Here is a 60,709-nt window from a genome sequence, read left to right as displayed (position 1 = left end):
CATTTTATTTTATTATATCTAAGTAAAATGCAATACTTTCTTTGTTGTTTAATTGAAAAAAAATCAAGTATTATTCAAGTCACCTTTAAAGATTTTAATTGAAAATGAAAGCGTTACACTCAAAATTTAAGATGATTTAAAACATTTTTATTTAATTAACACTTGAATTTTTAAAAGGTATTAAGAGGTCACCTAATAATTCTATATATTTATCTTCTGAATTTTCTTCCATCCAAGCACTACTTAAAGAAAAAGAATTTAATCCTGATATAATAACACTAACAGAAATGCGATCTAAACTACCATCTGCTTTTGTAGAAACCTTAAAAATATTAACAATAATTTTAACTTTGCCTGTTAGTACTGCTTCCAATGAACACCTTTTTTCAACATTGAAAATAGTAAAAAATGTTTTGCGCTTAACAGTAGGAGACAACTTAACAACAGGTTAAGTGATTTAATGGTTACTGAAAAAGAAGAAGATGATACATTAGATCTTAATGAAGCAGTAGATATTTCCGCTAAATTAAAATCTAGAAGATTTCCTTTATTGTAATTTATTATATTATATTTAAAAATACATTACTTATTAATTATATTAATTGGTTTTTACACATTTTGATATGAAAATCTATTAGGTAATTTAGTTTTTTTTTAGCGTTAGTTGGAAGCTGTAGTAAAAGGCAATGTTAAAATAAATTTAATTTTGATCAGTTGTATTATCTAATTGATTATTGACCAATTAGCTGTGGTGATCCATAAATATTGTGTTAAAACAAAATAAAAAACATTTTTGTTGGCAAAATTATTGTTATTTGTTTTATACTATAATTTCTATGAAATGATCTACATTTACACCAAAAGTGTGCTAAGAAAAATTCATGAGATGACTCGACCATGCAAGCGACTGGTATCACTTCAGATTTTCAATGTTGGTTTTGCATCCCATGAAAAAATGTGAAATGACGCCACTGGTCCGCCCTCCCCCCAAAAAAGCACCGTAATTGCCCGATATTTTGATCAATGTTTTCCACTGTAGAGTTTACCATTTTGTAAAATGTTTTGTACTTTTTCCCACTCAAAATTAAGCAACGGATCTGCCACTGTATCTAGTGTTGGGTAAATTACTTTTGAAAAGTTATAAAATTACATTATTCGTTACATTAAATATTTTTATTTTAATTACATTCGCGTTACCAGATATTATTTTTATTACGTTACAGTATTTTTCCTTTCAAAAAGTAGCATTAATCGTAAATAAATAAATAAATTTGATTTTTAATTTTGATTATCGAATATCCCATCTAGCCCTTAGGTTTTGTCATTTATTCTACATTCATATAGTATTTCAATAACATGGAAAATAACACGTTACTTAATAGAAATTAATTTTAAACAGTAATTTCGTTACAATTGCGTTAATTAAAATAAAAATAATGAAATTAGAACAACGTTACTTCAAAAGTAATTTTGTTACAGTAATTTGTAATTTGCATTATGTTTCTACTCAACACTGATTTTATCATGAGGTAACCCTTTATAAATGTACATAAATACTTGGCCAATGTTAGACACCCAGAAAATATATATAAATTAGGTAATGGATAACAATTTGTTAAAATAATGATAAATGAATTTACATCACAAAGTATTCGCTGTCATATATTTCCTGAAATTGCATTGTCATGTAGTTAGTGAATTATATAACCATAATAACTAAATTAGAATAAAGATTTAATACTGTAAAAAATAATTAACAACTGTCTCAAATTTAATAAATAATTTTTTGTAAAATATAACAAAAAATAGTAATATTAGATTTCCAAGTAATAAGTTTCTAGAATAATTTAAAAATATATATTCAATTTGTTTTATCTACATAATTTTCGCATTGCAGTCATTGATGCAAATATAACATCATTAACACTAATTCCAGCATACGATGAACCAACTAATGTCAACGGCAAACGCCTAACATTGATATATTCTTGAATTTTTGTTACACGTTCATAATGTCCAACTGTATATTGTGGAATGCAATCATTTAATATTTGTGTACTATATGTATTAGGTTTTGATTGAATATCAAGCACACGTTTGACATGACCTACAGCTGTATCAGCAAGTTTTTCTTCAGACAAACATTTAGAGTTTTTAACAAAATGTTCTTTAAATCCATATCCACCCATCATAACTGTAAGATCAACACGATCACTGTGTCCATAAATATAGTTATTAAATATTATACCCAACAGAGACAATTTTTCAAGTGGTGAAGAAAGAACTCCAAAACCTTTGTAAGGACCCATCACTTTAGGATCATCGTAAGTTAAATTAACTGTTGCTATAGATACCATGGGTATAGATGTTAATAGCTGTGTCAATGTTGAATGTTGAGATTTAACATGGAAGAGTGAAGCTAATTTATGTGCAGGTAATGCACTAATAACATGTGTACATTCCAGCTGTTTACCATTAGAAAACCCAATTCTGGCACCATTTCCGTTTTCGTGAAAATGCAACTCTGTACACTGAGTATTTAGATTTGTATGAATTCCTTGAGACTCATTATCAATGTCTAAAGCATGGATTAAACGTTGTAGGCCTCCATCTAAATAATAAACTGATGGGGGAGGTTTAACAATATTCGTTCCTTTTGTATCTTTTAATTTTTCACGATTCCAAATGGAACTTAACTGTTCTTTTAATAACCCTAATCCAACTGTTCCATGTTTACGTTCTGCTTCATATAAGGCACCAAACATAAACTTAACACTCATTTGCTTAGCATTTCCACCACATACTCCACACAATAACGGTGAAATCAAGTAGTCAGCAAATTCTTGACCGAATGTGCGACAAAAAAAGTCGTAAGCACTTTCATCATTATTTTGAACATCAGGTAATTTAGCTTTGCTATTATTTGATGAAAAACACTCACGTAAGACATAATAAATCCATGGTTTAGTGAATGGTTGATTTACTGTAAACAGAGCTTTCCAAACACTCATAGGTAATTGATGTATATTTCCTTTTGCAAATATGTATCTAGCAGAAGCATCAATACCTACATTGCGCACTAGATCTTCAATACCTAAATCTTTTATTAAACTGTACGTATTGTTTGCCGATTTTCCGCGACCTCTAATCGTTCTCGGACCAAGCTCACTAATAACATTAGTGTTTTCGTCCTTCCACGACTGGATCCAGCCACCTGTATGATCGCTGGCTTCAATAATTTGTATTGATTGGTTTTTTTCAATTCCTCCTTCTCGTTTCAGGTAATATGCAGCACTTAGACCAGCAAGTCCACCGCCTAAAATGGCTATGGTCATGATTAAAGTTACTAATCACTATAAACCTAGAAATAATATTATGAGAAAAAATTACTTTAATTTTCGAGAGATTTTATGTTTACATTAAAATAGAAACTTAAACAATTTTATTAATTTTTAAATGAAAGTTGTGTGTTTAAATCGGTGTTAATAATGTTATTAACATATAATAATCAAAAACTTCAGTTTTTTTTACATTATAACCAGATAACAATTTTTTTTTAATAACTTGATAACAATTGCTTATATATTATCACTCTTTCGCATATCTATTAGATTTTAGTCTTTAGATAGTATTGTGTAATGTGTACAAATTGTTATAAATTATAATTTCGTTTAGATTGTGCTAGAATTATAATTTATTAATTATTAGCTATTGCCTATTGGCCATCCATTTAATCTTAATTATCATTAATGAGTATAAATCATAGTTAAGGAACTACATAAATGTTTATGTGAACATCATAACATCATTTATATATAATTTATATATATATGCATCTATAATAGTCGTGATATTATGTAATAGGTATTGCAATTTTAGATTATTGACTACTATGAGTTCATATACTCGATATAGCTGATACTATCTAGTTATGTATACTAGTCAACATAATTAACTTGGATAACGCCTAATTTTAAACATCATTAGGTATGCAATTTATTTTTTTTTCATCATATTTTTATTATATGGCATAATTTTTTGTGTTTGTTTTTATAATATTTAATTAATAAGTTATAAACAGTGTAATAAATCTAAAACAAAATTAATTAATTCGATTTACTCGCAAGCCATGAGTCATACAGAATCAACAAAAGAAAATGGATTACCATTTTATGCAAGTGGTCTAGTTGTTAAAGGATTTGGACGAGGATCAAAGGATTTGGGTATTCCTACTGGTCAGTATAAAAGATAAATTGAAACATAATTGAAATAATAGATAGTATTCACTATTCATCATAATTAAAAAAAAAATGAATATTTTTTCATGTTTTTTATATCTGTTCAAAGGGTTTTTTTTTACAATCAATGATTATTTTAATCCTTATTTTAATAATTCTTTATGAAACAAAATTATGAGAATTGGCTTAACATTTCAAATTATTTATTAAATATAATATAATTTATACTTTGATTACCTATAATAAGTTTGAAATTTTAATTTTAAAAACATTGTTACTGTTAAATTATAATAATTACATTATAGAAAATATAAGCAAATATGTTTTAATTAAGTACCTTTTTGTTTTATAGCTAATTTTAGTCGTGATGTAATAAAAGATTTACCTGAAAACATAAGCACTGGAGTATATTTTGGATGGGCACAAGTTGACAAATCACCAGTTTACATGATGGTTATGAGTATTGGTTGGAATCCGTTTTATCAAAATATTGAAAAGTCTATGGTAGGTTAAAATATATTATTTGACCACTAAATATGGTAATCTAGTATCATATAAATAAAACATTACTTTGAATATACAACAATAAAAGTTAAAAATTGCAAATTTATTGATAATAACTAGTAAATATAAATCAAATTTGTCTTTTGAAAGTAGGTCATATACATTTTAACTATTTTTTTTTATAGGAAATCCATATACTTAAACAATTTGATGAAGATTTTTATGGATCTAATTTAAAAGTTAAGGTTGTTGGTTTTATTCGACCAGAATTAAATTTCAACTCTGTAGGTAAGTTCAACTGTTATTATTGAAATCATAAAACCAAAATTGTATTCAAATTCAATTTTTTATATAGATGAACTAGTCAATACTATTCATTCCGACATTGATTATGCAAAACAAAAGTTAGATGAAAATGACAAAAAAGATGTATTCTTCGACTTATAAATTGTAAGGCAATTTAAATTTAAATTTATTATTCCATATTGTAATGAGTATAAGTATCATAGGCGTGCGTACGGGGGCAGCAGACTGTGCTATTGCTGCCCCTGAATGAATAGATTTGTTAGGACCTAACAAATACAACTGTCCATGCTGGGCCACCGTATAATGTTCATTAAAAAATATGAGCAAATCTTTTCTGTGTTTAAATAGGTCTATCTCAACACATACCACAGTATATTATTAAGATTCATTAAAGATTTATATGACGTATAATATCTAATATAATTTATCAAAAACTAAAAATAACTAGGGTTTCCCTTGTTCCATCATCACGATGCAGTAGCCAGTAGGTACAGTAAACACTAGTATTAATTTCATTACCACTTCCCCCTAAGGCCGTTTGTATGAAAAAATTGTTCGCTGGACCTGACTTAAAACTCTGCGTGCGCCTTTGATAAGTATATGACAATTAAATATATTCCTTTATGTTTTATAAGGTTGTATCGTCACTTTATTTTGTTGATATGTAAAAAAAATACATCATTATTGTTAAATAATTTTATTAGTAACAAGATTAAAACTATATATTGACTAAACTTGATTATTATTATTTTAAATAAAAATGCACATTTTATAAATAAGGATATTCTTCTGTTCTTAAAAAAAATAACATACTATTTAATAGTTTCTAGCTGTATAATGCAGCTATGCCTGGGAACAAATAAACAAATATAAACTACTGCATAATATAGCTGTATAGGTATTAGGTGTATCCAGTGGCGGCACGTGGATGCTGGTGGTTGGGGTGCGACTTTAAATATAATAGAGATAACCATTGGTATAACAAATTATTTAAATATACGAAAATATACATCTTATCATGACAAAATAGATCTATTTTGTCATCCATCTTACTTTTTATATAGTCGCAGGTCGTAGTAGAAAATGGAAATTAAAATAATAATAATAGCGATTAGCAACCGACAACGCTGTTAATTTTAAAAATGAATTGCCCAATATAGTTATATATAAATATTTTAATGTATGGACGACACTGCCGGTTGTCCAAATCCGTTAATAACATCGCAGCAACAATAAACGTACCCGCACACACACGATTGCGCGCGTAGCTTATAAGTTATTATATACAAATTCTGAATATTGCTTGTACAACGTTTCCGGTCGTCCAATATCCGTATATAAGAACGCAGCTTAACGTACCCGCACGCATACAATTGCAGCACGTCGCTCATACGAATATAGTTTCGGACGACGCTGCCGGTCGTCCAAACACTGCTCGTGTGTACATATGTACGGCATACCCATATTCTCCTGGTATCTGAGAGAAATAACCAGAGAAACAAATTAAATGTTTGCACACGACAATTAATGTAATAGACAAATGTAAAGTAGGTAGTAACTAGTAGGTAATTTATAACTATTTTACTATTTAAACTGAGGTACACAGGAAAATCAATGTTGGTGTACTCAACCGCGGTGGGCAATTCACCTGTGGTAGATAAGATATACACTTGGTATATTTTAAAACTACTCATAAAACTTTTCTGATCTTTAAGAACAGTATTTGAAACTTGTCAAAATCGGTTAAGTAGTTTTTGATTATATAAACTATAAATAGATTTTATAAGTCTTTTATTTCTGTAACCAAAATGTTCTACTTTCGTGAGCCAAAGGTAATTCCTGTATGAGCTGCCCTATGTTGGTTGAAAAACAAAGCTATGAACATAAATCAGTTCAGTAGTTTGCATGTCTATAAGACCCATCCAAACGTACATTTAATTTTATGTATGTAGAAGTTTACTTATATGAAAATATTTGATACACATTAATATAGGCATTGATTTTTTGACTGGAGTGATCCATTAAACAATAAATTAGTTTAAAGCCCTTTTTTACTCACAAGTCTAAAATTTAAATATTACATTTTCTGAATTTTTATTTATTTTGTCAGAAAAGCAAATTTAGCCTTCAATGTATTGAAAACCTAGCAACCAGACAACCAGAGAAAAACAACATAAAACTTACTCAGAAATCAGAATAGTTCAATTGTTTTTGGAGATGGATTTAAATGAAAACCAAATTTTTACATTGTAATTTATAGATCTGATCAATATTGTTTCTTTGTAAATGAGTTGATCATTTTATACTTTCCAAATCAGTTTATAAGTCTAGTACTCGAAATTTCTTGAGTATTTGAATAATTCAGAGTTCTATTATTGACTTGCTAGTTTATTAAGTATTTAGTTAATTTAGATGGACAGAATAAAAATGAAATAAAAATGTATTAATTATAATTTTCACTCTATTTTTGTAAATTTAAACTATCAAACTTTTATTATTTGGTATGCTTATCGAAAATTTTGGGTTTTCAAGATATTTATAGTTTATACATTAATTTTCCCAATAAAACATTCTAGCAGTGACTGGCCCTAGAATACTGAGTTTCTCAGTTGCTTGCTCTATTAGCATCTGGACGACTGTAGGCAACAAATAACATGTGATAGTCAAGTATTCCAACAGGACTCGAACATTTTTTCAAAGTCGAACACTGCTCCAAGAATAATTTATGACACATAAAATATAAATATTTTTTTTTTTAAGTTATAGTTACACCAAATATTTGATAGGTATGTAAAGATATCTAAAAGTAATTTTATAATCTTAAATATTTATATTAAATTGTGTTATATTTTAGGTTTTAACTTAATATTGATATCAGTGAAAATATTATCTTAACTACATATTATTATATATATATTAAAAATTAAATATAAGAAGATGAAAAACGAAAATAATAAATATGCAATATAGAAAAGTGGTCTTAGAAAATATGTTTTTTATTTAGCAAATAAAAACCAACTTAAATATTTTAATACTTCAAGGATTACGAGTATAAAAAGAATAATATAACTTAAAATATTAGCGCTATAAAAAAAAAAATTAATATAATACTGAATTAATACAACTATAAATAATTATATAAAATATTTCTTTAATTACTTCAACAGTAAAATTTTGAAATTGTAAACCAAAGCCAATTCATATTAAAAACTATTAATCACTGTTATTTCAAATAGTGAACTTAAAAAAAATATCCAAAAATAATAACTATTAATGCGGCCCAATAGTTTGATAAGAATGGTGTACCAGTTATGAATGAAGATAAATACCAAATTCCAGTCACTACCAATAACTGTACACCGGTATTTGCCAACATTAACCTATAAAATAATATGTTAAATTAAAATTAAATAAAATTGAATATAAAACTTCATGTACTTACATAAAATTTTTCTTCAATGCTTGTTTCATTGTTTTGTCACTTTCTTTGTGTAAATATTTCCGTACACCCAATGTAAGGTTTATAAAATATGGAGTCCAATTTAAAGATGTAGGATCAATGTAAAATACAGATTGGTCATCCACACTCAGTTCTTCTTGTAAACGAAGTGTACGAGCATTATCAAATTTCCATTCATTAAATATAAATGGTGCAAGTTTACTGAGTGATCGGTTCACATTTTTATGTAATCGTACAAGGCTGGTAAATTATAACATTAAAATATAACTATTTAAAACCATGAAGTATATGCATAAATTTTAATTAATATAAAACAGCCTATCCATGTATATGATGAGTTATGTTTATATGATACAATTAATTGTATTCAATAGAATATACTCACATTGGTCTTCCACCAGAGATTTTGGTAACAAAATCTAATATATAAGCTGGAATAAAATGAAAAATGGCTGAAGAAATCCAATACATGAATAAATTGGGCAAAAATTTTATATTAGGATACCACACAGCTCCACGTATGGGATAATTATGTAAAGTAGTTGTCAATATTGATGAAATGTCATTCCAACGGAATGGATTACATGTGCTTGTTGTACAATGAAATATTGGCGTTTGTCCATCTACGGTCGGTGTACTACAATTGAATAAGAAAATAATATTATACATTAGTCGAAATGGAAATTTTTCAATTTTACTCATTTTAATTTATAAAACAAAATAATATAATATAACATTTTTTATAAACAAATTAATTAATTAAATTATTATTTAAATGGTACAATGTTAATTTAAATTACATAATATACATAAATTATGCAACAGTTTTATTATATATATTTACCTATCTGGCAATTGAGCACTAAACCATGTACCAGCAATCATTGTATTTATTACCACATCTACTGGTATATAATCATATATCAAAGACTTGTTAACTGGTAAACGCCTTACTACGCCCTTTGAAGCACCCATTATAAATCCCTGAGGACCATTTTTTGATACTGTCCAGCCTTCAACAGGTTCTTTCCATGCAGCAACAACTAAGAAGTAAATTGTTTTTATTATTTAACTAAATAATTAGTTTGTATTTTTGTATAGTATAATACACATAATTATAGTAATTTTTTCAATCACATTACACATTAGTAAATAAGTAGAAATCTAATGATAATATTAATTATGTCCAAAGTAAGACTTTGCTCTAAATATTTCTATTTTATATAAACACAACATAGAATATTAGATCTTAACAAGTAATCACGGTATTTCGTTTCATATTAACATTTGATTATTAAGTTATAATATAAACTGAACAAAGTTAATTTTTCATAGTTGTTACTTATTGGCCACCGATTTGCTTTATGTCCAGAGAACATAGTGATGTTTTTAACATGCACTTAAATGCAACAATAATGTACCTAAGTCATTGAATTTTAAAAATAATCCCAAGCTTTTCAGATGCTCATAATCAAATTGTGGGCAATCGTAATTTTATAATAAATATCAATATACTTAAGATTTTTAAAATCACTTTTCTATGAACAATTAACTATAAGAACCATAACATTTTGACCCTTAAACTCGTGCAATAACAATAATATAATTCTGTTCAGTTAAATTTTTAATTAATATTTTACATACTCATGCTTGGTCGTACTATACAGGTACGAATAATATTTCTGGCATCATTAACAACATGTTCAGCCAAAGCTTTCGTGAATGTGTAAGTATTAATGTGATCTCCCATGATCCTAAACAGATAACAATTATACATAAGTAATATAAAGGTAATACGTTTGGAAAAATACATTTGCTTATGTAGATATGTGCTTTGTCTAGAATCATTTTTAGAAGACAGCTGTACGATTTTCTGAAAGTGGAGTAAGTCATAAATGTTATTTATATAATACTGTATGAATCTTTCAAAAGTTTAATATAGTTGAATACTTATTTTAAAGTATTTAACTTTGTATTTAAAGAATATTAACTTAATTACTAACTTTTCAGCAGCGCTGTTTAATTTCTCGGTGTCCATAGTTTGAGTATAATTTATAATATCATTATAGTTCGCTGGTGCATCATAAATTTTTTCCATTGCATAATTTTTATTACTATTAACATAGGCACTAGACACATGCAATAAACACTAAAAAAAAAAGGAGAAATTATTATTAATATCGCATTTTAGTAATCAATAATAAAAATATAAATCATCTTTACTTGAAGGTTTTTTATTTTTTTGCTTAGCTCTACTATACTTTTGGTACCCATCAAGTTGACAATTACAGCTGTTTTGAGATCAGTTTCAAAATCTAATGTGGCTGCACAATGAACTACAATATTCACATTGTCACATAACATTTTGAAATCGTCATCTGATAATCCTAAATTTTCCTCAGATATATCTCCACATACAGGTTTTATTTTATTTAATACATCAAAACCCTCAGAAGTTTTAAGAACATCAAATACCTAACAAAGTAATTGTGACAAATGTAAATTATACTTGATACAAATAAAAAAATCATATTTATCAATTGATCTTTACCGAATTGTTTTTCATAGTATCCAATCTTTCTTGGATGCCTTGTCCCTTCCGTGGTCGAAGTAAAATAAATATATTTCCAACATCTGGCATGCTTCTGAGTACTTTTTCTATGTAAGAAACACCAACAAAACCTGAACCACCCGTTAGAAATATGTTTTTATTTTTGTAAAATGTTTTAACTGTCTCGTACGTCATTATGCTGGGTTAGAAATATTTCTTCTAATCAAATACAAAGTGCAATTACTAGAAAAAAAAATACTGGTATCAACATGAATACATTAAATTTATAAAGCATGGTTAAATTATGTTAGCAATGTAGTTATGAATTCAGCAGACATAAAACGTAAAATCGATTTAGGTAAGTCTATAAGTACACAAAAGTGTATAATGTTAATCAACTTACGGATGCGTAGCACAATATCAACAATTTGACACTAGAGTGAGAACGATAGAAGATAGAACACAAGTCAACAGCAGTGGATGTGATTTATCTGTTCTGAGCGAAATCATTAACCGAGTGAAATATGAAAAAAACTAAAAAAGAAGAATATTATTATGATGGCAAGAAAATGATGGGCAATAAAAAACAAAAATAAAAAAAAAACCGGTTTGGTTTCCTTGTGGTATGGGGTCAATACAACTCGTATCCGGTCATTATCTAGTGTAATAAGAACATCATCGTGGAAACATATATCGTACTTTCATCTGCCTCCTGCCACGAGAAAACGTGTGTAGTCGTCGTTGGGTGTTTGGTGGTGGGGCGGTGGAATAGCGGAAAAGGCAGGCCGCGGACTATGTAATGATTAGGCACCCGCTGTTATTATTATGACTACTATTATTTGTAGCAGCGAGCCCGACGCACAAACCATCAAAACGCGCGTTATACTGCGACAAGGTGCGTTCGCATCGAAAACATTGTCAAAATTCAAAAAGGTATAATCGCGATTCTATTTCGACGGGTTCAATTTTATGACGTCATCTGAATTATTTTGATAACAACTTGTGTTCGGTAAGACTGAACAGTTTTTTTTTTATGAGATTTTGGGCACAGCGTCACGCCTACATCGCGTGGATCGGTTAAATCCCGGCGGGGGGTTCGTAAATCGACTACCAGTTTGCGTATGGGTTACGAGCGGCGAATACACACAACTACACAAGTAGCAATTTATTTACGAACATAAGGAGAGACAGAGAGAGAGAGTGACGTAATAGATGGAAATATGTAATATACTTACATGGCAGCGGGCAGAGTGTAGAAGTCAGAAGAACGAATACGAAATAAAGAGTTTACAAGTAACATCAATCAAGTGAACGCGGAGTTCCGTAAGCCGTAAACGTACATAAAATCAAATCAACAAAACGCGAAGTCCGCAATGATAACGCCTATGCGATAACGGTGACAAAGACGAAACCGATAAGACACCGGCAAAGTTTCTCCGGAGAAATTGAGTGAAACCGCGTACGCGCGCTGCGTGCATAATCGATTTTGTGGTGTTCGTATTATTATAGGCCGGGGCAAATAGGATTTGGTTAACGTGTCAATTTATGCCATGCCACTAATTAATTTTGTTAACATGGAGAAATTTTTCAAAATATAAGCGAAATGATAGAATAATAGTGTAGAAAAAAATTATTAAAAAATCAACTTCTATTGATTGTTTGAAACATTTTACTCCATATTGCTTGAAAGATTTTTTATGCCTGGTTAATATGCTGTTGCTTGCAAAGTATATTAATATAATATATAGACACATGAAAGTCTTTCGGGTACCATCGAAAATAGGTACCATTTATTTGCCATCCCTGCTATAGGATTTACTATAGACCGTGAACCTGTAATATAATATACATTTTTTTATTATATATGTATAAACTATGGGAACAAATACAGTTTTTTTTTTCAAAATGTGTGTGTTTTGTGTGCTTAGTACGATGGAACTTTAAAAAACAAGTCGGTCAAATTTTCTTTGGAAATTATGGTCAATAAACTTCAAAATTGTGTTTTCAAGTTTAAAATATCAAAAAATAACATTTTAAAATTTTAGTTTCTGAGAGGAGCAATGAATGTTTTGATTTTACAATGATGTGTTTTTTTCTATTTTTTTTCTATATATTTTTAAATTTTTATTTTAGATTCTGAGCCAAAGATTATAACTATAATATTTCCTAATTATTTAACACAATTTTTTTTAAATATTTTGACAACTATATTATTTTCCTGAAAATATTTTTCCCACAGTTAGGAAATATTTGTATGCTGTGTGAGTGTGCGTGTAGGTACTAAAGTGCCGCTCTTGGCAGGTGCCTAGCTCGCCTATACCTTGAGCCCAGATAGCAAATGTTCGACTAAAAATATTATTATAACATTATAATAATATTATTCGTGATTATAATATTATTATAATGTTATATTATAATGTTATTATAATGTTGTTATATTATTATCATTTCAAAATGCCGTCTGGGAGACAACCCCGCGGGTACCTACACAAAATCGCAAACTTCAAAAGGTTTTAACTTTTAAACCAAGTCCGACCCATAAATGTTGATTGTACCATGATATAAAAACAAGGTATGTTCTTATCTTTTTGACTGTCAGATCCTTCGGTAAGCACGTGATGTAGAGTATAGTGTAGGTAATAATAATTTAATGACAATATGATAGTAAGGGTAAGCAAGTGACGTATTGTGTGGACTTGGACCAAATCTGGACTTCTTCGATCATACCATGTTGTTTAGATCATGGATTGTACCATCATAGATTTTAACTCGTTGAAATAGGTACCTATATACGATATACCTACCGTCTTACCTACAAAGCCACATAGGTTTCCGAAAAGCTAAACTAAATTTATGGTAAATAATATGCATTATTACAGTGGGCAGGCCTTAACCCAGTATCCCTATCTTCATTCTTCAATTCCCGACGGACCAAAACTGTTGTCTGTTAACTAGCAATACCAATAGGATGGTACCTATTAACTGAAGAGCAGCGATGTACTATTGGTCATGTTGAACGTTGATGTACTCAGTAATGATGCCTAGTGATACTTTTATTGAATGAAGTATATGGATGAGCCGGTTGAGGACTGAAGATTTCTGGCCATTCAGGGTGTTCTTTACTGTTCTATTAAAATATTTTAACTTATAATAACATAGTAGCTGCATGCCTACAGAGTACATGATACATGTAACTAGCCTCGATACGTTGTATTCATGGATATAAATAAATTAATGTTTATTATATTTTTTGCTGGTTCTAGGTATATACATACCGTACACGTGCGGCTGGCAATAGTGGCATGGAAATAGTTAAAAACATTATAGGTACCTACGTTTAGTAGGAATACTGGTTGTGTGTATGTTTTTTTTGTGCAATACTTTAATAGTTTAATTTGTTAGTAAGAAATTTAAAAAAAATCCTATAAAGTATTATGTACTTAATATTTTACTTTCAAGTTTCAAGGTGTTAATATTTTTAAGAATAAAAAATAATAATATCAATGCTGATTATTATGACCTCAAATTCCTCTACCTCTGGCATTAGTTCCGTAACGCCGTAACTTATAATAATAAATAATAATAATCATAAGGCATCATTACTACATATTTTCTCTTTCAATATACTAGGTACCTATTTACAGTCGCAACTCGCAGCCATGTAGAAACTAGAAGTTTAAGATAATATAACATTAGAATTTATAATACAATCTTATATTATATTTGGTAGGTACTTACCTACTACCTACTAATAACGATGTATATATAATATTATATAAACGATATTATAGGGCTGAGTATGCTGAATTTAACTATCAAGTTAGTAGGTACCTAGTGTACAGTGACTGACGGCTATACTATTACTATAAATTATAATGGTGGTGCTCGTTCTCAGTATTGTTACTGTCAGCATGACTAAATAGATCTATAAGTCACTTAGTCAGTATAATTAACTATTAATCATTATCAATTATTATTTGTTCACCATAGAAATTAACGAAAAATGAACTAAAATTATTTGAAAAGTGCAAATTATTAAATTTGTTTTTCTCGTGGAGCGCATTTAAATTGCGGAATAAAAATCCCGACCCCAAGACCCTTAGAAATATTATTCACAACCACATGAAAATGATTAAACAAATATTGTTTAAACGCTAATTATTAGAGTAACAGTTACCACATCATTAATATTTAATTACAAATATATACTTCACTAAAAAATTACCGTAGATACATGACATTTTCACTGAATATTTATCATAATAGCATTTTCTATATATACCTTAATATTTTCAATTTTTTTTTACTCATATTGAGCTATTTACAGGCATATGAACTTTTTGATTGTTATTAATTTTTTTAAATTAATGTTGATCACTAAAATTTTTAAATTATTTTGAGCTAGAAATTCTTAAAAAATGATCAGTTTTTTGCAGTTAAAAATTTATAAAATGTTAAATTTTTATACCTAAGGTTTATAAATTAAAAATATGGGTCCACGTAAGTAGTTCATACTTGAACCAAAAAATTCAAGTCAAAAATTTAAGAATATAGACTTTATTTATTACGAAACACACGAAATTCAAAATTATTACATTCTTATATTTGATTTTACATTTTTTGCATAATATTATGCATTTATGTATAGTAAAATCATGGTGCCTGTGTCAATACATACATTTTTAAGGCCCTTCAGGTTGTGCCTTGCACCGCCTGCATCTGCAGTATTTGCGGCACTGGTAATGCTGAATGCATGAATAACAATATAATATTATATATTTTAATATTTATATCTTTTAGGTAGGTAAGTAATAAATCATAAAACTATAAAACTATAAAAGTCATGATAAATTATTTATTAAAAAATATACAACTGGTGTTAAACTTAAACATTTTGTATCTTTTTGAACTTTTATAGAATAAACTACATTTTTTAGAAATGTTGTATACAGTTTTGATAACATTGATAATATTTTATACTGTATATTATCTATATATTATCTATGTGGATAAGAGTATATTAAGCTTTACTGCTTTAGCATATAATTATAGACTAATTAGTAATTAATTAGTAATTATACTAAATAATAATATAATAATATAATATAATATAATTAGTAATTATATTAAAATTAATTGTGATTTTGAATTATAATATTAGTATAACGTTATTATAATAATATTATAATATTATCATTACAAAATGCTATCTGGATAGCTCATAGGTGTGTGTACCTATATAAAACTATGTATATCGACATGAGTTCAGAGTTCATATTCTCAATGAGGCCCAGTAATCTTTTGCTATCAGATTAAATAAAAAATAATGAATAAAATATATACCAAAACAAATGTAAAATTGAAAAAAAATAATAAAATCAGTTTTTGACAAATTCGTTTTTTTTTCGCACCAAAATCAAACATGAATATCTTTATAGGTAGATACCTACTTAACATTTTCATCAAATATTTATATTAGATTTCTCTAGACATAATAGGTACAATTTTCAAAATATTTGTCTATGTTTGATATATTTACTTCGACTTTTTTACGACCTCATAAGTTGTTCTTAGAGCAACTAAAGAAGTAAAAATAGATTTTATACAAGCTTTCGAAGTTAAATTACTGATGAAATTCCTCAAAATTATGAAAATAATATGGAAATTAGGTACACCTATTGTAGTTAAAAATTATTAAAATTGTATTTTTAGATTTTCAGCGAAGCGATGTACCATGTACCTATATGTTATCAATCATCTTTAAGAACAAAATTATCCGAAATATATTTAAACAAACAATTTGTAACGTTTGTTTCATATTATACATTTATATTATTAAGATATACCTACCTGACTACTTACGACAATGTCATCGGAAAATGTGCAGATTTAAATAACTTTTATTTTCTGTAAGAAAAACTTACGAGGAACATTGTATTAAATTTTTAAGCTTTATTCAGAAATATAACTTAAAATATCAATTAAAATTGTAAGTTATAAACTTATAATGTCACCGATGCTATAGAAAAGTCAACTGCTGAAAAAAATATATTTTTGAAAAACCATTTATTTCATTTTAAATGTTGATTTAGATTTTTAGTAGGTTGATAGTTAAAATATAATATGACGACGACGACAATCGAAAATTTTACGCTTAAATTATTTTAACGTTCTGAATTATATAATATACACAATACAGTAGGTATACACATAATATTAGGTATATAATAAATTAAAAAATTATATACCTATTCCTAATATTAAAAAAAAAGATTTAAATACATTTAGTTTGTTATTATTACAAATAAATTTACAATTCATAAATAAAAGTATATCGTTATAAAATATGTAAGTATAGGTTTATATTATTTTTATTTACATCCTCAGCAAAACGATGCATTATACGCCGTATGGATCTTATATTCGTATGCAATAATTGGGTTTGTTTCTTTTTTGTGTATATGACGTCCATACTGAAAAAACGGTTTGATCTTCAACTTCGAAGGTGCTTCCTGGTAACAAAATAAATCCAGTTACCTACCTTAAGGGAGTCGAAATTAAAAATGCACACTACTTTTAAATTTTAATAATAATTGAAAAAAAAAAAACAAAACCGGTAGGTATGAAAAATTATTTTTTTAGAAAACCTATTTTGTTATTTGGTGTAATTAAAAAATGAATAACTGTTAAGAATTATTGCGAATATTTATATAAGTTTTTACTAGATATAGAATTGTTTTAAAAATATTTTGGTTCTTCTTGTGCTATTATTACCTATACCTAATAGGTATATAATATAGTTGTATACAATTTTGGACTTCTTTTAAGTTTTTTATTTATTTATTTATTAGGTATATGATACCTCTGAGTGTCTTGTACAGACAGTACACGTGTATATATCCACGTCTTGTACATATAGATATTTTTTCTCGCACATATGTTTATTGTAAATACCATTAGAGATTGTATATATTCCAATAAATGTTAAAAAAAATGAATGTACCTATATGATATAATTTTTAGTTTTGTTCAAGAATCAAGAGGATTTGTTGTCTCCATGTTACACACGTACGACAAACATTTTCGTTAACTTCTTTCAATAGTGTGCTGTTGCTGCTGTTAGTTTTTATATCAGAGTAAATTGACAAATAATTATCAAAGTTTTAGGTAAGAACATTATTGACTTAAGTGTCGGCGATTTTTTCATGGAAGATATCTTCCAAAAAGATAATCTTGCTTGAAAATGAAAATATCGAATATAAGCCGACGCGACGCTTAAGCACATAAAATGTTTTTACCTAAAAGTTTGATGATAGGTCAATTCACTCAAATATCAAAATTAACGGTACACTATTGAAACTAAAGAACGAAAATTTAATACATCGTAAGTGTGTAAGAAGGAAACAACAAATGCATGGGTAGCACCCTCAAGAAAGTTTGAAATTGAATACAAGGTTCCGCATATTATGTTCTTATTGCAATTAAAAAATACGGGAACTACATAATGATCACAATTTTTATTTTTACCTATACGAAATCATTTAAAATCATGAAAAATTGTAAATTATTTTGTACGTTTAATACAAAAAAATTTCAATTTTAACACCGAAGGTTATCAAAATGAATACAAGGTTCCTCACAAGTTTTATTATCGGAATTAAAAAAAAATGTTAACCACATACGACATATTATTACATTTTTTATAACCTATATTCGGATAATAAATATTCATATGTGTACTAAGCGGTATTATCCGCTAACGGCTTTTGTAATAATTTTTTTTTTATTGTCGTATTATATTAACATATTGTTATATCTAAGTGACTATATTATAAGAGTATAGACGGCAATACACTCTCGGCCTCTTGCCTAGCCTAGCCTCGTCGATCGTCGGAATTCGGAGCAGGACAGCCGTTGGCGGTATCTCTCTCTCCACCACAGCGCAGATCGTGCCAAGTACGACTGCGACAGTGCGTTTGCGGCGAGTTGTGGAACTTGTGACACTGTACCAGTGTACCACACTGTACCACTGTGACGAGGCGTGAGTGTACCACACTGCCGGCATACTGTGGACACAGATATCTATACTATAGACACAGAATAATATATGAAATTTCATATATTCTGTGATATAGATGTCTGTGATTGTGGATAGTCTAATCAAATTACTATTTGATAACACATCTTATCTCTATCAAATTCACCCATACTTCTAAACTTATTGATGTTAATTTATGTTAACTTATTGTATAATTAATATCAATGCAATTCGAATAGACGTACTAACTAATAACTATTGTTAGTCCTCATAATTGAAATATAGTTGTTTATGTAATTTACATAACTAGCTTGTAGTTATTATGTCTATGGTGCTACTATGGGTTATAACGTTTGAGATCATATTTGGCACTAGTATCTAGTATATTATTTCTGAAATTTCAGAAGATTTAAAGTACAAACTACCTATTACCGTTGAAATTTAAAAAAGTTAGGTATTACATAAAGCGGAAGTCGGAAGATAAGGTTCACAAGGTATCATCGATACATTTTTTCAATATGGATAATTTAAAAAAACCAAATATTTCAAAAAAGAAAAAAGAACAGTAAGTTTGTTAAAAGTTAATTTTAAAGATTTATTATTTTGTTTTCTTATATTTTTAGGTTATCAAAAAATATCCTTGAAACTTTAAAAAAAAAAAAGGAATGTGAGAAAAAAGCATTAGATATTGTGATTGAGCTAATCGATGGTGGATTTGAAGAAGCGGACTTGTTAAATAAGGTAGAATTAGAATATTATATAACAGCATTGAAGGTTAATTTGATGTTGTACCTAATATTTGTAAAAGTAATTTTACTTATGTAGACATAACCATATATTTGAAATAAAACATATGGCATCTTACTTAGGAAAAACTTGTGTAACTACTATAATACACATAAAATAGTGTTATCTCGTTAACTTTTTTTTTTTGTATCACGGCATACTTTCTTATTGGGGCAATATAGGTGTTATGATTAATTGTACATCACAATTTCAAGTTGAGTAAGTACCTTAAGTTCCAACGTTTATTAAAATAAATAAAAACAACTTTCATAAATTTTTGAGATTTACTAAAACTTCTCAATTTTGAACAAAATTACATAAATAACCAAGAATGACGATTTTAGTTATTTTGTTGTAATTTTATAATATTGATTCAACTTACTGGGTACCATATTAATAATAAGTAATAACAACACAAATATAATATAAAATATCCCAGACTGACAAACTGTCTCAGAATCGAGACTCAGAATCGTTTTCCGTGTACAATGATATTATGTCATTGAATTTAAATTTAATTCCATCCATTGTATGGTGATTTACTTGTAACCTACTATACAGCAGAGCGATATCCACTTACCCATTTTTTTTTAATTGTGTTTCATATAATTGCTTATTTTTATATTTCTAAAAATATAATATTTCACATTTATACCATGTACTAATAACCTTATGTCTTATTCAGAGATAAAAATTTATATTAATCAATCTCTTATATATATATTTGCTGATAATTACATTTTTTAGCTGCATTCAATTAATCCTTGCCACTATGAAGATGTAGTAGAAGAAAGATTTATATTAAAACAATGTGGATATGTTATGTGTGAAAAGAAGTTGGAGTATATACCAAATCAAAAGTACAAGATATCATTAGCCCTCAAAAAGGTGTATGATATCACAGAAAGGAAGGTATTTATTTTTATTTTTATTTATTTATTTAATTTATACAATATTTACTTTTTTAACAGTTGCTTTATTTTATTATTATGATAATTGTTTGTTATCCTTATATTTCTAACAAGGTTAAACCTGTAATTTTCAAAATGTTTTGTTTAAACTTTGTTTCTGAGCTAGTTAATTGTTAGTAAGTACCTAGTTTAAACATAATCACTTGAATAATTTACAATATAATAATTTTAAAGAAATTCCTGTTACACAAAATATTATTCTAATACATTTTAAATCTGATCATTTAACTTATATTCAAATCTATAATTATTCATATTAATTGTATATATTAAATTTGTTTTTAAAGCTTCAAATACAAGGTTTATAAGCCTACAATAGTTCATAATTCTTTAATTTTTTAAATAAATAGGTAGTGTGGTATCGTTAGTCTGTAAACTCTATTTTGGGTGTTTAGGGAGTATACATCTTTTTGATTGCATATTTTGTGATTTGGAATTTTTGTGATTTCCAGTGGTAGGCAGTTGGCTTTGTACAACAAACTATCAACTGGGCTTGATCTGAAAGCTCCTATGGCCATTCTGATTCCACAGTTGTATATATTGTAATACAATGAAATATGATATTATAAGTCTTAAAAAAAAATTCAATAGATTTTTTCTATATTGAGTCTATTACATCACATTTTTAATATATTGCTTGAATATTTTTGCACATGAAAAAATTGATTTAGGTGATAGTTTATTGTGACCTGAGAATAATCAATAATAATGATATCTTGTTATATGAACTTGTATTTTTATCCGGTTTAATTATGTAGAGATAGCCAAGCATTCTCTGCTTAACATAGGCGCAAATCACCCAAAAATATCAGGGGGGCTTAAGCACCAAAATTTTTTGAATTTGTTTTTGAATTTTTAATAAATTTAGTTGTAATGGAAATATTATGGTGGTAGTACTATAAGTTAAAATCATAGGATTTGGGGTGCTAACATAAAATTCAGGATGCTAAGCACCCTTAGCACCCCTGCGATTTGCGCCAATGCTGCTTAACTAAAAATTATGAAATTAAGTTTACTATAAATAATCACTTTTGTTTATTTTAGAAATTTTGCTCCAATATATGCTTTAAAAGTTCAAAATATTTACAAAATCAATTACTTACCACACCACTGTGGTTGCGCGAAAAAGATACAGTACCAACATTTAAATTATTAAAGTATGTTTACAATTATTATTTAAGTATATTTATTATTTATTGTAGTTTAAGCAGGGAAAGTACATGGATATATATTGTTTTTTGCAGCTTACATACAGATAAGGATATTGCATACCATTTGCACACCATACCTGATGGTCACACAAAATCAACACCATTAATTACTATTCCTACACCTAGTGATACCAAGGTAGTTACAAAAAATGTTTATTGTTTAAAAAATGATTTATATTTCATAGTACTTCAATTATTGGTTTTGATGTATTATGGTGCATTAGTGGTATTTTAATTTTTTTTTTATTTACTCCGTCCAACAAGAGAACGCAACTGGGCAGCGACCAAAATGTGTCCGAGTTGATGCAACCCCTACCAATTTCACTTACTGACAACCCGTTTGATCATGGTATTTAACCGTCAGCAACACTATACAAAATACAAAGTGGGGGAAACAGTAGCTCGGAATGGTTGCTGCTGTCAATCTGCATGTGAGAAACGATTGCGTTCCGTCATGAGCTAGAGTATACATTCTTAATTATCTTCTGCAAATACTATGATAAATTAACAAGATGATAAAGTGTGGTGATGAAGTCATAATGCTTCTTAAGTATTTCATATAAAAAGGTATAGGTAATTTGATCAAGTCAGAATAACATTTTTATGTGGTCTAAATCTTTGATTTTTTAATTAAAATATCCAATTCCATAATGATGTTAATTTAAGAATAAAAAAATTACATAAGAATCTTCTTTCTTAGAAAATTCATAACAGGATTTAAATTTCTTTTCAGAAAACAATATTGTTATATTACTTAAATATATTATATTTTTGAACTAACACTGAAATTTGTATAAAATATATTGTTTAATGTTGATATAATCATATGTATAGACAGTATAGTATTGTTAATAATGTATATATAATAAAATAAAATAAAATCCAATTAATTTTTTAACATTAAATAATAATTAAAGCAAGTGTACGGAAATTAAAAATAATAAATGAATAAAAATTGAAAATTATTGACATTTAGTCTATTAATTTTAGTTTGATAAGTTAAATCTTAAGTATAATTAACTCTGTCAAAATTCAAAATTTACAAACTATATGTTTTTGTTATATTTACAGACTGATCTTGAAGAACAACTTAACAACTTAAGTTCTCTTAACATTAAAAACTAATAGTTAAAAAATCAATTACTGGAAAAGAATCAACTACCAGCAGATAATCAATTACATCAGTAATCAGTATGTATATTAAAAATAAAAAAACTCTTTATTATATTATATTTTAATGTCTCATAAAAAAAACTTTTCCAATTATAACATGTAAATTAAACATTTCAGCACAAAAAAATGAAGAAAAAGACAATATTATTGTGATCTTTACAAAATGATAATACAAACATCAAAAAGTAACAAAATTAGAGTAAGAAGAATAAAAGTATCAGAAAATCTTGGTGTTAATTAAATGAACATATTAACTTCTTATTAAACATATAATGTCTTTACCTTCAATAAAATAACTTCTTTTTTTCTTGTTTTGTATTTTTTTTTTTTTATAGAATACAATATTATTGTACTTTTTTTATGTTATTTAAGTGAACGTTATACCTGCGTCTCCATGTTGTCTCCATCTTACGCATGTCATTCACCAGTTTTAATAGTGAGGTTAGTTTTGATACAAGGGTGAATTGACGTATTATACGGCTCAGCGTAGGCTTTTATTGATATTACTATATTTAAGTATGATTGTTTTAGAATGAATAATTTCAAAAAGGTCACAGCTTACTTAAAAATAATAATACCAATAAAAGCATGTTGTGCCCTAGATAATAGTCTTACATTTAAATAGTATAATAGCAGTCTAATATCAAAACTAGGAGTACACTATTGAAACTGGTAAATGAAAATTTGGTATGTCATATGTATATAAGACATGCAAGTACGACGTCCTCTTAATTTATTATTTGTGTGCAAAGTGTGTGTGTTTACATAAAACACAGTTAAAAGGCACTTAAAACTTATAAGTCATAATATTGGAACTTATTAATGTTGTATATATAAAAACTTTAAAAATATCATATTGCTGATTTTTTTATAACTTATATTTTTGGAATATACATTGTAAATATTTAAGTCTCATATTTTTATCTTCATAAATAATTTTGTAATTGACTAATCAACTTAGTAAGACTAAAAAGAAAAACAATTTGTACAGTATGATCTATTTAACGCAAGACACTCGTTATTTCATATTTTCATAAAACACTAATGTTTAAAAACATTTCTTTCATATAATTTTAAGTTGCACAAAACAACATTTTTGGAAAAAAATTATGATTTTTACCATTTTTTATTGTTACTATAATTTAAATAATTGACTTATTTTTAATGAAATTAAAATGTATATTAAATTTTAAAAATGTGCATGGCTCATATTATTATAAACATTACATTTTAATGATTAAAATGTATAAATGTCGTTATCTATAAGTTATAACCTCCCTGATGCCAAACGTCCCAGCATTTTATTACCAACCGATAAAGTGATAAATGGGAAAACATAACTATACGTAACCATTTATTAAATATAATAAATAAAAGCTAAAAAATGGTCAAGGGGGGAGATAATATCTCCCTAATCTTGCCCTGTAAATATGCCACTGATTTATAATATGACAAAAATGTCATTCAAAAAACTTCTAAATACGCTTGGAAAAAAAAAACAAACTATAATATTAATTTATCCTAATTATTCCAATTGCTGTACTGTACCTACTGATATATCGTTCTAATAGCAATTGAAAAATATTAAAAATACATAGGCACGATTTTTTTTTATAAGCATTTAAAGTTCAAATTTTGATAACATTTATCAAATTTATAATTTATTAATTATTTTGTAGTTAAAATGTATAAAATATTTAACTTTAATGGCTAAGGATTGAAAATTTAAAACAAGGCTTATTCACAATAATATCATCAAATATACTTGGTAATATCATAGGCTGACTGACTGTTTTCGCTTAGAATCATTTTTCTTATACAATGATATTATATCATTGAATTCAAATTTAACACCATCCATTACAGTGACCCACTTGTACCTACTGTACAGCAGAGCGACATCCATTTATCCACCTTTTTTTGTTTATCGTTATTTAAAACAAATAATAAAAAAAATTACTAATATTGAATTCATTGTACGAGGCATTATGTCTCCAAAATATTGTCCATAATTTAATTTAGTTGGCAATAAATAAGAAGGTATTCAAAGGGTTTTTTTTAAAAAGTTGTTTGGTTTTATAAGTCAAATGGAAATAATGACTATGATTGGAGAGTTGAGTGAGAGCCTTTAATCTCTTCTGTCTAAGCTAATGCCATTAAAAAATATATGCTGTGAAATGATATTTGTGTAATTTTTGGGCCTTTACCTATGATCGCCCGGGCCGATTTTTTACCTCAGTCCGCCCCTGACGTTGTATCGTCGCCACGGCGCGGCGGCCCAATATTATATTATAGCTGTAGTAGTGAAACCGATTTTATGGGGTTATGTTACAAAATCACAATTTTCAGAATTAAGATTAAAAAAACCCTTCTACTAATTATATTGAGAATAATGTTTGTTTGCGAGTAAAAATGATTGAACATTTAATACAAAAACTATCAAAGTAAAAATGTTGTTCTTACAAATTGTTTCAATATCATTAACAAATAAAGAAATGGTTATTTTTTAGTTAATTACGAAAAACATTTTACGGGAGGGCTTTCAAGTTACTCACAAATTCATTTAACTATAGGACTTCCACTCCAGACTCCACCCACGTTTTATTACACGGGCGCCACCGTTTGAGTGATAAAATTGTTCGAGTTCAGGCTTCCATAGCGGACTCAGCCCTACAGCTTTTCACGAACGTTTGTCAATCTCCAGACCTCCACATCATCAATAGAACAACTGGTCATATATATACATTACATTTGACAGGAACTGTGGTACGTAGTAGAACGAATTACCATTGATTCTAAGTTTGACGATTACGAGTGCGTGCACAGAGCACCCGACCGCTAGATGTCGCTATATACTGTTCCATGTAAAAGGACCACAGAGGCACAGAAAAATGGGCGTCATTCATTTGGGCGAATAAGCCTGAGCAAAGCACATATCATTTGGGCGAGAAATTAACCGATCGTTTAGGCGAATTTATAAATTATTGAATAATAGGGAAGTAACATACCTATACGTATACATTACTACAGCTAAATATTATTATTATATCGTTTCGACTGATTGTTGAGACCAATTTACAATTTTGGATAGTGAACGATAATTTGTTAGATTGTACATGTGGGTTTTCATGTTTTTCCTACATCTAATCTAATCAGATACTGAAATAAGACATTACTTTTGATTATAAACGCACTACTGGTAAAGATTATAGTGGTATAGTACTTACTATTTAGTCTTTATGTCATAGTTCTCGGAACAGAATCTCTAAAATTAAACGAAAATTATTCAATATTTATAAATTTCTAATAAAATGGATACGAAAGTTGACGCCAAATTCGATTCTATAAGAAATAACGAAATTATAGTAATTGAAAAAGATAAATTTTGTAAATCATATGTTTTAAAAGATGATACAGTACGTTTTCGGTGTGCAAATAAAAAATGTGGATCTAGTGTATTAGTGTCACCAAACAAGTCTTATATTATTAAATTTAATAATACATCTCACAATCATCCTGTCTCTACTCCGAAGACTTTAGCATTGAATCAAGTAAAAAGTGCTGTAAAAAGAAAAGCAAATATAGATTTAAACTCAAAACCAGGTAAAATTATACGTTCAACTTTACTCCCGAAACATGAAGACGAAATTATGTATTCCGATTTATCATCTATTAGGCAATGTATATATCGTGTCAGAAGACGTCATTTTCCTACTTTGCCTCATACCATAGAGGAAGCGTATAAACAGCTTTATGAAATTCAAGAAAATATTACTTCTAATGATGAACAGTTTTGTTTTGTTAATCAAGAAAAAAATATGATAATAATAACATGCTCAACTAATCTTAAATTGTTATGCGATTCTGAATATGTATTTGGTGATGGGACTTTTTCTTACTCCCCAAAACATTTTGTTCAGTTATATACACTTCACCTGTACAAGCAAAAGTTTTATGTACCCGTTGTATTTTGTTTCCTATCATCTAAAACTACTCAACAATATGAATTAATGTGGTATGAAATTATTCATTTATGTAGAACATTAGTATATACTAAATTAAATATTACTAAATTTTATTCGGATTTTGAAATTGCTGCTCATAAATCAATACTTAAATGCTTTCCAACATGCCAAATTATTTGCTGTGTCTTCCATCTTGCACAAAATTGGTTTAAGAAAATTCAGCAAAATACTGTTTTACATAATCATTACTTGAACAATAACTCAGAAATTGGTGATTGGCTGAAATGTTTCTTTGGTTTACCGCTATTACCATCAGATCAAATTCAACATGGATTTACAGAGTTGATGTCTATTTGTCCGACCGATATTTCTTATTTTTCAGACTATGTTCTAAATAATTATATTATAGAAGATGCCAAATTCCCACCTTCACTGTGGACAAAAGAACCAACTGACGAACCTCGTACTACTAACGGGGCTGAATCATTTCACAGTAATTATAAATTGCAATTTTATCATCCACATCCTAATATTTATCAAGTAATTAATATTTTAAAAGAAATTCAAACGGAAACCTTACTAAAAATTAATTCTATCAACAAACAAAAAATCAATATATTACGTAAAAATACTAAAGAAAAACAAGACTATATATTAAAATCATGGGAAGAATATCAAACCGGAAAATTAACAATAATCGATTATATTAAAAAAATGGGCATGAGTTACCATACTAATAAAACAAATTAGTTGGGATTTTTAATACATTATTATGATAATGTTGACACTTTATTAAACAAATGGGCATATGAGATACCATTCTAATAAAAAAAAAAATAGTTAAGATAATATAAATTATATAATAAAAAATATGACGATATGACAATACATTTTTAACCATACCAGTTAGAGTTAACTGAGAGTCCTAAGTCTTTAAAAATGGGAAGGAAAACGTATTAGTCTACATACATTTTTATAAATATATATTTATAGTTCGCCCAAACGATGTATTAGATAAATTAAAGGTCCGTGTAAATTTCGCCCAAATGATATGTATAAATTCACCCAAACGATATGTTATTTTGGGTCATTCGCCCAAATGAAAGCCCCCCAGAAAAATATAAAAGTGAAATTCGATCAGCAGATACCTGATTGGGGTCTTGTTTACCTATGATTTGAAGTCAATTACTCATAAGTCATATGTCATAATTTACTATCAATTATCATAAAAAAAACCATACATTTAATTTTAATATCTTATTAAATAGGTAACAACTTTACGAAAACTTGAAATAAAATATACAATATTATTTCAACAAAATAAAACGTTCCGTCCCCCCGTTCTAAAGAAAATAATTAGAAGGGGTACGCTCGAAATATATTAAAAATTATAAGAGGAGCTCCGTCGTATCTTACTCTTACCAATCATTATAATTATGAATAATTCTTCAAAACGATTACAATATTATCATGGAAAATTTAGTAATGATTTTCCACTCATCAGTGATACAATAAATCCAAAGACCTTTTAGTTTTTATTTTTTCAAAAAACGGTAGGTAGGTATCATAGGTATCAAGTTAATTCAAAACGTATAGCTCGTTGGGCATATTGAGACCCATTCATATAGATGTGCTAATATGAGTGACAAAACTTTTTCCTTGATCTATAGAAATATAGAATTATTTATTAATTATTGTTAGGCCAAGGGAAAAAACTTGTAAGTCACTCTGCTGTATAGTGAAGATTTTGAGTTTGAAATGTGGAGTATCTACGGATACTGTCTTATAAATTAAAACTATCTACCTCAATAAGAAAATGATTTTTCGATAAGAAATCGAAATTTTACGTATTCGTTGAAATCCAAATGTTTATTGAATTTCAAATGCTCATAAAAAATGTATGAGAAAACTTGGTAAACTTTTTTTTTGTTTTTGTTATAGGTAGAAAAACTTATGAGGAATCTTGTATTCAATTTTCAAATTCCACATAAAGAAATAATATTTTAACTAATTTTTGCGATGAATAATCTCGTCAAAGTTCTAATTTAAAACGCTTACAAATAAATATTGTGACTATGTTTTTCAATGTTATTTAAATTATCTACCGTCTACGAACAACTTATGAGGAACCTTGTGTTAAATTTTTAAGCATTTTATTCTCAAAAACAATTATTTTTTTATACATAAACCAAATTTAAAAAAGGTGGTTAAGTGGATGTCGCTCTGCTGTACAGTAGTTTACAAGTGGGTCACTGTAATGGATGGTGTTAAATTTGAATTCAATGATATAATATATCATTGTATAAGAAAAACGATTCTGAGCGAAAACATTCAGTAAGCCTATGGTATTACTAATATATTTGATGATATTATTGTGAATAAAGTAATTTATATATATACTATTTACGTGGAACCTTGTTTTAAATTTTCAATCCTTAGCTATACAATTTGAACATTTTATAAATTTTTAACTACAAAATAATTATTAAATTTTAAATTTGATAGATTTTGTCGAAATTTGAACTTTAAATGCTTATAAAAAAAAATTGTGCCTCTGTATTTTTAATTTTCAACTGCTATCGTAAAAATATATCAGGAGCTTGTCATTAAATTTTCACGACTTTTTACCCAACAAATAAAATGTTATTGATATTTATAGGAAAAAAAACAAAAAAAAAATTGAAAACTGACAATGTCTATAAGCAGTTCAAAAAAAGTCAAAATATTTTTAAAATTTTATGGTGTATAGAAAATGAAAATATAAACATTCTGTGAAATGTTCATGTATCTACAGTTATTCGTTTTTGAATAACAATAAAATAACAAAACCGCTACATAAGAAATCGAGTGAATATCCAATATTGTGAAAATATGAACTTCAAACGTTCGTAAAAATTTAATTTGACTTTCTTATAGACATTTTTTTTTGTTGATAAAGGTAGATAATCTTATAAAGAATCTTGTATTACATTTTAAAATCTTAGATTTAAAAAGAAAAATTTTTATGAATTCTTAAATCAATATAATTTGGTAATATTCGTGATTTTTCTATATTTTGTCAATTTTTGAACTTTAAATGCTTATAAAAAAAAACTGTGACTAAAGATTTTTAATATTTTTCAAATGTCGTTGTAATAATATAGTAGGAGCCTTGTATTAAATTTTCAAACTTTTTTACCCAACAAATGTTTTATTGACATCCTTAGAAAAGACTAATAAAATAGGAAACTGAAAATGTTCCTAATTAGTTCAAAACAAATCAAAATATTTTGAAAATTTTATCGTGTATAGAAAATGCTAATTTAAATGACCAGTGAAAATTTCATGTGTATACGTTCATTTGTTTTAGAGTTACACCAAAAACCAAAATCGATTTTGTGGAAAACCGATTTTGCGTAAAAATTCCCGTTTTTCCTTAATTGTTATGTTGTTTTTCTCGGCGCTTTTGAAAACAATTTGAAATTTTGACTTCACCAATGCACCGACGATATTCACTTTCCCGTCGAACAAGATACTGAAGTTGAAAATCCAATCATTATTTCAACTACTTATCGTATACACAGACACAAAAAAAATAAATAAAAATAAAACACACATCATTGTAAAATCAATATATTATTCATCATTCCACTCAGAATCTAAAAGTAAAAAATTACAAATATCAATAAATAGCACTAAAATTGGCAGCTAAAATTAACCAAACCTATTCATCTTTGAAATACGTCAAAAAGCCGAATTCGATTTTGCAGCCTCCCTGGTTTTTATACCTAATAAGTTTGGAATTTGGAAACTACTGAGGGTGCCTAGTAATAAGTTATAGGTATAAAGTAAATTCATTACTATTTTACCTACTTTAAGTAAGTTCTGGTCTTATTTATTTTTGGGAAACCTTTTGAAGCAGTAGGCTTAAATTTTAAACTATGGGAGTGGTTTTTGGTATATAACTTAAAGGAAGTTTATATACCTAGTTAATATAGTTTTCGACAAAATCGTTTTGTTATGTTGATAATTTTAGATTTGGGACGTAAATTAATCAACCGTAGATTTTAGAAATGTTCATCAAATTTATACTTAAGTTTTCAAGGCATAATATAATATTCTAACTTTATTGTTATAAAATATTAATAAAATAATAATTCTTACAGCGGAGTTTAAAAAGTATCAAAAATACACTCAACATTTTTATACAAGCATTTGAACTTTGAAGTACAACATTTTATCAAAATTAAATCTTTTTTTCAAATTTTTTTCGATTTTAGTTGATAAAAATATTGTTTCTTAGTCAGCTTAAAATGTAAAACAATTGTTGTAAGTTTCAACAAAATTCGATGTTACAGCAATACAAAATTATCCATAATATAATATAATTACAAATTATTTTTTGTGGCTTGGTGCGGCGCGTCTTGGCGACTATCAGTCACGCTAACTGAGAGTAAGTAACGGCCGCTGCCACTAGTTCCCAGATGGGTGACCACCAGGGTTCGTAGTATAGAAAAATCTTGCCACACGGCACACTTACACGTGTTTATAACCGTACCAACCCTACCAATCTCATCACAGGGTAATGACCTCAGTCGACAAAGCCTTAATCCTATATAAAAAAAGAATTCTTTTATAAGCAGTTATAGCGTATTTTGACAATATTTGTCAAAATAACGGATTGATCATAGCAATTATTTTATTGTTACTTAGGTAGGTAATATTAAATTTTATAAGTACATAAAATTTCCAATTTTAATTTTGAATACCTAACCTATAGCTACCATTAAAATAGTTGAATACTAGCTATTCCCATAAGTTTTTTTTTTAATTCAGCAGTTAAATCATATAAAAAATACGTCTTACGAACAATTGTTTATAATAAACATTTGAAAATTTCACATGTTCACGAAGTTTAATATTCAAACAAAAAAGTTATTTGTATCACGGTTTTATTTACACACTGTTCTTATAAGGTACATTAGTATTGACTATTGACTTAGGTATAAGTTAATAAGTAACAATTATAGTATTATACCTATAATCAGGGTCTAAAATACATCTGATTTTAGGGAACACACCACACGCTTATTAATTTAACTCTTACTATTGGGCTTTGACAGTTTTCTATAACAAAAAAAAACCTGTTGGGGTTGTAACACATAAAATCCCTCCTAACCACTTTTATATATCACTTACCATGTAAGTGAGTTAGTGAGGTAACTTTTATAATTATTTTAAATCCCTAAAAGCAATAAAAGCCTATGTGTGTAGTAAATTGAAAATATTTAAATATTTTGGTATGTTATCATCATCAATTAGAATATATTTTATGTAACGAAATAGTTGATAAGAATATTCAAGGTTTTTAAAAAACAAATTTGATCATGTTTAGAAAATAATACTTGGTTTGTTAAATAAACTGTTATAATATAATATTATATGTATATTAATATAATAATATGTATGTAGATCGTTTTAGTTATATTTATAAATAAGACAAAATAACTATCTAATTCTTTAAAATCCGATTTATGATCATAATAATCAGTTTAATAAGTTTAATTTTTTAATATTTTATCATATTTTATACTTAAAATAAACAATAATACATATTTATAATATGCTATAGAACATATACCTAATTATATAATATTATGACAATGTTCTATAATAATTACGATGCTCTTACTAGTTAACTTTTTAGTAGGTATTACAGTATAAGCAATATTGTATTTCAATAGACACAGCATACAATTATTAAAATATTTTATGTACCTGCATGTTTAGTTACTTTGTACTAAAGCAGGTATCTAATTACTTTGAATTGGCCCATTGTCAATTATTCTTTTTTTGTATAACAAACTTGTCCATAGTATAGGAATAAAATAAGTAGGTAATTAACTTAAGTTAACAGAATAGGTAACTAGTAAATTAAAATATTAATGTTTGTTATTTCTACAAAACTAAAAACACGTTATAAAACTTGGAACACACATTTGTCATTCACGGGACACACTTTGATTTTCAGGGGACACAGTATTTTAACCCCTGCCTACAATATATATTATTATTATCCAATACACAATATTAATGTCAAAATTTAGTTCATCATACCGTGTATTACTAATTAAAAATCACTAATTACTAATAAAACAAAATATTATTAGTATAGTAATATATACTAATATGAATAAATTATAAGTCATCCTCAGAATTATATGCTGCGCGACTGTGCGACCACTGTCTCCGATCCGTCATTTCGTTTACCTATATCATTGAATTCACCCGTACTTTATTACAGTAACCTAGACTATGACGAGGTCTACACTCGAAATCTATTATACAGCAGAGCGACTTTCCCAGTTCCCCAGGCATTTTATTTTGAATTATTGTAGGTACTATATGTTTATAATATAGGTACTAGCTGGTATGTATAATATGATTACTATCTGATTTTCGAACCGAGATTTATTCTCACATTGGGTTTTTTTCTCAACTTTCAAGTAGGTATTATATTTTTTCCCAGAAAATTTCAATACTAAAATGATACCTACTATAATATGTTCACAAAAATTTGCAAATAATTTTGCATTCAAACGTTTTTAAAAAAATCAATTTTTATAGCTAAGGATTGAAAATGTAATACAATGTTTCTCAATACGTATTGCAACCAAAAAATCACTGATCATTTTAGGATAATACTACAATAGGAAACAATGTATGCCAATGTAATGTTTATTGCTACTATCATATTTGGACATAATATGACCTAAATCTTTGGGGCAATGCCAAAAAATCCAACCTTAACAAAATACAAACCGTTCAAAACAAAATTTTATATTTTTAATTTTACTTTTCCGTACATGTCCGTAAACAGCTCAAAAAGACTCAAAATATTTTCAAAATTTTATGGTTTATAGAAAATGCTAATATAAACATTCAGTGAAATTTTCAAGTATCTACAGTCATACGTTTTTTAATTACAACAAAATAAGAGAATTGTTACATGAGAAATCGAGTGAATATCAAATGTTGTAAAAATATAAATTTCAGACGCTCATAAAAATTTAATTTAAGTTTAATGTAGACATCTTTTTTTTGATAAAGGTAGACAAACTTATGAGTAATCTTATATTACATTTTTAAATCTTAGATTTAAAAAGAAAAATTTTTATGAATTCTCAACTCAAAACAATTTGCTAATTTTCGTGATTTTTCCGTATTTTGTCAAAATTTGAACTTTAAATGCTTATAAATAAAAACTGTGACTAAGGATTTTTAATTTTTTTCATCTGCCTTTGAAACAATAACCTAGGAGCCTTCTATTAAATTTTCAAGCTTTTTTACTCAACAGATAAAATTTTATTGATATTTATAGAAAAAAAAACTAAAAAAAATGGAAATTGTCAATGTCCATAAACAGCTCAAAATAAGTCAAAATATTTGGAAAATGTTATGGTGTATAGGAAATGCAATTATAAACATTCAGTCAAATTTTATGTCCTTACGGTCATTTGTTTTAGAGTTACACCAAAAACCAAAATCGATTTTCTCGAAAACAGATTTTTTGTAAAAATTCCCGTTTTTCCTTAATTTTTCTTTTGTTTTTCACGTCGCTTTTGAAAACTACTGGGAAATTACCCCCAAAGTACCAACTAGATTCACTTTCCTATCAGAAAAGTTACTGTTGAAGAAAATCCAAGCACTTTTACTGTCCTAAAAGGTTAGGTTAGGTGATGAGGTTAGGTTAGGTGAAAATTTGATGACAGACACTAAAACAAAAAAAAATAAAAAAAACACATCATTGTAAATTCAATACATTTATCGCTTCGCTCAGAATCTAAAATTATACAATGATAATATATTGTTCAATTTAAGTTTAACACACCCATTACACTGGCCACTGGCTCTCTCTATACCTACGCTGTACATATATTACAGCACTGGTACTTACAGCCCACCTTTTTTTATTTCATATTGCGAAGCAAAATATTATACGGAGCATTTCGACCTATGAAAATTAAATTTCGGACAAGTATAGTTTATTAGTTATACATTTATAACTTAAAAGTATTTAAAGCGGATAAGCGGAGTATTGGACCAACATTTTGTGGGGTATTCTGTATCCGTGTACCGCTCCAGTCCGCTCATCTAAACTTTGAATAAATTATTATAAATGTAAGGCTGAGGTATTCAAACTGTGCGTCACGGCTCCCAGGGGCATCGAGAGAGTTCGCCAATAGCGAGCCTCGTCAAAGCACCGGAAACAATAATTAATTTAGGTCATGTATAATTAATATAAATATTATTTATAATCATTAAAGCGAATATGGAAACGATAATGAAACAAATTACGCTACTATTTGAAATTTTACTTCTAGTACTAAATAACCCTCACAGCATAAAAATATTTCCTAATTATGGTAAAAATATTTTCAGGAAAATAATGTAGTTGTATAAATATTTTAAAAAGTAGAGTTAAATAATTAGGAAATATTTAAGTTTCTTTAGCTAAGAAGTTAAAAAATAATTTATAAAATACATTAACAAAATATTTTAATAATTTATTATTAAAAATCATTTTTAGTAAACTTTATAAAAATATTAAGTCGGCGTTTTTATGCAATCATATAGTACAACATTTTGTTATTATAAGAATAAAATATTTATAAAATATTATTAGTCAAGTATTCATTATTCAATTACTTTAAAACATTCATAAAATATTATCATTTTCAAAATGCTGTGTGAGAAGCCACTGTTAAGTCTGTTAACCTAACCCATATTGGTCATATTGGGCCATATTGTATCCGTATTGTTTCAATGTTTTCATAATAATTTAGGAGCCGTAAAAATATTTAGAACACACAAAGGAGCTTTGAGATGAAAAAATTTTAATACCTCTAATGTAAGGTATAACTCATATACATTACTCTTCCAAAATTTGATTTTTTATATACCGATAAAAAGGCACTCCAAAAAATATTCTGCTTTAAAATAAGGAATTATAAATGCATATGTGATCACTACAAAAGTAAACATTTTAAAAACTGATAACCATAATTGAATAAAATTAGAAAATATATTTTTTTTTTAGAAATGTTTTTAAGACCTAAAATTATCTAAGGAATATTTTCAAAAACGTTGATAGTTTTTAGCGTCTTACGTTAAATGGAGCCCGGTATACAAGTGTACATGTTTATGTATTACTTTTTACTACCTATATACATATTATAACATAAGACAGTATGTATATACTATATATATTATATTATATGTTCTAGATGTTCAATTTAAATATATTTTACCGTAAATGTTCCTTTAACTTTTTGCACACTAGGTACAGGTACTAAGTATGTACTCATCATTATTCTTGTTACCAACCCGTATTGTTTTATGTATACTATTATATTTTTATATACACTGCACCTGCCAACAATATCCATGTCATATTATTATATACAGTCATGCGGATTACAGATAGTTTTTAATTAGCATAAACATGTTTGAACATGTTAAAATATTTTACAAGTTAACAACATACAAAAATAATATCACAAACGCTAAAGTTATAAAATTAATCAGTATTTTTTACCACTAAAAAAGATTAAACTTTAAAGGTATTTTTTTATGGAAATATCAAGTCCGAGCCGCAGAAATATGCCGTTTGTCACTTCTTAAAATTAATTTTATTGCTTAACGCCTTACAACGTGTATAGTGTATCTATACGTCTAACAAACTCTACAAATGTATCTAAATAACATATATTTAATATTTCCACAACACGTTACACTTACATGTAAGGAGGCACGCGTGGGCATGAATATTATATTATAGTTCACAAAATAGTAATAATTAGTTTTATAATTACTTATTTACTATCTATAGAACCAATTCAAATTGATTTTCTACGTGTTACTATTTTATTTAAATTTGTAATCAAATTGAATTGATGCAGTTTTTGTGGCAATTGAGTATAATAAATATATAATATATGATATTATATACCATAAACATACATTCCGAACTAATACAAATCAATTGAAATAATTATGATAAATTATACGTCATAGTGTAATATTTTATATTTAAAAAAAAAAAAAATCATGAATTTAAATGTCTACAATTCCACATACTATAGAATTTTTCCTTTAGATATTCATTAAAACGTACATCACTTCTTGTATTTGATTTCCCAATATGCTATCAATAAAATATTAATCGAAAGTTGAAACAGTTCATTTTGATTGAATTTTGATTATATTATGTTTTTGTAATAATAATAAATTGTAAAATATTGTTACCGATCGACGTGAATACGACGTCTATAATAATACTTCCATTTATAATATAAAATATGTAATAATATTTATTATCATAGAATCGGTCGCTTGCGGCGGCGGCCGGTGGTGGTTGTCGTGTACAAACGCTCCGCACGGCGCCGGCGCCCCCCGCAGATAAAAGTTACCCCCGCCGGCAGCACACCCGCCGCCAGTCCAATGGTCACAGTCGCCTCATCCACGCCCGCCGACGCGTATGACCGCGACCGCCGCCGTCCGACCGCCCCGACACGCGCGCCACCACGGTTGCAAGCGGCACTTCGCAGTCCTCCGTGCGAACAATATTTTCATCGTACGGATATTCGCTGAAGCAGTCGGCGGCTCCAGTGTGTCGTGCTGTCGCTGTGGATCAGGAGGTGCTTTTATACACACGCGCGCGCGCACTCACATCACAGACCGTCGCTACAGGTGACTGTAAACTATATAATATTATTGTGTTATGATTAGTTGACTATTGTTGTTGTTGTTGTTGTCTACAGCACCGTACTCAATACTGTACACATACAGGCATAACATTGTAATATTCTAATGAACTGTCGCAATGCTGTATGGTAATATAGGTACATCCACTGCAATCGCGACGACCATGACCGGGTCGGACGACAACAACGGCGATTCGGACAATGCCGGCGCCGGGGTGGGCGACGACGGCGACGGAAGGGCCCGGCGCCGCGACAAGTTTTCCGCCGGGGCGTTGCTGACCTCCGCGGCCGCGACACTGCTGTGGTGCGTCCTGTTTACAGCCTTCGTGTCGCAGCCGCGTGCCGTGGCCGGCGTTCAGCTGTACACGAACACGTTCGCTGTGAGGCTACACTCTGGCGTCCGGGACGGTACCGGGCACGTAGACGAGGCGGTGGCCCACAGTGTTGCCAAGAGGGCCGGCAGCGGGTTCGAAAACATCGGCAAGGTACTAACGTAATATTATATTACACATCGTACGACAATACATTATGTTCACCGCATTTAAATGGTATAAAATATAACCATACAATATTTTGACATTATTATTATTTATTAGACATACACACGAATATACTCGACCAGCAGCTTATTGAGTATCATTATCAATATACTTGGTGGTTTAGGTGGGTGCAGTGTACAGGCACTCCACGGTGGGTGTACGGTGGCATACGCACTCGTGCATGCTATGTCTAAATTAATGTATAACTGCGGGTAACCCCCTACGCCCCTTATTGCTCTATTATAGCAACGTTATTACTGACGTCTGTTATTACATTTTACTGTCATAATATTAAAGTGTATTTTTAGGGCTTCTATAGAGCTTCTTAAAAGTGCATATTCGTGGGTAAAATGATTTTATATTTTATCACTGGACGGAAAATATCGGAATTTTACAATAACACCTGCTACACCGCGAAAACAACACGGTTTGAAGGCAATTATATAATCATTTGTACATAAATATTTAATCTTTTCGTCCAAATCGATTGGATTTAAATTTTCAGTGCCATCTGCGTGAAATTATGATATCGTGGCTTTGGGCGAGCATCAGGTGTATTTTAATTAAATACTGCGGTGGAGGTTAAGGGTAAAATTCAGGCGGGTGGGTGAAGAGATGGTGGTATATCATAATAATATATCGACCGCTGGTGGCTGAGGTGGCTTGAGTGGGAAACGGAGTGGGTTGAGAGTTTTCGGAAAAGTATACAAGTAGGTGTAGATAGGGTGGCGGCCGTGCGTGGGGGTTCAGAGGAGGTGCAGAGGGGCTGGGAGTTAAACGCGGCTGTCGCTAGTCCTACTGACGTCATTGCACCCGACGGGATTTATATTTTATTCAATTTGAAAGCATCGTATTTTTATATTTATACATCTTTAATCCTATTAGACGGCGGACATATTCAATTTGGAGATGAATTCCTATATTATTACATTATGATTAAATAGATTATGCACCAATACTTTGATGTTTGGATGGACGATACGACTATAGTTATTTATTATGTCTAGTGTCTACTATAATTTATATCATGGTCCGCGTTTTAAGTTTCATTCAATTATCAGTGATGGTTTTTGAAATGAAAAATATCAACCCTTATTATTTTTATGTACACACGATCATATATAAATATTAGATGGCGGTCGGGTTACTGGCGATGGTCAGGGTTTTTCGATATTGATTGATGGACGTGTGGGTCGGTACACGTCAAAACAAATATAAGTGATGATGGCATATATTTTAATGGCTGCAGCGAAAGCTTTTACGAAATGACAGAAGGTTCAAGTTGTTTAGTTGAAAAGGGGTTGACATAAATTAATTGAATGTTTGCGATTAAATATTCCCTTGGTTCTTCAATAGTTCAATGTATTATATTATACATAAAATATGATATACAAAACTATAATTACACTAGGGTTTAATTACGGGGTGGATAAAATACGATAGGTAACCATTAAAATATAATTTTTTTTTAAATAATTAGTAAATGTAAGATTTTAAACCTTTTTGGAAGAATCACCTCTGGCCCTTGTGCTATACATTTATATATACTAGCTTTATATACCTATAGTCCAGTCAAAATAAACATTCAACTTCGGAAAAATTCGCATAGAGCTGAAAGTTGGTACACACCTTAGGTACATCATTACAAATGAAATTTCAAAAGTCCCCATCGATCCCACCGTTGCTAAAAATTTAATTCGAGGTCAAAAGTCACAAAAATAAGTTTTTCACAAATATATCTTAAACTTCAAGTATTTATATAAAAATAGCTATTACATAATTTGTAGATCAAGCAATTATCTAAAAAAAAGTATCTTGAACTTTTTTCCTATGAATAATATTTCATGAGATGTTGCATATTCAAAATGTAATCTTTGAGGCGTTTGGTACATTTTTTTTTTGTATTTCCTCTGAGGATATAATCTATAATTTTGTCGTGAAATAAGTTTTGGTTTTTTAGTATTGATAAGAAAAATGGTACAATGCATTATTAATTATTAAGGCAGAACTCTTTATTAGAAATCAAGTTAAATTGATTTTGTAAAATTATGTTATAATGAATATTGAAATAATAATAATAATGATAATAATTATAATAACTATAATAATCTTGAAATTCTTTGACAATAAAATTCTTCTTCTTGAAATTTGTGCTATTGTTCTTCTTCACTTTCTTCATCCTCTTGTAGTTTTATATGTATAGGTTGATTTAATAAAAAAGACGAATCTAATGTCTCATCATTGATAGCTTCATCGTAAACTTCATTATCTACGATATTTGGTTCAACATTGGAGCAAACTGGCTTCGACAATTATTACATACTACTGGACAAAATACACCAACTTTCTTACAATCACAATTATAACTACAACCTTTTTTGCAATTACAAAAATAGTATTAAGAAGTTTTTCCGGAGCAGGAGGGAGTAGAGTTTGAACTGGCTCCAAACCGTTATCTTTAAATACCCATCCCCAGTCTTCAGGATTCAATTCGTTACCTAGCCATACTTGAACTTGATAGTATACTCGATATAAATGTTGATAAGCAGCGAAAGATGTTGGAGGAAGACAGGGTAACATAATACTTTTATTACTCCGTGTATTTTATACAAAACTTAAATACCTATACTTGTCAATAGAATCTATTTTTTTTGGAGCTCCGTACATTGCAAGAAGAAAACGAATTCCATTTGTAAGAATAATGTCTAGAGAAGAGTCAATCTTTTTAAATACTTCAGCGCAATCAACTAAATCCTGACATTTTTCAAATAATTTAAATACTTTTGTTTTACCTCTTTGGTAATGTGCTGACGTAGTATCACACCCAGTTATTGCATGTAAAAATAAGATATGAGCTTGACATTTTGAATATGAAGTTAAACTTTGAGATGAATACATTTTTGTTTCTGTTTGAGCTTTTCCTGGTTTTAAAAAGTAAATCATCCTATCCGTAGGAGTTCGTGCAATTAGTATTATTAATAAATCGACATCTTCACCTATGACAATAGTTTTATTTGTGTTGGACGGTTCTAAAGCTGTTTCTATTATTAAACATCAGCGTCATTATTCGCATGTTTCACAAAAATATCTGCAGTTGTTAATTTTTCAGATTTTTCAGTAATGTAATGAAGCGAGACTTGTTATGAATATTAGCAAGAAATTGCTGTTGGTTTATAGGAACAGTCATAAATTGATCAAAAATTATATCACAGGATGAAGTTATTTTAGTAGTTTGACGATTTTGTTCTGCAGCTTTGGTATTCTTTTTATAATCATTATAACCATCAAATACTACAATAACGTTACAACCAAAATGTTTATGTATGTAATGCACGTATTTCTCAAAAATAACATCAAATGTTTTTTCTCGATCCCATACGACGCGATGTAAAAGATATCCTCAGTTAATGATATAGGTAGTATTTTTGTGATCAATATCAATATTAACACATTGAAAAAAAATCATAAATAGCAGATTTTTGTGTTTTACGTATGCCAATAGCATCAAAGAGTGATAATGGATAAGGAGCTAATTCATATTCAAAAAATTTTTCAACTTCATCCCCAAAGTCTTAGTTATACTCATGCGTTGAAACAATAATGGGTTCCCATAGAACATACGAGTAAACCTGTATTACATTTTTGAGCCTTAGCTAAAAAAATTGAACATTTTATAAATTTTGAATTAAGTGCAAAATAATTTTCAAAATTTAATTATTTGTTGAAATGTAACTTTAAACGTTATAAAAAAAAACACATGGCGTACAAACAACTTATGACCTATGAGGAACTTTTCTTTTTTTTTTTTACAAGAAACATACAACCATTAGGTTAGGTCCATTCAAACACATTAAGTATATGTGAGATGAGGATAACAAAACATTATTGGGTTACGTGAAATGAGAAACCTAGTATTAAGTAGTATAAGTTTTTTGATCAAGCAAAAAATTATTTATGAACAATATCTAATATAATTTTAAAAAAATTCAAAAAAATCGAAATTTTTTTCATATATTGTAGTAAATAGCTCAAAATATTTTATGTTTAATGTGTATGAAAAATGGTTATATAAACATTTGGTGAAAATTTCAAAAAATTACGGTTATTAGTTTTTGAGTAACTCGAAATAAACAAAATCTGTTTTGCTTAAAAATAATTATTTTTCCTTAATTTTATTAAGTACCAACTATATTCATTTTCTACCAGAAAAGACTCTGAAATAGAAAATTGGAGTATTTTTACTACCCAAAAGATGATGACTGGCAGACAAAAACCACACGCATCATTATAAAATCAATACATTCTTTCACTCCGTTTAGAATCTAAAAAGTTTGGCACATTTTGTAAATAAATTTCAGCTAATTGCAAATTTCAGGTTTTTATAATTTCCAAAAAAAGTGATTAAAATACTATAAGCTTAAAACCATTTCGGATAGTCAAAGTCAATGGGGCTGCAAACAGGCGTTGGGGGGGCTAAAGGGCTGGAATTTAAGCCCCTCCCCCTTGTACATTTATTTTTAGAATATATGCTATGTATCTGAAATAGTATAGGTTATACGCCTCCCATAAAAATTCATCACGCTATAACTATGGGCTACGTGAAGTTGCCCCTCCACCCCCCAACTGAATTTGTCTGATTGATTCGAAAACTGCACTAATATTATTCAAATGAATTATCCTTAGTTTAGGCAAATATTTTATACAAAGTGCAATAACTTAAATTTACCTTGATTAGATACCAACATCAATATTTCCAAAATAGTTAAATGATTAACAATTCACACAAGATAATAGTGGTTATTATTTTAAAAAGCGGTTGTTATCACCACACGATACTCCTTATAATTGGTATAAATAATAATATATGGTCTTTATAAGTAATTAAGATTTCAAAAATTAGTATTATAATAAAAAGGCGGTGAGTATATGCTTAATGAAACAACTCTGTGTATTTTATAATATATATTAGCAATTATAATTATTAGTTACCGCATCATGATATATATTTTTGTTCATTAGACACTGCAATGAAGTTTGAGCTAGTTAAAAAATATAAATGCATTTGTCTCCCATGGGAAAATAAATGCATTCCTTTAATTTTAAAACATATTCATTCTTTAGCATATTTTATGCGCAGGTACTTACATAATTTTTAATTCTATAGAAGACTAAAATATGCATACATTTGAATTTTAAATAGCGTGAAGAATCTATATTGATTTTACATTAAATTAAGTGTTCATTATTTTTCATTCGCAGTTTTTTTCACTTAGACAGGTAAAAATAATTTATAAGTTTGATGAAGCATGATTATAAAATAAACTATATAGTGTAAGCTGAAATAAATTCTTAACTTTTAAGTAAACCAAAAGATGACGGATTAAGCAAAAAAGTCTTAAAGATAAGTTTTATTTTAAAAAATGTATTTGGTACCCGACTAATAGTTTTTGAACACAAAACTCTGTATCTAGGTACGTAAAAATATTTAATAAACACAAAACCAAAAACATTGTTACGTTATTAAATTTGTATATTGTATTAAATGTATCAGTTTTATAAAGTTTAACCAATATACCTAGGTATACTAGAGGTGGCAATTGAATTAGAAAAAACTTAGAAAAGTTGTGCGAAAGTGTAAAAAAAAAAATGCGTACCTGAATATTTAAGTGTTTTATTAAGACTCCTAGTCAAGGATATCTATATAATAATTATAACAGGTAGTTATGCATACATATTTATAAAAACAAGAGGGACTGCAAGCACTGATTCTATAGGCTATAATAATTATGACAAGAATAGATATTAGATACTGTACATTTTATATAAAATTAAAATAATATTGACGAAAAATATTTATAACAAAATATAAATTAAAATAGAATTGTAAAAGTACAGATACGTAGTCACGTAGACACCGATACTTTTATAAAGTGTAAAACCCCATTACTAAATCTAAATGGTATATGGTACATTTATACTATATTATAGTAAATAGTTTTCCTACAATATGGTATCATAATAGTGTGTTTAATATTTGTATTAATTCCCCATCATACAGATGAAAATCGATATTCGAAATAAACGTACATAACTTGAAAATAAATAGAACAACGTATTATAGTTCCTACAATCCAACATAATATTATATTTATAGTTTATACGAACAATTAATAATATGATTCAATAATGAGTTAGGAGTTTTTAAAAGGAGTTTATAAGAGCTGAACGTATGGGAGATTGGCAAACTCATTTGAATTGCGTTAAAGAAATGCTTCCTTATTTCCACGCTTCGGGACATTTTCCTTATGCAAAATCTGCCCACTTATATCTCCAAGATATGCTACAACTTGAAAATATAATTGATTCTAGTGTTTTTAGTAGATTTGTATAAGGATTTTTTACTGTAAAACGTTCTAACAAATTAAGTTGTGGAACTTCGACAGACATGATTATTGAGCAGTCATTGATGAAATCCTCGAGGTGTTGCTCGAGGAAGAAGTACACAAGAAAGTGTCCTAAGTAAATGGGTTTATGGTATGCACTCAGTGAACAAAGTATGTGAAGGGTTAGAAGATTTTGCAAATGTTAAAATGGACACAATAGATCAGCATATAGATGCGAGTGATTCTCGTATAAAAAGAAATATCGAAGATATTAAAAAACTTTTTGAATGATTTTCATTACATGATCCTTTTCCTGAGGTTAAAAAAATAATGTCCATTGCAAGTGGAGTGGTCGGTGATAAAACCATCAATTGTCATAATGCTCGTGAAGTTGGAATTGCTTCTATGAATAAAATAATTGGTCAAACCTTTAATAATATTAAATTAAAACGTGCTGATAGAGTACTCCCTCTTTTAACAATTAGTAGCACTATAAAAATTCATGATGAGAAAGTAGCTATAGACCATTATATACCAACAAAATAATCTTTAATATGTATATATATATACAGGGGCACAGGGCGTCCCGTGAGGATATATCTATTAGCCGTAAAGGTGGACTCGTCGCCCGAACAAAAACTGTTTTTTTCCGTTTTACCCATAAACTAAAAAAAGTATTAAGTTACTAAATATTCGTTCAAAACAAAAAATTTAAAAATCAGATCAAATGGGGGGGGGGGGAGTCCGGTTAGGCCGTCAGGGTAACATTTAAGAATTCCATATGATTACTAAAAAGTAAATGCATTAAATTATGTACCAAAATGATTTCAATTGTATTGAATATTGATGGTATTAATGACTATTAATAATTGTTATGGTGTATGAAGTAATAGTTTTCAAATAACAGTTTAGGCGAATATGCTAGGTCCCTAAATTTAATAATAAGTATTTATTTTAATATTATCCCATTATAATTTAAATATCAAACTATATTTAAATTATTCCATAATCCCGCGGTACTCGTATATTATGCAATTATGCCGCTGCCGAAGGTTACGTCATATGAAAATATACCATGCCCACCGTTCTGATGCCAATATAATTATTTTTTTCAATTAAATTTAAACATATTTTAGTTTGTACCTTTTCTAGATTGTACATGTTTTGAACAACATTATTCATAAAGTTGGGCAACTGGGACATTTAAAAATATTATATTTTCCATATTATTATAGCTATTTCGTTGTATTTTAGTAGGTAGGTGTATTATAATTGTAATTAAATTTTTTGTCAACGATTATTTTAAATCTATTTTCCAATAATATATTACAGATTCGTGGTACTAAGGATGAATTCCAATTCGTGCATCACGGATTACCAAAAATACGTGGCCGCCGTTCTCTACCTTCAGTTTTACTTTTGAAGAAGGATCCATCTGTAAGTACATAAAATCCAAAAATAAATTTTAAAAAATGGGCGTAAACCCAAATATTATTTAAATACAATCACATTATTTTTGTTTTCATGATGAACATATGTACCATAAATTGTACTACTATTTAAGTACCTATTGAGAATTAAATAAAATCATTCCAACTAATAATTGTAGACATTGTACATCATACGAGTATGATACTCGTATTATTATACTAATATTTTTTCTAATAAAATTAATGAAATATGATTTTAGAAAATTAATTCTGTATTAGAGATCCACAATCTATTGTATTATTAAAATTATTAACCCGTATCTCTTTAGTTTTCTTATATAGGTGTATGTAAGCACAACACGAATAGGTACCAAACAAACGTTGTATTAAAATTGCATATACAATGCGCCGTCTTAAAAAATATCTGTTATTTTATTTTTGCTTTCTATATTTTGTGTGCGTACAATAAATAATGTTTATCCAGGATTTGATCAAGAGTTTTGGTTCTTTTATATTTTATATTGACGATTATTGTGATGATGTCCACGTGTTTACAGTTTTGACATAATAATTTGATTTATTATCATATAATATAATGTTTGTCATTATTCGCTTAATATGATCATCAATCACTATTATAAAATACTAACCACCATTGTCCATTACATACGCTTAGTATATTATATTATTAACATGATGTTGCATAATATACTACTGGGATGATCAAACCACGTTTTGCGTCAATGTCATAAACTATTTGGGCTTGCGTCTTAACATTTTTACTAATATGTTAATAGGTACTTAATATTCCCTTTCCTGGACTTCATATTATTTTTCGTTATATTATATGGCTCACGACTCTTATCACTGGCTACCTCTAATATATTATATCATTCACATTTCACATACTATTTTACATAGTATTTTACTACAGTTTATATACTTTTTCTTAATGAAGCCTTAGTTAGGGCCGGATTCAGAAATTTGGGATCCCGGGGCTATTGTTTATAGCACCCCAATAGTTTATAATATATTCAATTTTAATTTGGCCCAGAATTAATATTTTCATTATTTTATATCTGTTGGTATATTTTATATATAAATGTAAAATTGATACAATTTATAAACGTAAGAAAAAAATTATGAAAAATATATGGATAGTAGGTAAATGATTTACCTGTGTATGAAAATTCAGAAAAATATTATATTGAAAAAAGTTGTAAGTTGTACTCAAAAAAAAAAAAAAAAATATTTAAAAAAAATTTTAATAAAAGCTACCTTGACTTAAGAGGACGTCACATCCGCATGTGTTGTCTCCGCTTTACAAATGTACAGCACAGCAAAAACTGTTTTGCGCGGGACAACTTTTATCTTTCTGTGTTTGTAGAAGTTGTGCCAAAATTTCTGAACATATAGGGTAGAAAATTATCTATGCAACAGCGTGCCTTTATTTTAAATAACATAAATACAATAAAAGTTTTTTGCTTCTAAACATTTGGCTTTTTGTTTTTTTCATTTGCTTATAAAAAATGATTGGAAAGTGCTATTAAAAAAAAGCACGCTGTTGCACAGAGAAGTTCTTTTTTACGTTTAGTGAAAATTTAGTAGTTCTTCAACAAATATGGTGCGAAAAAAGTTGTGCCGCGAGAAACAGTTTTTGCTATGTTGTACATATTTAAGACGGAGACAATACATGTGGGTGTGACATCCTCTTAAATAAACGTTTATAACATAAACATTTTCTTTAAAATTACCTATATAAGATTTACAAATTGGCTATTTTGAACTTAACCAAAAAAATTATATAACATTTATAATTTTTAATTAGCAGTATAAAAAAATAAAATAAAACAATATTGTTTACTTACCGTACTTGTAGCGCGTGGGTCTATAAACAATATTAAAGATTTTTTAAATATTGATTAATTTGAATAAAAGTTATTTTATTTGTCAGGTGATTTTGTTACACCTTGTAAGGTATATTGGAAGCAATGTGTATTTCTGTGCTTATAGAATTAAAAAAAAATTCGACCGATTTTGACGATTCTTAGAGGCTAAGATAATAGATTGAACCAGTTATTTTGGGGTGACTTTCAATAAATAATAATATTAATAATATTAAAATCATAACAGCAAATTCGTTTATTTCTGCTTGCAGTTGGTTACATGTAAGGAAAAAAGTTACTACAATATATTATATTTTGTTATTATAGTTATTACTATCCACCGCAGGTTTGTCCTTCTGGCCTTCTTAGTTTTATTTATTCCCGAGCAACGCTCTGCAATACAGCTAGTGGTTTCTACTTTCTAGAAACAAACTACACATCAAAGAATAGTTTTGCAATATTATAGCAGTCTTCTAGATACAAAATATCAAAATATGTAAGATCAAACAACACTTTCACCGAGTTTGAAGAAAATAGTGTTTGTTTCTTTATAATATTACTAGCTGAACCCGTGCACTCCGTTACCCGTAAAAAATTGCAACTCTCAAAAAAATTATGATTGTTTAACTCCTTTTGGGTGTAACTCGCTGCAGTAAGTGCAACTCAGTCACCCTGGTAGGCAATTGTGCTAGCTTGTACCTGATTTGCCCAAATAACCAATGGAAACCAATAATACATAAATACTGATTTATACTGTAGACTGTAAACAATGGCAACTATTTATGAAATAAATAAAAATACACTTTCCAATTTTTATTGTGAATCTCAAGATCCCTGTTTGTGCTGCACCTCTTTAAAATGCGAATTTCGGCAAATCCTTTCTTATTGCTCGGTTAAAGTACTAGAGGAACCCCTATTACAAATTTCAATTTTGTACGTTGAGTAGTTTTTGAGATACAGTGATCAGTGATCAGTGAGTCAGTGGTAGTTGGATTTTATATGTATAGATATACAATTTAAACGTATTACTTTACGTATTATTTTAACGTTATATTTTAATTAATAGATAACTCAAATGTTAATTAACTTAGACAAATTCTATTGCAATAGGAACCTTTTCCGTGATATAATCTTTCATTAGAAAAAAAATTAAGACAATCGGTTATGTTAGTAGTTTTTGAGAATATTAGCATAAAAAGTTTCAATTTTCGGTTTTATATATTAAGATAATATAATTATTAACATACCATTTTAAAAACTTTTAATGACACTCATTTATTTAAAGTATTAATATTGAAAATAACTGCAATACATTTAAACAAATGTATGTAAACATTTTCAGGTTAAGTCTGTTCATCAACAACCAGGATTCAAGAGAGTGAAACGTGGGTACAAACCATATATCCCATCTTTATACTTGAATAGAGATGAATTTATTGCAAGTCAATACAGACAATATTCTGTTAAACCAATTGAAATCGATGACGATCTGGATCGTTATGGTAAGTTACCAATGGATCCATTATTCAAGGAGCAATGGTATCTGAGGAATACAGGACAAAACGGTGGTAAACCAAAATTGGATTTGAATGTACGAGCCGCTTGGGCTCAAGGGGTATCAGGCAAGAACGTAACTACAGCTATAATGGATGACGGTAAGAAAATGTCTTAGTTTCTAAATTAGCTCATGAAAAAAAAATGTAGAATATTAATATTAAAAATTCTACAAAAAATTGTACTTTTATTTAAATAAATCTCGACCACTGAATGTTAAATTTTTCTAGAAATTAAATTTCTGATTTGAAAATAGATTTCACTTTTTTTTATTAAATTTTGGATTTTTGATACACAACTCTCATGAATATTACACATTCCTATCTACAAATATATATATATATATATATATATATACATATAATATATCTTAGAAATGTTTTAAACCAAAATTAAAATAAGTCCAAAAAAACATATGTAATAAAGTAAATTTATAATAATTGTATACTTTATAAAAATTGGGAATAAGTTACAGACTTATAGTGTTAGACTAACATTATTAGGCAGACAAACTATACTATCGTACTTAAAACTTTCAACAAATTTTAATTTGATATGGTCACAAATATAAACTTTTCATTTAATTTAAATTTAATTTCTAATTTACATTGTAATTTATACATGCAAATATGCAATAATACACTATCTAGTTTTTCTAATGTAATACTGTTGTATATAAATCTTTTGAATAATTTAGAGTTAACTTACGCCTAGTCATAAAACTGTAAAAATCATGTTAGAGTCAATACATACTTGATTAGTTTTTTGTTCTATTTTTTGTACAGGAGTGGATTATACACACGAAGATCTAAAATATAATTACGTGAGTAGTATCAAAATAATCTACCTAGCATGTAAAATAAAATATTAAATGGAATTTATACAAAAAAGTACAACTGTTGGTTACTGTATAATATATGTATACACTAATATAAAACGTATAATACCTATCGCCTATTTTCAACAATTCCAAATCATATCTTATGTTCTGATACTAATTTCATTAATACTATATTGTTTAGAACGCACGAGCTAGCTACGATTTTAGTTCAAATGATCCATACCCGTATCCTAGGTATACCGATGATTGGTTCAACAGCCATGGTACACGTTGTGCCGGGGAAGTGGCAGCTGCACGTGATAATGGTGTTTGTGGTACCGGTGTGGCATATGACTCAAAAATCGCCGGTAAGTGCTTGAATTGGTTGGATTTTTAGAACAATCAATACCTACTGAAATACGAAAATACTCAATACGCGTCATGTAATGTGTAGGTATTTGTATTTTTTTTATATATCTATACACATTGCGTACCTATACCTAATGTTGACTGAGGGGGGAAAAGTATGTAAACATATTTTACGTATTCAAGTTGATGAGTTTACGTCGTGATATTCTCGCATATTGTACCTATATGGTATATTCTAAATAGTTACTGATTCCACTAGTTCATATAATAAACTATAAATATTGCTTATGTTTTATGTAACCTACCTAATAATATATCCTATCGCTGCAGGGATCCGGATGCTCGATCAACCGTACATGACGGATCTCATCGAAGCTAATAGTATGGGTCACGAACCAGATTTGATTGATATTTACAGTGCTTCTTGGGGACCCACAGACGATGGACGAACAGTAGACGGGCCTCGTAACGCCACTATGCGAGCTATAGTCCGTGGCGTCAATGAAGTGAGTTATACATAGATAAAACTAAATAATATAAACCAATATAAATATATTATTTAAGCAGATAAGCTAGTGTGAAAATAAACATTATAATATTATACATAGGTATACTTGAGATATATATGTAAGCATAGTAATTATGTTTTAAATGGCAATAAACATTAAAAATATATATATATATATTAGGTTATGAGCTTATGGCTGTATGAGGTTGAGGCATACATCAGTGCTTGAATTGGGAAAAAATTAAGTAGATGAGCCAATCAAACGATTTAAAAACTGAGTTCCAAAGGCGCAACTACTTTATACAGGCCTTGGCCTTACACCCCTCACGTACCTGCCTTACATACATTTTGAACACCACTTTTCAACAACACATTTTGAATTCCCAATAGGTATAATATATTTTTATAGCAATATCTACGTCTTACATTGTTACAGTAGAAAAAGAAAATGAATAATAATCTACCTGTTTATTCAATATACTAAATAGATAACAAAATTAATAATTATTGTTTTTGATTCAAAAATGACCACGTATTTTGATAAGTATAGAAAAATTCAAAAACACCGATAAATGATAACCATAACTGAAACTGATAACATTTCATTCGGGACACGATTAAAGATAGTACTAGCACACATCAGTATCTGTGCTTTAGATAATATACTTGTATATTATGATCTGTGAACTACTGACTATATAGGCAAAACACGGGGTGATGTTATAATTAATCCACATTTTTGTTAAAATTATTTCGGACATAAGTTTTTATCGTCCCCCTGTCCAAGTAAAAAAAATAAAAATAGTAGGGGAGCTCCGTCCCCCGACGCACCCCTCCAATTCGAGCACATAGTACCTCATCATTGAGTAGATTACTGTAATGAATAATGGGTTAAATGCATTGGCACAACTAAGTGGTAGTTTGGTGGCGTAGAACCCCCCCCCCCCTCTCAATTTTATATTGGATAATAAGTCACGAAAATTGTTTTCTTCGATGACGCAAAAAATCGGATAAGAGCGTGTATGCTGCGACATTTTTGAATTTAAAAGAAAATAGCTCTAACTATTACTACCTAGTCTAAAATTTAATATTTCTATAATAGTATTTATTTGAAGTAATATTTCCCGTGTTTCCGTAACTTTTTTGTTTTCCCAATTATTTTTAAATTACTGGAAATTGTTTGCCTTTGACCACTCAAAATACAAACTAGGTCCAATTTTTTATTAGAATCCATATTCAAAGTTGAAGATTTTTCGTAATCAAAAATGTGATGATGGACATGGAAAAAAATAACTAATAACCTACATATTATTATTTCATTCAGAATCTAAAAAATTGGCAAAATGTTGCATTTATAATAGGATTACCACAGTCCATATTTATACTTATAGATAATAGATTATAGACTAGACTATTATAGGGTAATCGGTAAAAAATACTAAGGAAAAGAAGAACAAACATTTAAAAAATTTGAAATATGTTAATTCATTATAACAAAAAAAATATTATTAATCGTTGGTAATACTACAAACCTATAAAAAAGCTAATAAGTTTAATTGTCTACATATTCACATAAATTCTTCATTCTCATTCCTTTACAAAATATTTTATAAGTTATTTGACATTAAAAAAAATAAAATAATAAAATAATTAATGATAATAATATCATAATATTATAACCACTCATTATTTTGAAAAGTTTTAACTTAACATATTTTTTATATTTCAATGTTCTTAATTTTTTTAATTTTCATAATCAATTGTTATATTTGAAAATTTTAAATTGTTGTTCTTTTTTCCGTGTTTTTTTTTCTGTTATTGTTTTGGTTTATATTTTTATTCCTTGTTCTTTTATTCTTGGTCTTTTTTCCGGAATTCGACTATAGCTACAAGTAACATCAAAATGCAGCTTACTTTTTTGGCTGTTTTTTGTTTATCGGTTAGTGATTCCACTAGACACTAGTTATCATAGTTTATTAGTAATTAATAGGTACTAAAATATACCTGACCCAAATAGTGAAGGATGTGAGAATGTTAAAGAATCGAGTTGCAATTGAGAAGCGTTGAGAGCTGCAACAAACTAATCTTAATAAACTAAAGGATTAATAACAAAATTTACTTAGCTACTGTTGTAGACTTATATCATGGTATTATATAATTACTCTTTGTATTTTCATTCTACCGGCAAGATCATATTATTAAATGAAACTTTTTAAGTGTTTTAATAAATTCTACAAAGTCACATATTATATTTGTTAGGTATTGATTTTAAATCATTTTTTATAATTATTCCAATATAGATATTTAACAATAAGTGTATTTTTAAGGGTCGTCGTGGGAAGGGTAATATATACGTGTGGGCTAGCGGTGATGGCGGGGAGGCTGATGATTGCAACTGTGATGGATATGCCGCTAGTATGTGGACGATATCGATAAATTCAGCTATAAATGATGGACAGAACGCTCATTATGACGAGAGTTGTTCAAGCACATTGGCATCAACTTTCAGCAATGGCGCCAAAGATCCCAATACTGGAGTAGTAAGTATTCTGTTTATGAATCATACAACAATAATTTTTGATATTATAGTCATGTATGACGGATCTACAAGTTAAGTTTCAATCACTATAGCTGTGTATTGTTTACAGACAATTGTTTAATGTTTATAGATAGGTACGTTAATTAAATACTTCTTACACACACGATAAAAGAGGAAAATATTAATATAAAATCTTAATATTTTACTAAATTATTATAATTATTTGCAGTACTTCAGCGTGTATAATGTAAACTGTATAGGTACAACATAAATAATTACTAAAAATTAAAATCAAGTTGTAAATCGATATATTATGTTATTTATATACTATATTGGTACCTACTTCTTAACGTTTTTTAGGCGACTACAGATTTGTATGGTAAATGTACTAAATCCCACAGTGGAACATCAGCTGCTGCACCGGAAGCTGCAGGCGTGTTCGCTTTAGCCCTGGAAGCAAAGTATGTATATTCTATTCTAATATAGTATTATTATATAATATACTACTTTAATCACAATAATTATAATATATATAATATATATAATATATATAATATAATATATCAAATGAATTATATAATTTATAATTATTGCGTTTATTTATGTTTATATTTTGATTTTGATTTTGATGATTAATTATTATATTGTACCTACAAATATTTAACAGCCCAGATTTGACTTGGAGAGATATACAACACTTGACCGTATTGACTTCAAAACGAAATTCTTTATTTGACGCCAAACGTAGATTTCAGTGGACAATGAACGGTGTGGGCTTGGAATTTAATCATTTGTTTGGATTTGGGGTGCTTGATGCTGGAGGTATGGTCTCACTTGCCCGACAGTGGCATACTGTACCTGCTAGATATCATTGTCAAGGAGGATCACATACGAATATCAGGTAATCATATTGTTGTAATTTTGTTATACAATATATTAATATACACAATATACATAATCTCAATAATTCAACCTATACAGCTATTGTTTATAAATTTAGTTTCTTATTTATCGCATTTATATATTCAGTTAGAACTTAAACAATTAGTTTATAAGATTCAGTTTGGAACTTTAGGAGTAATACATATTATAAAAGAGTAGGTTGATATTGTATTGTTTTTGATACAGTTACTTATCAAGGTGCTTATCAATGTTTATTTATTTGTAATTAGTAATATTACCTTAATATGTTATTAATTTATTAGGCCAAATTGTCAAATAACAAATTTTATTCGAGTTGTATAATTTTAAATTTTAAATTAAATAATGATGATATATGAATACATTAATTGGTTAATATGTATATCTTCTTATATGATACATATATAATAAGAAATTATTATTTTTTTAGTAATAATTAATAAGTTAATAGAAAACCCATTTAGCAAGTAAGTACAGGGTGTTTAATTCTCGCCTCTAATTAATTACGTTTAGCAAAGTAGTTGGTCAAGTTAAATATTAAAATATTATTTTATTAAAGGAAATTTACAACTAAGTCAGGCATTATATTGAAATTGAATACTGATGCATGCCGTGACACCGATACCCATGTCAAATACCTGGAACACGTACAAGCTGTAATCACACTCAATGCTTCAAGACGTGGTGACGTTGAACTTTTTTTGACATCTCCGATGGGCACAAGGTATTTAATTATTCAACAATCTTTCGAAGATATAATTATAAAAAATTAACCAAATTAGGTAGATAACTGGCATATAAATAATTTAAATAATTTATAAATAAAAACAACTATCTTGAAATTATTATTTTTCATTTTTTAGTATTATAAAATGTATGTTTATAATATTTTATGTGTATGTAATACTTGTAATAACTAAAAGATATCATTGATAATGCGCGTAAGGAACTAAGAAATAATAATATCGTTAATTATAATTATAGTATATATAATCAATGATAACAATTACTAAATATATTAATTCTAAAATGTATAAGATAGGTATCAAATATTTGGTTTATACTAAAATCCTATATAGCTAGGTATAGTAACTACAATACAGTAGAGTAGGTACTTGCATTTTCAAAACACTGTTGGTCAACTAATGCAACTGCAGAAATATTGAACAAATTTTCAATTTACACATATTTTAAATATTAAAAATGTTAACTTATCGATATTAGTATATATTTATATATATATATTTATACAAGGCATAGACGAAAATAGGGGTGGGGGGATTTAGGGGATAAGCTACCCCAAAAATGTTCATATCCCCCCCAAACATTTCCTACATTTTGTTTTAAGCTTATTTAATATTATCAAAGTAAGGCTTTAGCCCCCCCCCCCCCCAATCCCAAACGCTATTTGCGCCTATGATACAGGGTATTCGATAAATGTATCAATTTAACATTTTTACGTACACAAAAATAACTTATAAGAAATAATGATACATTTTTAATATGTGTGTATATTTATAGGTCGATGATATTAAGTAGAAGGCCTAATGATGACGACCGAAGAGATGGATTTACAAAATGGCCATTTATGACAACGCATACATGGGGTGAATATCCGTGGGGCGAATGGATACTCGAGGTAAATAATAATTATACAAAATTATTTTACTTTAAAATATGTTTATATAAATCTTTAATAAATTGTTCAAGCCTCAGCTACAACAATTGAAGTTTTTATACATTTTTAAATACAAAATATTTTAGAATTTGACGTGTTTAGTTGTAGCTTTGACGATTGTTGTCGAAATTCGAACTTGAAATGCTTATAAAAAAAATCAATATGAAATATTTATATATTTAGGAATGTTTTGAATAATATATAGGTAATTAAGTACTATTACTTATTATATTATATGATTTAATGTAATATCTCGTTTATTTTTTAGAAGATAAGGTCGATAAGGAGTGCCAAAATTCTTAATACGCCACTGATTTAAACAGATTGTTATGCAATGTGCAGAAACACTGACGATAATATTATATTGAATTATGGACGATATAATATTATATACCTATTATATTTATCATAATATGTATTGATATATTATACCATGATATCAAATATTCTTTTAATTTTATAAGAATTTATTTCGATGTAGGTATAAAAAAATAAATAAACGAGTGGTCAATTATTATTGTGTCGTATTTTGGCATTTTTTTCCTTCTGTTTGATTGCATCTGTGCAGCTCAATAGGGTTGCAGCTTGCAGCCACGTATACCTACCGTAGTAGGACGAATGAACCTCCTATAGGCTCCTCAAATGCGCTCTTTACGTCTTGGTGGCATAAAAAATAAAAATAAAAAATTAATGAATATATTAATTATTGTTATACGAACACGCATAGTCATGTAAATAATTGCCCATTTATTTTATGTTGTACGATGCAGGCGAAATTCAATACACCGAATCGGTTTTCCCAACAAGGCGGGACACGGACGAACAATGGGCAGGCGTCTAGAGCGGACTCTACGTTGGCAGCTAACAGTGATTTGACAGCAAATGGGGACGGGTCGTCGGCAGACCGGGATTCTGGCGGAGAAGAGGGAGAGGATGACGATTACGATACAGTGCACACGGGTTTCCTGAAGGAATGGACCCTGATGCTGCACGGGACCCGGGAACCGCCGTACAGCCAACTGTCGGTCCGAGATCCCCATTCCAAACTGGCAATTGTCAAGAAAGCGCACACCATAGCTGGACCCGAGACTAGCGCATCACCACAGAAGCAGAGCGCATATTAGATTTAAAGAAGCTGAAATTAAGACACCAATGAAATAATCACTAAGGGAATATCGCGATTGCCGTTTACAAACTTATACAATTATTAATCTATTATTATAGTATATACATATACATATATATTATATTATATTATAATGATTTCCCCAACAACAGTCCCTCATATTATTATATTATTGTCAATGTGACGCGTAGACGTATTATATATTATATTATATTATATTTTTCAAAGAATCTATTCCCATATTATATATTTGATTTTATCTTCAAATCATTTACTCCAATTTAAAAAAAAATTAAATATTATATGATTAATTAGATAATTATTTACAATTGTCCTACTATATTATACCATATAATTTTCATCGAAATATACGTATATATTATAGCCTCAGTAATATTCTAGTCTGAGATAACGCCAAATAAGTATTAATGTTATTATACATAATATATTAATTATATATGTATAATTTAGAATATATTTATAGGAAGTAAATTATCGTATTTTAAGTACCTATATTTACCTTTCTAATGCCTATAAATACACACGGTATATATTTGTTTTTGTTATCATTGTCCCATTCATAAGTATAGGGTGGGTACCTATTATATCTATATACCTATTTTTAAGTATATAGGTCCTTACTGGACCAATGACCAATCAAGTGTCTAAGACTTTTTATAAATTAAATAAGTTTACTAGTTCTATTAATTTCAAAAACCTATGAAGTACCTATCTACTTTTCACAATTGCAGAATTAATATATAATTCATTGTTGTATCTAATTCAGTATTTCACTATGATTACAAAATATTCATTGTTAATTTATATCTTGACATTTTTCAACTAAGTGTCTAAGTATATACCTTTTTTTTTCCTGTTTGAACCGAGAACCGGAGGAGGGACTGCGTGAGCATTACTTCTTCTCCGGCCCCCATCGTTTATTGACATAAAAAACAAATTAGTTATTTTACATTAATAGCCACAAGTTAGTCCCCGCGGACCGCACCGACAGGCTTTCCACAGCGATTGCTGGTATAATATGTGTCTGACGGCCGCGGGCCGGGGTACGTACAACGAATATTAATACATAATACATAATACAATGTTTCGGCGACTTGTAGCTGGACCTCTTGTGGCGCTCGCTCATCCTGGAATCTGTTTGGTGGGTGTAGCGGTGTCCTTACGGACGTGGGTGGACGACCGGGTTGGGTGCGCGTGCTCCTCTTCCGGCCGCTTGTCTCGTCCTTTCTTCGCCCTCCTTCAGTGACAGGATGTTCTCCACCGTTTTGTACAGCAACCCGGTGATCGTGTTCGTCTGTCCTGGAAGTCCTGCGATGCCGTGATCGCCGTCCCTCCCTTGGTGTCACGGGTGGGGGGATGAAGAACGTGGTCGGTGATACCTCCGACGTTTCGCATTTTGCGAAATCGATTCGAGGGTGAGGCCGTCACGTTCTTCGTCTTGCGTTCCGGGAGCGGTTGTCTATCCATCTCGGACACACGAACAGCGTGTGTTCCGCCGTGTCGTTGGGATCCATGCAGTAAGCACAGTACCTGTCGTCGGCCCACTTGAATCTGTGCAGGTAGCTCCGGAAACAGTCGTTAACGGAGAGTGCCTGTGTCAGCCGAAAGGTGAGGCTCATTCATGGTTTCGCTAGCTACCGTCCGATGTCGGGCAGGAACCGGTTGGTCCATCTGCGTCCGACGGCCTCCGGAGTGGCTGCTGACCGGTCCCATCTCGCTTGCCAGGAGTTTATGGATATTTTCCTCTCCTAGGCTTTGGTCGTGGCCGTTGTCGTCGGTCCTAGCTGCTCCGCTAGCCGATCCTTCACTCTGGCCCGTTCGTGGGCGAGGAGGTCTGCCGGCAGCATAGACGACAGTATACTGATGACGCGTCGGCGGATATCGTCCTGTAGCCTCTTATGGTGCGGAGGGCGGTGGTCCTCTGAGACCTGGCCATGGTGAGGCGATTTTTCGCGGTTTTCGTCCCTCGGACCGCCCAGACGGGGGAGGCGTATAGCATCTTGCTGTTTGCGACCGACCCGAGTAACGCTCTCTTGCTTTGGGACGGCCCGCCGATGTTGGGCATGAGCCTGCCTATGGCGAGCGCCGATTGAGAAGCCTTGAGGGAAGCCTGATGGATGTGTTTAGTAAACGACAGCCACGTGTCGAGCTCCACGCCGAAGTACCGCATGGACGGTTTGATTGGGATCGCGTGATCTTCTACGAACAGCTCCGGGTCGACGTAAATGTTCTTCCTCGTTAGGACAACGGCCTCAGTTTTCGCAGGGGCTAGCTTCAGTCCGTTGCTCGTCATCTAGTCTGAAACCTTTTCCAGCACTGGATTGAGTAAGGTTGCTAGGGCGATGCCTAGGACACACACGTCGTCGGCGAAGACCACTAGTTGGACGCCCGACGGCATCTCCAGATCCAGCAGTTTGTCGTGCACTTAGCCAATGAATTCATGTAAAATAACCCCCCACGTCGATTAAAAAGATACTGGTGTCGAAATCTCATGAATCCCGACCTGCACTAATTAAAAAAAAATTAAACTCTCTACTCCAAGTTACAGGGTATCCCTCCTCACGTCATTTCATGTTTTGTACCATATTAGCTATCAAATTTACTTATTGTATTGTATATAAATATTACAGATTGTAAATCCTCTATTTTTATAATTTAAATACATAGATTAATCAAAAATATATTAGCAAAAAAATATGTATTCTTGTGAAAACAGTACAAAATTACAGGTTACAGCAACATAGTTTCACAGAAATGGTGCATCGAACAGGACGATCTGGAGTTAAGTCCCAAATAATTTAAGACTTATAAAAAGTATATCAACATTTTAAGTAGATTAAACTGATATAAAAATTAGGAAAAAATATAAACTATTGCAGAAACGGGACGGAATTTCACCGCCACAGGTGCTGAAATATAGCCCAAATTGTAGACGGGACGAGCTATAGTTAAGTCAAAAATAATTTAAAACTTATACCGAAAAACAT

General features: G+C 29.1%; 5 protein-coding genes across 12 annotated transcripts; 3 read left to right on the top strand and 2 right to left on the bottom strand.

Moving 5' to 3' along the window:
• Positions 1-1,635: 1,635 nt before the first annotated feature.
• On the bottom strand, positions 1,636-3,532 carry LOC132936487 (protoporphyrinogen oxidase). Its single transcript, XM_061003222.1, has one exon. The coding sequence runs from the start codon at positions 3,333-3,335 to the stop codon at positions 1,872-1,874; it is 1,464 nt and encodes a 487-aa protein (XP_060859205.1). The 5' UTR covers positions 3,336-3,532; the 3' UTR covers positions 1,636-1,871.
• Positions 3,533-3,623: 91 nt separating this feature from the next.
• Positions 3,624-5,828, top strand: LOC132934321 (putative riboflavin kinase). Of its 3 annotated transcripts, none has more exons than XM_061000614.1 (5): positions 3,625-3,987; positions 4,128-4,235; positions 4,591-4,742; positions 4,928-5,030; positions 5,098-5,828. In XM_061000614.1, the coding sequence occupies exons 2-5, from the start codon at positions 4,130-4,132 to the stop codon at positions 5,187-5,189; spliced, it is 453 nt and encodes a 150-aa protein (XP_060856597.1). In that variant the 5' UTR covers positions 3,625-3,987; positions 4,128-4,129; the 3' UTR covers positions 5,190-5,828. The 3 variants fall into 3 exon arrangements, with proteins under 3 accessions (XP_060856599.1, XP_060856597.1, XP_060856598.1); XM_061000615.1 differs by having other exon boundaries at positions 4,072-4,235; XM_061000616.1 differs by having other exon boundaries at positions 3,624-4,235; positions 4,928-5,026.
• A 2,198-nt stretch (positions 5,829-8,026) lies between these two features.
• Positions 8,027-12,450, bottom strand: LOC132936483 (putative fatty acyl-CoA reductase CG8306). Of its 4 annotated transcripts, none has more exons than XM_061003217.1 (10): positions 12,295-12,450; positions 11,463-11,593; positions 11,060-11,302; positions 10,732-10,983; positions 10,512-10,657; positions 10,153-10,262; positions 9,353-9,551; positions 8,894-9,145; positions 8,491-8,748; positions 8,027-8,428 (listed from the first exon to the last, which is right to left on the bottom strand). In XM_061003217.1, exons 3-10 carry the CDS (start codon positions 11,252-11,254, stop codon positions 8,290-8,292), a joined length of 1,551 nt encoding a protein of 516 aa, XP_060859200.1. In that variant the 5' UTR covers positions 11,255-11,302; positions 11,463-11,593; positions 12,295-12,450; the 3' UTR covers positions 8,027-8,289. The 4 variants fall into 4 exon arrangements, with proteins under 4 accessions (XP_060859200.1, XP_060859201.1, XP_060859202.1 ...); XM_061003218.1 differs by lacking the exon at positions 12,295-12,450 and adding an exon at positions 11,665-12,125; XM_061003219.1 differs by lacking the exon at positions 12,295-12,450 and adding an exon at positions 11,759-12,125.
• Positions 12,451-19,131: 6,681 nt separating this feature from the next.
• Positions 19,132-23,256, top strand: LOC132936696 (putative RNA polymerase II subunit B1 CTD phosphatase RPAP2 homolog). Of its 3 annotated transcripts, none has more exons than XR_009663517.1 (7): positions 19,132-19,662; positions 19,721-19,838; positions 20,631-20,795; positions 21,899-22,011; positions 22,099-22,201; positions 22,330-22,496; positions 23,137-23,256. XR_009663517.1 is itself a non-coding variant. In XM_061003460.1 (6 exons), the coding sequence occupies exons 1-6, from the start codon at positions 19,616-19,618 to the stop codon at positions 23,188-23,190; spliced, it is 600 nt and encodes a 199-aa protein (XP_060859443.1). In that variant the 5' UTR covers positions 19,144-19,615; the 3' UTR covers positions 23,191-23,256. The 3 variants fall into 3 exon arrangements, 1 of the variants encoding a protein (XP_060859443.1); XR_009663516.1 differs by having other exon boundaries at positions 22,330-22,632; XM_061003460.1 differs by lacking the exon at positions 22,330-22,496 and having other exon boundaries at positions 19,144-19,662.
• A 14,452-nt stretch (positions 23,257-37,708) lies between these two features.
• On the top strand, positions 37,709-58,522 carry LOC132935525 (neuroendocrine convertase 2). Its single transcript, XM_061002111.1, has 13 exons — positions 37,709-37,934; positions 38,087-38,433; positions 46,203-46,307; positions 49,529-49,841; positions 50,526-50,563; positions 50,763-50,928; positions 51,260-51,435; positions 53,765-53,977; positions 54,337-54,437; positions 54,644-54,877; positions 55,457-55,621; positions 56,419-56,536; positions 57,346-58,522. The coding sequence occupies exons 2-13, from the start codon at positions 38,113-38,115 to the stop codon at positions 57,697-57,699; spliced, it is 2,304 nt and encodes a 767-aa protein (XP_060858094.1). The 5' UTR covers positions 37,709-37,934; positions 38,087-38,112; the 3' UTR covers positions 57,700-58,522.
• The last annotated feature ends 2,187 nt before the right edge of the window (positions 58,523-60,709 follow it).

The sequence above is a fragment of the Metopolophium dirhodum genome, chromosome 1, assembly GCF_019925205.1.
Source record: "Metopolophium dirhodum isolate CAU chromosome 1, ASM1992520v1, whole genome shotgun sequence".
Lineage (NCBI taxonomy): Eukaryota > Metazoa > Arthropoda > Insecta > Hemiptera > Aphididae > Metopolophium > Metopolophium dirhodum.
Note: the sequence above shows the minus strand (reverse complement) of the source record. Positions and strands in the feature narration are given on the sequence as shown.

Excerpts from the sequence above, each read along its gene's own strand:
- LOC132936487 (XM_061003222.1), bottom strand. The coding sequence starts at position 3,335 with ATGACCATAGCCATTTTAGGCGGTGGACTTGCTGGTCTAAGTGCTGCA.
- LOC132934321 (XM_061000614.1), top strand. The coding sequence starts at position 4,130 with ATGAGTCATACAGAATCAACAAAAGAAAATGGATTACCATTTTATGCA. Across the intron at positions 4,236-4,590 it reads GGATTTGGGTATTCCTACTG|CTAATTTTAGTCGTGATGTA; the intron begins GTCAGTATAAAA and ends TTTGTTTTATAG. Across the intron at positions 4,743-4,927 it reads AAAATATTGAAAAGTCTATG|GAAATCCATATACTTAAACA; the intron begins GTAGGTTAAAAT and ends TTTTTTTTATAG.
- LOC132936483 (XM_061003217.1), bottom strand. The coding sequence starts at position 11,254 with ATGACGTACGAGACAGTTAAAACATTTTACAAAAATAAAAACATATTT. Across the intron at positions 10,984-11,059 it reads ATACTATGAAAAACAATTCG|GTATTTGATGTTCTTAAAAC; the intron begins GTAAAGATCAAT and ends TTACTTTGTTAG. Across the intron at positions 8,429-8,490 it reads GCATTGAAGAAAAATTTTAT|GTTAATGTTGGCAAATACCG; the intron begins GTAAGTACATGA and ends ATTATTTTATAG.
- LOC132936696 (XM_061003460.1), top strand. The coding sequence starts at position 19,616 with ATGGATAATTTAAAAAAACCAAATATTTCAAAAAAGAAAAAAGAACA. Across the intron at positions 20,796-21,898 it reads ATGATATCACAGAAAGGAAG|AAATTTTGCTCCAATATATG; the intron begins GTATTTATTTTT and ends TGTTTATTTTAG. Across the intron at positions 22,202-23,136 it reads CTACACCTAGTGATACCAAG|ACTGATCTTGAAGAACAACT; the intron begins GTAGTTACAAAA and ends TTATATTTACAG.
- LOC132935525 (XM_061002111.1), top strand. The coding sequence starts at position 38,113 with ATGACCGGGTCGGACGACAACAACGGCGATTCGGACAATGCCGGCGCC. Across the intron at positions 38,434-46,202 it reads GGTTCGAAAACATCGGCAAG|ATTCGTGGTACTAAGGATGA; the intron begins GTACTAACGTAA and ends AATATATTACAG. Across the intron at positions 50,929-51,259 it reads ATATGACTCAAAAATCGCCG|GGATCCGGATGCTCGATCAA; the intron begins GTAAGTGCTTGA and ends CTATCGCTGCAG.